General features: G+C 43.8%; 1 protein-coding gene and 1 long non-coding RNA gene across 3 annotated transcripts; one reads left to right on the forward strand and one right to left on the reverse strand.

The window, feature by feature from the left end:
* The first annotated feature begins 4,442 nt into the window (after nucleotides 1-4,442).
* On the forward strand, nucleotides 4,443-18,655 carry LOC307212026. 2 transcript variants are annotated; one of them, XR_013836739.1, is made up of 5 exons: nucleotides 4,443-5,191; nucleotides 8,097-8,180; nucleotides 12,807-12,889; nucleotides 14,662-14,842; nucleotides 18,600-18,655. It is a non-coding gene; the product is annotated as an uncharacterized lncRNA (long non-coding RNA). The 2 variants fall into 2 exon arrangements; XR_013836740.1 differs by lacking the exon at nucleotides 8,097-8,180.
* Nucleotides 18,656-24,716: 6,061 nt separating this feature from the next.
* Nucleotides 24,717-29,504, reverse strand: SOCS5 (suppressor of cytokine signaling 5; the record flags this gene model as incomplete). Its single annotated transcript, XM_079968767.1, has 1 exon — nucleotides 24,717-29,504. One exon carries the CDS (start codon nucleotides 29,502-29,504, stop codon nucleotides 27,906-27,908), a length of 1,599 nt encoding a protein of 532 aa, XP_079824893.1. The 3' UTR covers nucleotides 24,717-27,905.
* Between the last annotated feature and the right edge of the window lie 42,585 nt (nucleotides 29,505-72,089).

A 72,089-nucleotide genomic window follows, 5' to 3' on the forward strand; every position in this document is an offset into this window, starting at 1 on the left:
ATGGGGACATGTTCCAGCCAGGCAGAAACACTTGTGGTGTGAATCTAGGTCGGTGAGGCATGTGGCCATGGGAGAGTTTAAAGCACATTCAAAGCAACAGCCATGGCTTCCCCCAAGGAATTCTGGCAGCGGTAGTTTGCGAAGAGTGCTGAGCATTGTTAGGAAACCCCTATTCTCCTCCCAGAGCTACAGTACCCAGAGGCCCTGAATTTGCGTCTCCACCCCCATCGTTCTGCCCGGACACTGAGGTCCAGCTCCAAGGGCCTTCTGGTGGTTCCCTCACTGGTGAGGTTACAGGGAACCAGGCAGAGGGCCTTCTTGGTAGTGGAACCCGCCCTATGGAACACTCTCCCGTCAGATGTCAAGGAAACAATCAACTTTCTGATTTTCAGAAGACATTTGATGCCAGCCTTGGATAGGGAAGTTTTAAATGTGCAATGTTTTACTGCGTTTGATGTTTCAGTTTGTTGGAAGCCCCCCAGAGTGGTTGGGGCAACCCAGTCAGATGGGCGGCATATTGTTTCTGTTGTTGTTGTTGCCCACCACTCTGGGAATTGTAGCACTGTGAGGGGCATAGGGCCTCCTATCAACTCTCTGCACCCTTAACAAACTATATTCCTCAGAATTCTTTGAGGGAAGCTATGGCTGTTCAAAGTGCTATCATAGCCTTCAAATGCATAGTGTGAATGGAGCCATGGAGGTTTGCATTAGATACTGAGGCCTGATGTGCCCCACCCTTAAATTGAACGGAGCACTTGCAGTCAAGCTAAGCAAGACAAGAAAAGTGTATTCAACCATAGACTCTCAGAAGAGCCCCTCGCTGTGTCTGCTCTTAAGACATTTAAAGCAAACGAATGTAAAAATATAGCACGGCTTTTCTGCCTGGCTGGATCTCTTGTCTTAATCAGCAGTGTCACCGCTGCCATCTGTGAGGAATGCGCAGAAAGAAATCCATTCTGTCCTGATCACAGTCACTTGTGCCCAATAAAATTACTTACATTAAAAAAATGCCCATAATGATGGCTAAAGGTAAAGGTAAAGGTACCCCTGCCCGTACGGGCCAGTCTTGACAGACTCTGGGGTTGTGCGCCCATCTCCCTTAAGAGGCCAGGGGCCAGCGCTGTCCGGAGACACTTCCGGGTCACGTGGCCAGCGTGACATCGCTGCTCTGGCCAGAGCCAGAGCCAGAGCCAGAGCCGCACACAGAAACGCCGTTTACCTTCCCGCTGGTAAGCGGTCCCTATTTATCTACTTGCACCCGGAGGTGCTTTCGAACTGCTAGGTTGGCAGGCGCTGGGACCGAGCAGCGGGAGCGCACCCCGCCGCAGGGATTCGAACCGCCGACCTTTCGATCGGCAAGCCCTAGGCGCTGAGGCTTTAACCCACAGCGCCACCTGCGTCCCTAACTTTATGATGGCTAACTTTATGATGGCTAACTGATGGCTAACTTTACTCAATTTCACATTCCAAGTGTGAGAGAGATGACACTGTCTTTCTCTGGAGCTGCAGAACCAGCTTCTCCTCAAGCTTGCTTGCATGGGATTCGAAACACGACAGAGGGGATCAGGGACACTCCCTCTCCCCTTCCTAAAGGGTAGGAAAACTCACCACCCACTGTTCCCTTCCGAAATGATGAAACAGACTTCCAGTTAGGTGCCAGTCAGTTTTGCATTGCCCACAAAGAGGAAACATGTCACCAAAAAGGAGAGGAGACTGATTCTCATACAATGTATGTGCGGTTATTGACAGAACCGATGGTAACTCTCTGTGACTTGTTTGCAAAGCATTTTGAGGATAAAATTGCTTGCATCTTCCAGAACCTTGACTCCTTTAGAATAAAGGGCACTTTCTAATAGAGGACAGTCCTCTGTAACATGGCTAACCTCCTTCCCGTGTCACCTTTGGCAAATTAAATCATTCTCTTCCTCACGTCTAGTACCCTACTAATTCCTTTGAGACAAAGGCACCAGATTTGGACAAAAAAGAAAACCCCACTTTCTCTTTCCCCCGAGCTCTTGACTGACCAAAATGATCAAGAGGCTGGAGCAACTCTAGCTATGAGGAAACGTGACAGCATTTGAGATATTTTAGTTGAGGGGGTGGGACAGTGGAGATAAGTAAGGTGTATAAAATTGTGATTGAGGTGTTATAGAATTATGCATGATGTTTAGAAAGTGACCAGGGAGACGTTTTTCTCCCTCTCTTGTTATACTACAGCCTGGGGTCATCCAATGAAGTTGGCAGATTCAGGGGAGATGAAAGTAGTAGTAGTAGCAATAATAATAATTTATTATTTATACCCCACCCATCTGGCTGGGCTTCCCTAGCCACTCTGGCCGGCTTCCAACAAAATATTAAAATACCGTAATACATCACACATTAAAAGCTTCCCTAAACAGGGCTGCCTTCAGATGTCTTCTAAAAGTCTGGTAGTTGTTGTTCTCTTTGACATCTGGTGGGAGGGCATTCCACAGGGCGGGTGCCACTACCGAGAAGGCCCCCTGCCTGGTTCCCTGTAATTTGGCTTCTCGCAATGAGGGAACCGCCAGAAGGCCCTTGGCACTGGATCTCATTGTCCGGGCTGAACGATGGGGGTGGAGATGCTCCTTCAGGTATACTGGAGGCTGTTTAGGGCTTTAAAGGTCAGCACCAACACTTTGAATTGTGCTTGGAAACGGACTGGGAGGCAATGTAGGTCTTTCAAGGTCTCGGCGGCCGCTCCCAGTCACCTGTCTTGCTACCGCATTCTGGATTACTTGTAGTTTCCGGGTCACCTTCAAAGGTAGCTCCACATAGAGCACATTGCAGTAGTCCTAGCAAGAGATAACCAGAGCATGCACCACTCTGGCGAGGCAGTCTGCAGGCAGGTAGGGTCTCAGCCTGAGTACCAGATGGAGCTGGTAAACAGCTGCCCTGGACTCAGAATTGACCTGCGCCTCCATGGACAGCTGTGAGTCCAAAATGACTCCCAGGCTTTGCACCTGGTCCTTCAGGGGCACAGTTACCCCATTCAGGACCAGGACCACCCGCCTGCCTCCTGTCCCCCAAAACAGTACTTCTGTCTTGTCAGGATTCAACCTCAATCTGTTGTTGATGAATGTTAAAAGCAGTGTGAAGAGCACTTCAAGTGTACAATGTGGCAGATGTGGCCCACTGTGGCACAGCCCACTCAGATCCACCCTCCCATCTCCACAGCAGCTGTGGAGAATCCTGGGCTGCACATGGGAATGGCAGTCAACACATGAGGCAGCGCACTGTAAAAATGAGCAATCCCCGCCCCCTGCGGGATTGCATCTTGATTCCCTTTCCGCAGCCGTGCCTCCTACGCTGCCAGTTATGTGTATGAACGAGGCCACAGGAATCTTCTTCTGTTCATGCACCCTTGGAGCTTGGCCTGCTACTATTCATAGGAATTTTCTTGGAAAACTCTCTGGTTAAGGTTAAGGCACCCAAAAAGCAAAATGCAAGCGTTCATTTAGCAGCTGCTTTATCTGAGGCCATCAGACATCGGCAGCCGGTTCAAGGAGTTATTCAAAACTCATCAGGCTCATCATCAACCTTTGCATGAGAACTGTTTGTCCTGTGTGGAGCAACATGAAAACGAAACTCATGCATGTCTAAGAACATAAACACATGTAAATGATTTTGACGCATGAAGCGCGGCTTTTATTCCTGCAATGTCTTTAATTACGGATCTGTGAGAGACCTGCCCAAATGTCGCGCTGAGGCAGATGAAGAGCTACATTCCTTGGCAAATGCACCCAATTAAGAAGAGGGAGATGAGTCACTGTCAAGTTTGACTCCCAAATGAGGACACAATGGTTGTATTGTTCATTGGCTGGAGGCTTGCTAATTGCTACAAGAAAGAAGCCCCACAAACTTTTATTCACTCTGTAGAGTCAGAGGACCACCCTGAATTACATAGGGTAGGAAAGAAGGAATGAGCATGAGCTCCTTCTGTAAATGGCTTAATATGGCTCCTTCTGCCGTATTAACCAGTTGGTCCCTTACCTTTCTCACCCTGATCTGTCCACAGTGATCCATGTGATGGTCACCTCCAGACTTGATTATTGTAATTCACTCTTGATGCTGGGCTGTCCTTGAAGCTGACCCAGGAACTCCAGCAGGTGCAGAATGCCGCGGCGAGGCTCCTTACGGGGTCCTTGCCGCGGGATCACATTCATCCAGTGCTTTACCAACTACACTGGCTCCCGGTGGAGTACAGGGTCAGGTTTAAGGTGCTGGTTTTGACATTTAAAGCCCTATGCGGTCTAGGACCCATGTACCTACAGCATCACTCAGGGATTGGGGTAGCGTGCTACATTATGATCATTCTTACTGAGGAACAAAACAAATAATTACACATGCTTGAGATGAATCGCAACTTACAAACAGTTTTTGGAGATTGCAACCAAGCACAGATTTGGCTGGTTAAGATATTTTTTTATTTATCTGATCTCAAAGCATCTTACAAAAGACATAAGGCACGTTCGAGACATACTCAAAACACAACAGCACCAAATTAAAACCACAATTAAACAAAAAATAAAAAATAAAAAAATCAATGCACCACTTTAAAAATAAAACACCAGCTGGAGTTACAAGAAGCCACATCTTTTCCATGACTGGGAATAAGTTCAACACACACAAAGCAGGAAAATGAGATTTATGCTTTCATGAAACCGATCCTTCGTTTTGGCAGGCAAATGCAGAAGGTGGGGAGGGAATCAGCATTCTCCTGCCAACTGAATGGGGGTTTTCATCCATACCCAACTTTCTAGGATCTATATAAAATTAAGATTCCTCTAATTAATCATAACAGCTGGAACATGCCAACAGGCATCCAAAGTCCATTTCCCTCGCATCAATCTCCGAGGAGGCAGCCAGTACCCTAAGATGTTTCCAAGACCCTGTCTACCAACTAGGGTTTCATAGGCCCTATTGGTTCCCATGGCAACGTATCACTGGCCTTTGCCTAAGAAAGAAATGGAACAGGCCAGACTAGGTTAGTCATGTATCTTACTTTACAGTCCTCTGTTTGAAGGGTTGCCAGTTCTCCATTTGAAGGGCTGGTGGGTCCAAGCCCCATTTAAAGACAAAGAATAGTGCAAAGGGAGAGCAGAGGCCTTTACGCTGCACATCTACTATTACCACAACTGGACACCAGTTGAGCAGCCACACAGCTCACCAGGTAACAGCTTCCTCCACTCTAACGGCATGTAATATTGCAATACAAGGTTGCATGTGGACATATAACTCAGCATGCACAACTGTTATGTAACCAATGTCCCCTTGTCTTTTTTTCAGTGATGCATTTCCACTTTATTGGCAATGTGTCAGTGGCTACCTTAGACCATATTTGTCCAGATTGTCTTCACTTTGCGCAGCTCAAACTCTTACAAGAATAGATATACAGAGTTGTGTGGGATCTTGAGGTCATAAGAGTCATAAGGGTTGCCACCCGAAATATATATAAAAAATAAAAAATAATTGTCCAGTAGCACCTTAGAGACCAACTAAGTTTGTTCCTGGTATGAGCTTGCACACGAAAGCTCATACCAAGAACAAACTCAGTTGGTCTCTAAGTGCTACTGGACAATTTTTTAATATATTTCTACTGCATCAGACCAACACGGCTACCTACCTGAATCTAGGGTTACCACCTGTCCCTAGAAAAATGGGATCGTCCCGTTTTGGGACAAAAGTGTTCCCGGTCCCATTTAGACTTCAAATGGGATGCCTTTCTTCCCATATTCAAGCTCAGGCAACCCAAAATGGCTGTAGTAGTAGTAGTAGTAGTAGTAGTAATAATAATAATAATAATAATAATTATTATTATTATTATTATTATTATTATTATTATTTATTATTTATACCCCACCAATCTGGCTGGGTTTCCCCAGTCACTCTGGGTGGCTCCCAATAGAATATTGAAAACACGATAAACACATCAAACATTAAAAACTTCCCTAAACTGGGCTGCCTTCCGATGTTGTCTAAAAGTCAGGTGGTTGATGATTTCCTTGACATCTGATGGGAGAGCATTCCACAGGGTGGGTGCCACTACCAAGAAGGCCCTCTGCCTGGTTGCGTTGCTGTTGGTGCGGCTGATGAGGAGCTTGGACCAGCGTTGAGCGACAACAGAGACCTCCTCTCCCTCTTTCCTCCCCTCTCACTGGTGCTCCTCCGTAGCTGCTACCTGCCAGACTAGGATGGTGCAGGCCCAGTGCCGCTTTGCCCCCTCTGCTGCCCCGATCTGACATCTCCTCCTCCCTCTTCTTTGTCCATGCTCAAGTCTCTTTCACCACCAGCTTCGGCAAGAGGCTGGAGCAGCAGCTCATATTGCCCATGAGAGCTGGCCGTCTACCCCTGGCCCCTGCCCATCTATGTGAGTCGAGGGGAAAAGTGGGGCTGGGGTGGTGAGAGGCTGAATGTGGTGTCATGGGAGTGTGTGTGTCCTCCAGTCCTCACCCCGCCAACCTGTCTTTTATTTTGCCTGACCAAAGGTGGCAGTCCTATCTAGTCACAAACCCCACCCCAACCCACAACAAGAATGTGAAAAAGAATTGCGATGATTTCACAAGGTTACTTGACATTGCAGGCCACAATCCAGAGAAAAATAAGCCACACTTAAGTTCCAGAGGGCCAGTTGGTTGTAACCAATTTTGGAGTGACTTTAGCACAGGCATCTCCAAACTCGGCCCTCCAGATGTTTTGGGACTACAATTCCCATTATCCCTGACCACTGGTCCTGTTAGCTAGGGATAATGGGAGTTGTAGACCCAAACCATCCAGAGGGCTGAGTTTGGGGGTGCCTGTTTTAGCATAACTAACTTTCTTTCGACTTTGGGCCATAAATTTCAAGCAGCGTTGCATCTAGACTGGGATATCAGAGAGGTAGGTCATATATTTAGCAGGACACAAATTAAATCAGGGGTTGGAGACCTGTGAACTACAATCCCCATCGCCTCCAGCCAACATTGCCAATGGTCAGGGATAGTGGGAGTTATAACCCAAGCATGTCTAGATGTCTGATGTCTTCATAGGGCAGTCGGGTACCATCTCAGTGACCTACCAGCACCTGGTGAAACAAATATAGTTTCACCTTTTTCCTATTACCTTTTGGGATACCAGCTAAGAAACTTACAGAGCACGCCTGCCTGAAAAGTTCCAAGGCAGGGGTCAGCAAACTTTTTCAGCAGGGGGCCAGTCCACTGTCCCTCAGACTATGTGGGGGGCCGGACTATATTTTTTTTTTGGGGGGGGGAGAACAAATTCCTATGCCCCACAAATAACTCAGAGGTGCATTTTAAATAAAAGGACACATTCTACTCATGTAAAAACACGCTGATTCCCAGACCATCTGTGGGCTGGATTTAGAAGGCGATTGGGCCGGATCCAGCTCCCGGGCCTTAGCTTGCCTACCTGTGCTCAAAGGGCTTTTGCAGTGGAGGTGGAAAAATTCTGAGTGTGAAATCATCCAGCACTTTCAGTGATGAAACAAAATACCGCGCCACCAGTGATTGGAAAGGAAACGACTCTTCCTCTTTGTTGAGTCTGCCAGTCAAGTAGAGAGGAAATTAGGTCAGACCAAGAAGGAAAAGAGACAAGTATTTGGAGATCTCTTGACCTTTAAAGAAACACACCAGCGGCATGAAAAGCTCACTCTGTTGTAGGAACAGGAGTTAGTTTAACTTCTAGCGCAGAAGGGGCATTCAGAAATGCTGCTTGGATTGAAGTAACTTTCCTGATGGCTGTTTAGAAGATGTGTTCACTGTGTCCTTTTAAGATTTATTTTCTGGGTTTCAGGGTGCTGTATGGAAGGAGCAGACCCACTTATTGTCTGAACCAAAGTTTGGTTTCAGGAAGATGTCCCTATAAGATCAATACAAGCTTCCCATAGGGTTCTTATGTTCTTATAGGGACATCCAGGGTGCTTCCCAGACAACCTGTTTCTTGATCCGTTTGCAGGGAGATTAGACAGTGTTGGCTATTTAATTGTAATTCTGATTTGCTTTTGGGGAGGTTAGATGACACTGTGTCAAACCCCAAGTGTTATCCCACAGTTTCCACTGCATATTCCTGTCACTTTCCAGGTCACAAAATGTCTGATATTTTGGGGAAACAGGAGTAGTGCAGGACCACCCAACTGACTATAACTGCACAACCTGAATTTTCAGGTATGTGAGTAAATCCCACCTGAAAATAACTTAATTATTGGGCCTTTAGGAGCAGCTTTGATCATCAGATGCTAGCAAGTCATAACACTTATCTCTGCAGCTTGGAGAGCTTGATGTGCTGGTTTCAGGACACCAGGTTGCTATAAAATAAATAGGAGCGGAGCAAGTTTTACATTTAGGTTTCATAGCCACAGGAGTATAACCGTTGCACTTGTCTTGCAGAGCAAAAGGCTCAGAACTGCTATCAAAACTATTTCCAGCAGCATCAGTCTGCAGATGTAGCCCAGCATGTCTTCTGAAATGCATCATGATTCATTCACTTTGGCACAGGTGGACAGGTGTGTCTTGGAGCAGATGGGGTTTTAGCAATTAAAGAGACAGGAGCCCTGTTAAAATTATTCACATCATCCTGGAGATATACTTAAAAGCAAACTAGTGATTGAAACCATGATTCCATTTGTCTAAAAACATAAAATACACACACGTGGCTATTAAATGTAAATTAACTTTGTTGCAACGCTATGGCAAATAATCATTAAAAGTTATATTAGCCAATATACTGTGTGTATTTACTCAGAAGCAAGTGTCGTGGAATTCAGTGAGGCTTTCTTAGTGGGAATAAGTGTGCAGTCTTTAACTGATTAAAATAGTACACCAATTTAATTAAGGCAGCAGATTTCACATTAAAAAGTTGTTTTTAATGCAGCTACTTATAAAAAAAAACTACACATGGTAATGTTCATATTAAAAAGGAATTACCCCTTCTCTCATATAGCAGAGAATGTCTCTTCTAAGTTGGCTGTTATAACACATAATGCATTATATATATTTAAAAAAATATGTTTCATGCTTTGCTTATTTGCCTGTGTGCAAATTTAAAATAGATTAATCAACGAAAAACTTGTGCAATTAATCAACTCCAATTTCTTTAATTTGTGTGGATAATGACATTATATAGTTTAGTCACTAGGTGACACTGGACTTAGCTGCATTGGGTGGAGTCAGGAACTTCCTGTTGCTGCTTTCTTGCAGCTGGGGCAGATGAAGGCGTCTGGTTGTGCTGCTGCAGATGCACCACGGTGTTTTTGTCTCTGCTCTCCTCGCAGCCATCATTCCTCCTTTGGTCACTGCTGTGGATACATGACTTGACTGCCTGTCTCCAGGCACTCCAGTCGTCTGCAAGGGATTCCCACACAACGGGGTTGATGTTGCCAGCCTTCGTGTCACGCCTGCAGACATCTTTGTAACGCAGAGTTGGTCTGCCAAGGGGCCTGGTGCCTGAAGCCAGCTCTCTGTAAAGCACAGCCTTGGGGATCTTGCCATCTTCCATTCTGTGGACATGACCAAGGCAGCGTAGATGTCGCTGAGACAGGAGTGCGAACACACGAGGAATGAGGGCTTGGGAAAGCACATCTTTGTTTGAGACTCTACCTTGTCACGTGATGCCCAAAACAATACAGTGGTACCTCGGGTTACATACACTTCAGGTTACATACGTTTCAGGTTACAGACACCGCTAACCCAGAAATAGTACCTCAGGTTAAGATCTTTGCTTCAGGATGAGAACAGAAATCATGCTCTAGCAGCGTGGCAGCAGCAGGAGGCCCCATTAGCTAAAGTGGTACCTCGGGTTAAGAACAGTTTCAGGTTAAGAACGGACCTCCGGAACAAATTAAGTACGTAACCAGAGGTACCACTGTACATCTCTCCTTATTGGTGAAGACTGTGAGCTGCCACTGACCTGCCCACCTGCTCAGTCTGATCCCTAGGTGCTACGTGCTGATGGGCAATTTCTAAGCCCTTCTTGTTCTCCTTTCTCTATGGAGAGTCCTTTCTCTATGGAGAGCTCTTCAAACAAGAGGACACGCTCAAAGTAAAGGCAGTCCTCTGACAGCCCTTCAAAGTAGAGGATGGTAAAGGCAAAGGTAAAGGTAGAGGGCCCCTGGTTGGTTAAGTCCACTCAAAGGCGACTATGGGGTTGCGGCGCTCATCTCGCTTTCAGTCCAAGGGAGATGGCATTTATCCACAGACAGCTTTCCGGGTCATGTGGCCAGCAGGACTAAATCACTTCTGGCGCAACGGGACACCGTGACGGAAACCAGAGCGCATGGAAACGCCGTTTACCTTCCCACCGCAACGGTACCTCTTTATCTACTTGCACTGGTGTGCTTTTGAACTGCTAGGTTGGCAGGAGCTGGGATGGAGCAACGGGAGCTCACCCCGTCGCAGGGATTCGAACCACTGACCTTCTGATCGGCAAGTCCAAGAGGCTCAGTGGTTTAGACCACAGCGTCACCCTACTGCATCTTCCACTTGTTTTACTGAGCTCATTTCTTCACCAACAGCAGGGAATGTCGGCTTCCAAGTTCCTGTATTTTGCACAGCAACAAGGACAATGATCTTCTAGCCATCAATCCTTCATGGGGGGGGGGGGGAGCCAGCCATGTGTGTAGTCCATTAAAGCAGTCCTGCTTTGTGGGTTTAATTCCAAGAAAATCTGGCCTTCAGGAAGACAACTCACTGTTTTCTCATAAATAAGCCACGTTGTTTTTGTGCCAAGGCCTTCGGTCATCCCACCCCCTCCAATCTGTGTCCATTTTTTCACTCCTCTGGGGCAGATTGAAATGAAAGGGGGGGGGGAGGCTTAAATTTAGATTCAGGCTTCTGCTGCCCATCACCCAAAAGGAGGCCTTGTTCAGAGACAGTTTAGATGATGTGCATTCTTATCAGATGACAATCCCTCTATTGTCTTTCTGTTCAGAAAATAGAAGGCATATCTTTTCCAAGTTTATCTGAAGGGCAGCCAGATGAGACTTTTTGGGTTTGAGCCCCATGTTGGGCCAAAGATTCCAGCATTGCAGTGTGTGTGTGTGTGTGTGTGTGTGTGTGTGTGTGTGTTATTATATTATAACGTGTTTTTATTATTGCTTGTAAGCCGCTCTGAGCCCGGCCTTGTCTGGGGAGGGCGGGGTATAAATAAAAATTATTATTATTATTATTATTATTATTATTATTAGACTCTTGGGGTCCCTTCCAACTCTACAATTACATGGTTCTAGGCCAAATTCAGCCATGAAGTATACTGGGTGACCTCAGGCTGTCTCTCAGCCCAACCTACCTTACAGGGCTGTTGTGAGGATAAAAAGGAGAACAGGGAGAATCATGGATGCCACTTTGAAAATGTAATAAATAAAGGGATAGTTTTAAGGGGGGAGAGAGAGAACTTCAAGGAGAAGACCTGATAAGTTTATAAAATTATTCATGGTGTGGAAGACACATTTTGCTTAGGGTATTAAAAAGCCTTTCGATAGCTGAAAATGTTTAAATGTGTGGCATGGCTTTATTACAGTGGTACCTCGGGTTACAGACGCTTCAGGTTACATACGCTTCAGGTTACAGACTCCGCTAACCCAGAAACAGTACCTTGGGTTAAGAACTTTGCTACAGGATGAGAACAGAAATCGTGCGGCGGCAGCAGGAGGCCCCATTAGCTAAAGTGGTACCTCAGGTCATGAACAGTTTCAGGTTAAGAACGGACCTCCAGAATGAATTAAGTTCTTAACCCGAGGTATCACTGTACTTGCATCAATAAAAGAAAAAGAAAATAATAGAAACCCCTTCCCATCAAATTAAGCAAGGATTTGAAATGAATAATTCCAGTGATTCCAATTCTGATTACATATGGATTAATAGTAACTTTTAGGAGGCTACTGGATTTATGTATCACTACTAACACCACTACTGCTTGTCTCTCTAAGCTGTATGGGATGTGGTTTCCATTTTTTATATCACAGAGCTTTCCTTTTTTCATAGGGAGTTGTTTGTTTTCTCTGTTTTTTTAATATGCATCTTCTTGGATATACAATTTGTTGTTGTTGTTGTTGTTTAGTCGTTTAGTCGTGTCCGACTCTTCGTGACCCCATGGACCAGAGAACGCCAGGCACTCCTGTCCTCCACTGCCCCCCGCAGCTTGGCCAGACTCATGCTGGTAACCTCGAAAACACTATCCAACCATCTCGTCCTCTGCCGTCCCCTTCTCCTTGTGCCCTCCATCTTTCCCAACATCAGGGTCTTCTCCAGGGAGTCTTCTCTTCTCATGAGGTGGCCAAAGTACTGGAGCCTCAGCTTCACAATCTGTCCTTCCAGTGAGCACTCAGGGCTGATTTCCTTCAGAATGGAGAGGTTTGATCTTCTTGCAGTCCATGGGACTCTCAAGTCTCCTCCAGCACCATAATTCAAAAGCATCAATTCTTCGGCAATCAGCCTTCTTTATGGTCCAGCTAGCAAAGTGCAAATCAATAAAGATTTTTTTTAAAAAAGTCTATAAGGACTGTTTTTTTCAAAGATTGTTATTTCCTATTCTTTAAAAAAAAATTCGGGGGAAAACAGATGGGTCATCAGATCTACTGCAACAGAGCCACTGCTAGTCAAGTGTAGACAATCCTTGAAGGGTCAATGGTCTTATTCAGTGTAAGGCTGTTTCCTATGCTTTTCTTCTTATACTTACGGAGGGAACCAGGACAGTGAGCATAAAACCAAGATGGTGGGTAGTTCTGGGAACTTTCCCGGTCTTGCTGAGAACTAAGTGCATCGGACTCACATGTTGTTTGTTGGCTTGTTATGCAGCCTGGTCTCCACACTGCAGCAGCAGAGAAAATATATAAGATCCACCTAATATGTAAGAAGAGGAAACGGGCACTTAATATAAGGTTACCAGATTTTTTACAATGAATCCAGGGACACTCTTCAACTTCAATTGATTTTGTACGTAGACTGATTTGTAAATCCGGGGACTGTCCCCGGGAAATAGGGACGTCTGGTAACCTTAACAGGAGGAGGGATGAGACCTGCTCATTGGGTAGAAACAAGCTGCCTCTCCAAGACTAGCTTGTTCAAACAGTAAAGAGTATGTTTAGTGAAGTGTGTCTGCAAAATATTTATACCAAAACAGAAAAAGTGAGTTTGCAAAATAAATAGGAAAGCCAAGCCACCTGTTGTCGAAAGCCCATCCTGCAGTTTATCAGAGGATGCAGCCACAGTACCAAAAGTCTTTTGCAGGGAGACCTGATGTTCCAATGGAGCAGGTTGTGGGTGTGGGTGCTTTGGAGCTCCCCTTGTTGCTGAACTACAACTCCCATCAGCCCTAGCAAGCATCTCGTTCCCTCCCTTAGTTCTTTGTGCGCAATCAGTTTGAAACATAGACATAAGGGGAGGTGGACCCCGGATGAGAAACCTGCCAAACTTCAGTCAAATAGGCCCGCAGCTATTGTGCTAGGTGATTTTAACCCTGGTTAGTACAAAACTGGCAAAGTCACATGTGAACCCATGGGAAGAACAACTTGGGTTTGTTCATTTCAACATCCCTGCCCCTAATTGCAGCAACTGGAGTGGTATCGGAAAGTAATTTGCAGCGATTAAGGAAGTTAGACCTTCCTCTAACCATGCAAGATCCCTACCGCCTCTCTGACCTCGAAGCATTTCCTCCGCCAGTTGTGGTTTTGCTGCTTAAAGGGTCAAGGACAGCCATGCATTTTTGGGTAAATCTGAAATATACTCAGAGTCGCAAAGTGATTTCATGCTCTTTATTCAGCTCATAGTGGTGAGGAGGAATGAAAGAATGTCCCCTCAAGGTATCTGCTTTATATACATTATTTACACAATGGGCTGCACATGATTGGCTAATTCCAGAATTCTACTGTAAGCCAATCAGGTTGTGGATTCACTTCTATCTGGAGCATGATTGGGTAGTTCCTGCCAACCAATCATACTGCTGCATTGTTCTAGGACCAATCAGACTGCTGCATTCTGAATCCTATTGTTCTAGGACCAATCAGACTGCTGCCTTTTGGATCATATTGTTCTAGGACCAATCAGACTGCTGCAGTTTGGATCCTATTCAACTCAGTACATAACAATCTAAAGCCACAGAGCCACTCCAAAGTGCAGAAGCCCCTTGAGATGCCTTGCTAATGGCAAGATCTGGCTTAGAAAACCAGGAAACTGCTCTGAATCACTCCAATTCGCCTTTGTAATTTGGGGTACGCACAGAGCTGATGGCACAGCCTCAGCTAATCCCAGATGCTCTGAGCTGCCTGTTACCTTTTGCAGCAAAGAGAGCACCTCACACTCCTCCCCACTGCAGGTTGGGCTAGATGATTCTTGGGAACCCTTCCATCTCTACAATTCTATGAATTAAGATATTTGGTGCTTTTGTTACAGCAGGTTGCTCAGGTGTTCCAAAAGGAGCAACTGCAATTTAAGAGTTCAGCTCATCAGTGCCGTTGATTTAAATGCTACCGACAAATCAAGAGACACATGCTGGACAAAGATAGCAACGGCTGTCTCCAGTAAATGGCAAGATGAGATTTAACCACACAAAAATCTAGGGGAAATCATCCAAAAAAATAAAATTAAAATACATGAGGCAATCATGTACTCCATTTTTATTTCCTCTGAGTACTTCATAATCTGTTTTTTATAGCTTTGTCAAACAACCAAGTTTCCAATGGATTTTTACCACCTCCAAAGTACTGTGGTGGCTCCAAATTGAATTCTTCTTGGGAACCCAGAGATGAAGATGAATCCAAAATACATCCACGGACAAATTTATGGTGGAACTGAACTGTTTTATTTCACATTTGAACCAGGCAAACCACAGGTGGGTTCCTAAAGCATATAAAATATTTTGGCTGCTTTGATTTCTGACATTGTGTTGTTATTTTTCTTTTCTTGTGCTGGATCATCTGGATTCTCCCGTTTCTCTGATGTGCTATATAACAGCTGCATTCCGTGGTGTGTCATAGTTACGAAGAGGGAGCGTTTCTTTTGTTTCATATTAGTCGTTCAATTTTTAAGAAGAAAAGCCATAAAAACAGTGTTTTTTCCTGGGGGGACGCATACCCCCAAACATTTTGTGAATCTTTGTACTTTTGTCAATTTACTGTATTTATTTTCCCCGATTTAAACTATAAAATGGTGGTTTTCTTGAGACAAAATGAGAGTACCCACTAAACATTTTTAAAGAAAAAAAGCACTGCATAAAAATATATTTAGTTTTGAATAAAACAAAGTAATGTGCTATGGTAAAAGTTTGGTTTTTTTCCATGTTCACTTCTACACTTGATGGAAATGTGGACTTCTGGGGTGTTATGTCACTCTGACCATGGAGCCATTATAGCTTGTAGCCGCTGAAAGCCTTATCCCCTAGCAGGCCTACTGGTTCAACCAGGTTTGTAAATCCCACCATTGCAATCAAAGAATCAGATGGTTGTAGGGACTCTGAAGGGACATGAGTGGTGCTGTGGGTTAAACCACAGAGCCTAGGGCTTGCCAGTCAGAAGGTTGGCGGTTCAAATCCCCGCGACGGGGTGAGCTCCCGTTGCTCAGTCCCAGCTCCTGCCAATCTAGCAGTTCGAAAGCACACAAGTGCCAGTAGCTAAATAGGTACCGCTCTGGTGGGAAGGTAAATGGCGTTTCTGTGTGCTGCTCTGGCTCGCCAGAAGCGGCTTAGTCATGCTGGCCACATAACCCAGAAGCTGTATGCCGGCTCCCTCAGCCAATAAAGCGAGATGAGCGCTGCAACCCCAGAGTCGGTCACGACTGGACCTAATGATCAGGGGTCCCTTTACTTTTACCTTTAGGGACTCTGAAAGCTCATCCAACCCAATCTCCCCTGCCCACCACAGCTGAACTCACAAAAAGACACCAGTGAGCCCCTTTGTTTCTTCTACTGCAACAGACTGACATGCCTAGCCTTCTTGAAATTAATCCAAAGCAAAAACAGGAGAGCTGTCGGGTGTGGAAGAACAGCTCGGCCCATTCCTCTGCCTTTCACAGCTCGTCCAGAGGTCTGCAAAACTGGCACAGGAAGTTTCCCAACAGCGCAGAGATAAGCTATAACTTTTGCAAATGACTGCAAATCCCAGCGCGGCTAAAGGCAAATAAATGGAGAAAGGGTAGGGCGAGGGGGGACAGAGATTGGCAACACACTGTGCCTGCCCAGCTTGCTTTCTTGGCCCAATATTCTACAGAAGGTCTGATACTGCATTTCCCACCAGTTGCCACTTCTGAATAGTTTCCCAAAGCAGCTCCATATACCCCACCCTCCATTAAAAGTAGCCGAAGCCTTATTTTAAAATGTAAATAGTCTCCAAGAAATGCCTGCACCTCCCTCGTGATCTTACCCTTTACCAAGCCTCTTGAACCTAATACAATCTGACCGGCTCTTTCAGACCCTCGAGACTTCAGTGTGGGCCTTTGTCATTTTTGCAATGGGCTTACTTGCATCGTCACTGCTGCCTGAACACAGTGACTTGGCAGAGACTTTTATATCTTGCCTCCCAGGGTTCCTGAGCAGCGCTTGGCTAAATGAGAGTGCAGAAGCCTTATGGTCTTCAAACAAAAACATCTTGGAGGTCCCGGGCCACAGGGAGGTTAGGCTGGCCTCAACCAGAGCCAGGGCTTTTTCGGCTGTGGCTCCGATCTGGTGGAACGCTTTGCCACAAGAGACTAGGGCCCTGCAGGACCTGACATCTTTCCGCAGAGCCTGCAAGATGGAGCTATTCCATCAGACCTTTAGCCAAGGCACAGCCTGACCCCCTACTTTGGTAATTCTTCACAGAACTCTAGCTCAGTAGTTGCCATTAATTTGATTTGAACTGATTTTAAAATGAATTGATTTTAGAATGCTGTATTATTTTACTGTTGTTAGCCGCTCTGAGCCCGGCTTTGGCTGGGGAGGGCGGGATATAAATATTTTTTTTAATTATTATTATTATTATTATTATTATTATTATTATTATTATTAAGGTGGGGAGTCTCAGCCATCTAGGGAAAAGCTTGCCAAGTTCCTTGGAGAATGGTGTCAAGTGGAAGGAGAGGCTGAAAGCTGACAACCTGCACACTGTCCACTCGCTTACGGGACGTGTCAGGATTTGAACTCGGGTCATACAGCTGCAAGCCTGCTGGGATGAAACTAGTAATCTCTTGTAATCAGCACCCTATTTGGTTCAACTCAAATGCCTGTTTCTGCACTGTGCAAATGTTATACGGTGTCAGTGACCAGGGCAGAAACTGACCACTAGGGCACAAAAGTCACTGTGCATCCTAAAGGCCAAAGTTTACTTTCTGATGATAGACATATCTCTCAAGCCAGCTTAAAACAGCACATTATTTGCTTTCTATAAGGACAAGAATAAAGTTATTGCCAGACATTCAGTTTTAATCAACGGCGGGTTATTAGTCTCCCGAGGAAGTAGCTTGGAGTGGTTTGGCTTTCAAGGCAGACTTTGTACCCACCTCCCTAGAAAGCTCCTGGCTTGCAGCTCTGCTCAAGGAGGCTAACTGGAAATCTCAGTTTATTAGTTTGCATTTTAAGCACCAAGCACATTTTCAATGTTGACTCTCTGGAATAAGGCTTTCTTTTTTAAAAAACTGCAGTTAAGTGTTTCCAGATGTAGATTCATGTTCAGACTTTGAAGGAACACTGCAATCTTTGTCTAAGGCTGGGTTGGGGTGCGGGGGAGAGACCAAAGATGAAAGCTTCTTCTTTTTGAAATGAAGCAAACTGAAAAACCAAACTACATAGAGGCTACAAAAGCATGTGTAGCTTCGGCAGATGATCTCGTATGAAATGTGTAGATATTCTGGACTTCAGGGATGGGGAACCCCAAGCCTGCAGATTTCTCTGTCTGGCCTTCAGAATTATCTCCAGGAAACATCTCCTTCCCAAGGCCACAACGTCACTGGCGCCTGCTTCAACCCCCGTGTTTTTGCCTTGCTGGAATGTGCTCTTTGTAGGAATGGATTTAGGCACAAGGAGAGGTTATATTGTTGTTATTTATCCCTCGTGAGTGAGATCGGCAGAATACCATACTTTGCAGCTTTAAACTTGGAAACTAAGACAAGGCTGGGTTAACCTTCTAGAAACAATAAACTAGGATGCTTTAAGGCAGACTGAATTTTCCCTGGCATTACCAATCCCCCCTTAAAAATAACAATCACAAACACATTGTTTTGTGAAGAAGTAAAAGTAATGCTTACTTACATAATCTAGGACTTGAAGCAGCCATTAGCAAAATGAGTTTATAACTACTATCTAAATTACAAAAGTACAAAATCGAAGTTCAAATGGTTTTGCATGAAAGCTAAAAAGATCCAAGCCTGCATCTCCTTGCTTCTGCAAAGTGCATAATTCATATCTCTCCCTAAATTGAGTCAACACTTCAGGCCACAGAAAGCAGAAGCGACAGATTTGTGCCATAGTGAATGTGCTGCAAAGCACATTACTCAGGAATATATTTCATAATGAAGGCCAACCCACCCACTGATTGCTAGCTAATCTTGACCTTGGGGTGAAATATATATTCCTTTCCCTAAGATGGTGTACAGTGAGGAATTTTATTTTTTTTAAAGCAGCAGTCCTGGGGGAGAAAAATGAAGGTGGAATATACACCATTACCAGAAAGACAGGAGGTATGTTGCAAACTATGATAGGGGTGTGTGTCTGTGTTGTTTTTTAGTCATTTAGTTATGTCTGACTCTTTGTGACCCCATGGACCAGAGCACGCCAGGCACTCCTGTCTTCCACTGCCTCCCGCAGTTTGGTCAAACTCATGCTGGTAGCTTCGAGAACACTGTCCAACCATCTCGTCCTCTGCTGTCTCCTTCTCCTTGTGCCCTCCATCTTTCCCAACATCAGGGTCTTTTCCAGGGAGTCTTCTCTTCTCATGAGGTGGCCAAAATACTGGAGCCTCGGCTTCACGATCTGTCCTTCCAGTGAGTGCTCAGGGCTGATTTCCTTAAGAATGAATAGGTTTGATCTTCTTGCAGTCCATGAGACTCTCAAGAGTCTCCTCCAGCACCATAATTCAAAAGAATCAATTCTTCGGCGATCAGCCTTCTTTATGGTCCAGCTCTCACTTCCATACATCACTACTACCTGCTCACCTCAGTCACCAAATCATTAGGTGGCCTTGCCCACAATTCTACTATTCATGGAATGGAGATCTCCTCCCGCAAAATACTTCCCCATGCTAGAGCCTAGCTTCCATACTGTGCTAGTACAGTATACTGTCTCAGAGAGTGATGAACTAGGAATTAAGTTTGGAATCCATCCAACATCATGAACTTGGTAGTCTTTGGAAATCCCTCCATGCCATCCTTTCCTAAATCTGCACCACGGAAATAACACAATGTATGTGTGGTTTGCATAGACTTTTAAAAATGTGCTAGATGGAACTCCGTATTCAAGAATAAAGAGCAATGCAATCCGTGATATTGCTTGGAGGCCAATGCCATGTCCGACAAAAATTTAGACTTAATACAAGCTGTAGCTATGAAATGGAGAAAGAGGAAAATGTCACCATTCAAAATTTACCTTTGACCAAAAGAAAGAAAGAAAGAAAGAAAGAAAGAAAGAAAGAAAGAAAGAAAAATAAATAAATACAGGAGCAATATAAAAACCACAATTACTGCATCTACCTGCACACTTGAATAAAGCATACTGATAGTAAAATTGTCGTTGTGATAGAGGTTCAAACAACTTTAATTATTTTCATTTATTTGTTTATTAGGAAATGAGTTTCAATGCATAAGTAGCTTATCAGAGCTGCTGACGATTTCATAACGACGTTATTGCCAGAACTTCACAATAGAACTGCATAGTCTGGGTGGGTGAGTGTGTGTATGTTCTGAAGTTTTGCTTTTATAGATAGAAAAAAATATGCATTGTCCTTTAGCAATTATGCTTTCATAAGGCTAGCATTCCAATGCAACAGTGTAAAATCTCCTTTTCTGACATCATGTACAATAAAGATCACAGTTCTTCCACAATAATGCACATCTTACACACCTCAAAACCAGCCTGAGATTGCAATTCCCATGTGGTAAAACTGTACCAATCTAGTTCAAACACCAGGCACGATGCTGTTAAAAACCCATCATGCTATAAACAGAGTTAAACTTGCATAAGCAGACTGGCAGAACTTCCTGCCTCCCTCTGCTGGCAGCAACCCCCCCCCCCAAGCTCCCCAAAATTATTGATGGGAGGGGGGACTACCAACAGAAAGAAGTGGGGCAGGGAAGTCATCTTTTGCCAGCTGTATTATCCATACTTAACTTATCTGAAGGAATAATGATTCCACACCTCTAGAGCAACATAACCTTATAGGGGAAGGAATCAGATCTCAACAAAAATGAAGGGGTTTCTATTAAACTGAGCCCAAATTCTTACCTGCAGCAAGAAGCCAAAGTAGGTCTGCATTTTTTAAAAAAACCACCATTGTGCATATTGTACATATTTATCAAAAAGAATCAACAGAATGTGACATTAGCCTCAAATTGTGTTTTGTTTTTTAAATACGGTATCTGCAGTTCAGTGAGACATCCTGCTTTATGATATTCTTAAAGACTTCTCAGGAGTTAGGTCACACTTGTTTCTACCTCTTTCTGACATGGCGCAGAGAGAGGGAGCAGAAAACCTCCTTCCAAAAATCCGAGGAAAAGTTTTGCTAATGGTTTATTGTTCCAGAAGGAACACATTCATCCTGGCCCCTAATTTACTAGAGACTAAATAGTAATGCCCAATTTGCCCTGATTAACAAAGTGAGGTGTGATCTGCTTCAAGACCACAAAAGAAAACATTAACTACTTGTAGGAAAAAAAGTGTACATAGCAGACCAAAACCAACTTTGAAGCACTGCATGTACAGAAGAGGCCTCGACTTTAGATTCCTTCTCACAAGATGGACAGCCTTCCGAGCACTGCCTTAATCGTTTTCTTGTTATTCAAAATTTACAGTGTAGCACCAGAAATAAAGGTAAAGGTAAAGGTACCCCTGCCCGTACGGGCCAGTCTTGACAGACTCTGGGGTTGTGCGCCCATCTCACTTAAGAGGCCAGGGGCCAGCGCTGTCCGGAGACACTTCCGGGTCACTTGGCCAGCGTGACATCGCTGCTCTGGCGAGCCAGAGCCGCACACGGAAACGCCGTTTACCTTCCCGCTGGTAAGCGGTCCCTATTTATCTACTTGCACCCGGAGGTGCTTTCGAACTGCTAGGTTGGCAGGCGCTGGGACCGAGCAGCGGGAGCGCACCCCGCCGCAGGGATTCGAACCGCCGACCTTTCGATCGGCAAGCCCTAGGCGCTGAGGCTTTAACCCACAGCGCCACCTGCGTCCCAGCACCAGAAATAAAGTCAATCAAAATGCAACTGGGCTTGTATACAGCTAAGCCAGTGTTTCTCAAACTTTCTGGACACGGCCCCCCCCTTCTAAATCCCGACCTTTGAGTGCACACACACATCCCACAGCAAAGCAAATGCTATCTTTGCATACAGCTGCAACTGCTGAGCTCTTTTCCTTTCCCCTACCAATGTCTGATTTCATGTGTCAGTCAGGTTTCTCTCTCCAGAAAAATCTGTCAGGTACCCACACAACTGACGTTCGGGTGCTTGTTAAAACTCTTTTGATTCACCAGGGCTTTTGGCACCATTTGAGATGTTTGGTGACATTATTTATTAATTTTATTGGCTGTTTGGACTTTTTAGCTTTGTATTCACTGTTTTATGTTTATTAAAGGTAAAGGGACCCCTGACTGTTAAGTCCAGTCGCAGATGACTCTGGGGTTGCGACGCTCATCTCACTTTACTGGCCGAGGGAACCAGTGTTTGTCCACAGACAGCTTCCAGGCCATGTGGCCAGCATGACTAAGCCACTTCTGGCGAACCAGAGCAGCGCACGGAAACACCGTTTACCTTCCCGCCAGAGCAGTACCTATTTATCTACTTGCACTTGACGTGCTTTCGAACTGCTAGCTTGGCAGGAGCAGGGACCGAGCAACGGGAGCTCACCCCGTCGTGGGGATTCAAACCGCCAACCTTCTGATCAGCAAGTCCTGGGCTCTGTGGTTTAGACCACAGCGCCACCCGCGTCCATTTTGTTTATTATGACAGCTGTTTTTAAGTGTGACTGAAAGCTACCTGGGGGGTGCGGAGAGTTGGAGATAGCAGAGAGGTGGTGCATGAGTATTTTCAATAAAATAAAATAAAAAGGATTTTTGGTCAGGGCACTGGTCCATTATTAGAGAACTAAACAAGGCATCTCAAGACTCACACATAAAAGTTAGCTAGCCAGGAAAGGAGGCAGAGCAGTTGCTATGGTCATAAGCATTCCTATGTTTCCAATCTCTCTGTAGCTTCCAGAGTTTGCATGACAGTTTTGGCAGCAGCTGAGATGCTAAAACTTGTTGCCTGGAAGAAGGCCTCTGTCTGTTGCTCTGCATTCTGCAAGATCCTCCCCCCGCCATGAAGTCTGCCCTCCCACCACCAGGGGGCCCTCTCCCCACAGTTTGTGAGCCACTGGGCTAAGCACAAGAAGGGTACTGCAGCAAGTAAAATAGCAACCAATTCCTACACAAATTAAGTGCAATTATTTCCACTGAATGTGAATGACACTTTTAACATTTTTCTTGTAGTACAAAAAACAAGTCCCTGATTTGAATCGTTTTGAAGGAATTCACACTAAACACACATTCACCAACAGGGGAAAAAACCCAACCATTGTAGAATTTAACATAAATTGACGGAGCGTGAAAAAGCAGGGAAAGTACACTTGGGCACAATTTCATGCTGGTTACTTTTTTTCCATTTTAATGTAAGCAGCTAGTTTTAGAGCGGTTCATAAACCAAAAGTTTGCATATTCAGTAATACAGACCCACACACAAACCCAACAGTTATAACATGCTTACATTTAACATTAGTGAAAAGTACTTACATGTTCAGAGCAAAAAGAAATTCCACATTGGAAATCTGACATTTGAAAGCACATTTGATACAATTAATGCAAAGTTGGATAATCCTAAATGCCCGGAAACTTCAAATTTGATGCTGGCTCCTATACATTTATGTGTTCTCCTTAGCCCTAGCCTAATGAGAGTTTTCCAAACTAGCCCATTTAAAGTGCTCTCTGGGAGTCTAAATAAACTCCTTTCAATAGCTTTCTGGTGTATATAGATCTTCTGGTGTTGAAGTAGACAGACTTTGGACAATTCTGTATATTGAAACTACACTGCATTAAAAAAATTATGAGTAACTGCTGCTAAATTATATACATTTTCATGATCTCTGGCATTGCATATTATACCCAAATAGCTTATGCTGAAGATACTTTGGTTCAATTGTTTTAGTTTGGATTATAAGCAGCAACATGTTCCTTCAACCTCTTTGGTAAAAAGAATCTGGCCAGGTTCAGACACTTACAAGCAGCAATCCTTGTGAGCTACACACGTTTCGCCATCCCAATATCTAAAATACAGGGGGCACTCGACATGCGAATCTTATCTATGCAGCGGCCTGATGCACGCTTTCTTTCCTCTCTGTTCTTCTCTGAAAGAAAAATTACACAAAATAGGATACCAGGCAAAAGTTTCTATATGGATTACTTGTCTCGCAGGTGGACAATACTGAAATATTAACTCAATTTACAGTGCAATCCTATATATGATCCCTCAAAAGTAAAACTCACCAAGTTCTGTTGGACTCCCAGGAAGGACATTAGAGGATTGTAGCCTAGCCATCTACCATAAAAGATGTCTGGAACAGCATTTCAAAACCCTTTTTTAACCACTGATTCTGTAGCATCTATTCAATCCATTCCTTGCAAATTCATTAGTGCAAAAATAAAAATGCAATTGTTTTGCCAGGCGCTGAGGAAAGGTATAAATAATGCCCTTTACCACTGCCACACATGGCAAACAGCTAACCAATTATATCCAGAAACATCACCTGATCTTAGGTCCACTTCAAAAATGACAAGCTATTATGTCAAACTTCAAATATAATGCACAATAACTTATGACTCTTTTATATAATAAAAGAAAGCAAAAATAAAAAATGAATTGCATTTCATTCCAAGGTGCCAAAAAGCCTTTGAATGAATCCATCTTGTGAAGAATCTATATTTAGCTTAAGAAATGTATGGACAAACACAAGTGTAACAGGCAAAACCTGTGTTTGTGTACATGAGATGATGTACACATAGTGTTTATACTTCTTACCTAGAAGGGTTTTCCATATATAATTGCCTTTTTGAAGTGGTCAGATACTGCAGACTGCAGACCCACTATTCTATGGTTTTGCAATGAAAACCAAAGGCCACTTCAAGCATTATATTGTTGTTTTTCAGATACACACCTTTGATAGAAACACACATCAAAAAATGAAATGTGTGGGTGTAAAAAGCACACCCCATTCAGATCCACACTAGAGAGCTGGGATTTGCACCAGTTGTCAAGCGTATCCCATGGAAAACCCACAGTTGCCTCCATGCAATGTATGAAATGGCCCCAAATGCTTGGAAACATCTGTATTTGGGTGTTCTAGAGACTTTCATTTATGCTTAAAATTGGTGACATGTCAAGTAATCATTCAATTGTACATTTGTGCAAGCTAAACTAAACGTAAGATAAAGCTTTTTTTTAAAAAAAAGGTTAACTGCTACAAGAGAAGCTCTGCAAATATAAAAGAGCAAATATACAAGTATAACACTGAAAATACTGTACTTTATTAGCACAAAAAAGCTGTAACAAGGCACAGCAAGCAGAGGAAAAACACACATTGATAAACTGGTTAGTGTTGGCAAAGAAGTATAACTCTTCTTGTATACTCAGCTTTGAAGTTTTCCTACCTCACAGTCACTGTCAACTGGTTAAGAACCTAGGGAGCACTAGTCATTGGTACAAGATACACAAGCAAAAAACAAGGGACTCTGTACTCCAACACAAATTTTAGTGCAAACACAACTAGGACAAAACAGGTTATGTTCTGTCCACAAAGGGGGGGGGGGGGAGAGAACCAGAAGCAAAAGAGCAAGTTTCAAAAGTTTTTTGCTCAAGGAGAACACAATCTACAACTTACCAAAAGAAGGTGCTACACCATTCACAAATACAACAGTACCTATATGAAGCCTGAAACTTTACGTATGATGCGTTGAGTAGGGTGGAGGGAAAGAAGCAGAACAGAACATTATCTTTTCTGGATCAGCTTTTAAGTCATAACTAAGCTAGATGGCCATTAGTTTTTAGCAGACAGTTAAAAATACTGTTTTGAACCCTTCAAAAATCAGTTAATGCAAAGCTCCAATTACTACTTGTCAGGTTTCTTATAGCTGAGTCAAGTTCATCATCACGACTTACCAGCAGCGGTTGACTTAAAACTGCAATCCTACACACGCTTATCTAGGAGTTTAGTCCCACTTAATTTAATGAATCTTACTTCTGTGAAGGCTTGCAGCGTTAGTCAGAAGTTACTGAAACACTGTGTATACTAAACTTTACTTTAAAAGTTGCTTTTAAGCTAGGGCTGCAATGCTTAAGACATCTGACTACAATCCATCTGATTAAGGTGACCCCGATTAACTGTATAGCAGATTTTTAGAAAATCTGCAAGTTTTAAGCACGTCCACAAACTGTGCAACATCTTAGAAGAGGAATTCATCCTTCTGAGTCATATTGTAGGAGTTTTGGTGGAGGGGTGTTGCCAACTGGGTGCCTGAGACGGCCTTCACTGGTGCCTCCAGGCTGCCCTTACCCACAACTCTTTCTTTCTCTCACAGGACTCTAGCCATCCTAGAAAAGAAGTTATGAAGCAGAAGGTGTAGGTGCTCTTCTAAGCAACCGACGTGAAATGAACCAGCCCGGCTGCTCCCACCTGACAGTGCTTTTAGTCAATAAGTGTAGTCAGAGCAGTTGTTTGGACAGCAAGCAAAGGGTCCCAAAGAGGTGCCGTTTCCTGCTTCCTGCACTTTTCCTGTTACTGTCTTGTTTCCTAGACCTTGGAAGGTTTGCAGCTACATTTACTTTGCTGCCTGCCAGCCACCTAGAGCAGTTGACAGGCTGCTACTTGAGAGGCTTTTAAAAATACGTTTGGAGTAGGGGAAGCAGCCCAGGAATGAATAGTTTTGCTGCCTGCTGGCCACGTGAAACAGTCTGCAGATAGTTGCTTAAGAAACTTTTTGAAAATGTGGGGTGGGGGGAGCAAGATGGCAAGCCTCCCAATGTTGCCATACTTGTTTGCTGCCTGCCGGCATGTGGACCACACAGCTGCTTGAGAGAATCCTCTGTTGAACTCGGGGAGGGGCTAAGGATATGGCAACCCTTTTCCTCCCTGCTACATGCCCTACAGCAAGGATTGTCCCAAAGTTGTTTGAAGGGGGGAGCCCAGTACAGAGACATCATAATGGTGGTGGTAATAATAATAATGATGCTAAGAATTTTCCTGGTTGTTTCCAAGTTGCTACATTCTTGAGAGGTGGGGTAATGCAGAGGCATTGTTATTATCAACATCACCATCTTATTCCTGATTGGGGAGGGAGTCATTTCAGAGGCATCAGTGTTATCACTTTCCGCCCCTGCCTGGCCCACAGGGATTGCTCCCAGGTTGTCTGGAGAGAAGAGGGCTTAGTGCAAAGGCAGAAAAATCATTATCATCGTTTCCTCATACACCCCTAGTTTTGAGATGCTTGTAGATGAGTCAGCCTTAAAATCATACTACTCTGCAACAGTATTGTTCAACTACTTCTCTGTGAGTCCTTTCTGTATTTTCTGTGTTTTTCTATTATTTTCTTCTCCATAAAGATAGGGAAAAATGCTTATGAGTCAGCTTTATGTCTTTTTATCTCTGATTACGCATATATATATATATATATATATATATATATATATAAAACCTGAACTGATTTTCCCATATTTGAATTATTTTATGTTCCCGTTTCTTTTCTTTTTCTTCTCTTTTGAAGGTGGCAGCCATTATGTGTTAGGCTGCACCCCCCGGTGGCAGCCATTTTCTAACTGGTACCCTTGGTATCTTCTCAAAATTCAGAATGTGCCCCCAGATCCAAAAAGGTTGGTGACCACTGCTATAAGAGATGCCTCTTTCAAGGTATCACAGCAGGCACATGTAAGCATCATTATAAAATAAATAAAGTATGTGTTTCCTTTTCCTGCATATGATTACTATTTTAGTGATATGCAAATTTATGCAAACTTAGTTGGCTGATTAATCTATTAGCACTCAAACAATCATACACTAAAGTATACTTAATTAGGATACAGCCCTTTTAAAAACCAGAGTTTGGTGCCGAGTAGATGCATATAAGTGCTCATTAATGTACGTGATCAATTCTTAGAAGTGCTAGGTGACAGCAGTTTCCCTAGTTGCTCATGATTTTTCATTTTAGAATAGCTTTAATGTGAAAATTGTCATGGGGGGAAAACTGAACTTTAAAATGTACTAAGAAAGCAACTACACTGGAACACAACTGCTGGTGTTCAAATATGTTCAAAAATGGAAAAAAGTCAGCAACTCACTTTGTTCTGACTCTTGAAATTGAATGGAACTTAGAAAATACTCAATGGCTGCTTTGCGTAATAACTATAGGAATTGCGGAAAGAAAATAGTGTATTTCAGAACCAGACAATTATAATCTGCAAGCCCGCATTTAAAAATGTGTGAATTTGTGTTCAACGTATTGTTTCAAGAGATATTCACAACTAAGCTTGATTAATAGCAGGCAGCATCTGAACACACTCAGAAACACATTAAGCTTAAAGTACCATATTGCAAAAGAAGATGAAGAAGCAGCTGAACACTGATGTGCTAACCACAGTTATACTGTATTTGCACAAAAACGCACATATTTCTAGTGAGCTTACTGGGGATTCTGAACTCTGTTCACTTTGCCTTTATTGGTTCCCGCTCCAACCATCGCACTCGGACCTTTTGCTTATAGTGATATTCCTTTAGAAAGTCCTGCAACATTGATGGCAAAGGGAGACAATCAATCCCATCATACGAAGTGTACCTACAGATTACTGCCCGGCAGATATATTGCAAGCTGAAAGGGAAAGTTCTGTTTAGGGAGACTGTAAGCAAAGGTTCAAAAAACATGCAAGAACTAGGATCTTTGTAGTGTTCTAGAAGCCCTGTAACAGTGGAGGAGTGAAACACACAGGGGTCATGAGCATCAAAACTAAAGTTGTGGTTCCATTGTTCAATGCGTGCATGCAGAGACCGGTTGTAACGGCGGAAGCTCACAGAGAAGAGGTAGTCTTCTTGAGCAGAATCCCTGAGCAAAAAAGTGCCTTCGGGTTTTCCTTCCAGAAGTGCTTCTGCTTCGTAGCGGTCCATCACTCCCCAGTAACAAGGATTGCCAGTAATTTGCAGCAAGTCTGGGACAAGGCAGTGTATATAATCAATCTGAGTATGTACTTTCCAAGCTCCTTGTCTGCTGGTGTGGCTATGGCTCTCTCCAGATACCTGGCGCTGCTTTTGCCTACGCGACTGCAAGCAGAGAGTAGTCGTGTCTTCCTCCAGGTCGCAACTTCCCTGTGGCGTTGAACTACCGTCTCCAGTCAGCTCAGACATGCCAGGGGCCAACTTTGGTCCCAGTTTATATAGCGGGTTAACTTGTGCAGTAGCTTCAAAAGTATGTATCTGAGCATTGGGAGGAGGGTCAACCCCTTCTTCAATACTGAGCCTTCGTCTTTCTCTGAGCCTGTCCTCTTCATCTTCTGTAGAAGCCACGGAAGGATCAAATGCATCAAAGAGAGTTGAGTGGGGGCTCACTGGGGCTGTGTGCTGCTTAATTAGATGCCATTTTTGAGCCAGATCTGACCCAGGAGGGAAAGGACATTTCTCTAGCATTAGTTCAGAGAGATGGATCTTCCTTTTGTTAGAAAATAGAGGTTTGGAGGGTTTGCAGTACGTTCTCATAGGAAAACACAAGCCAACGGTATCCTGAAGTCTTTGTCGCAGAGAGCGACTCCCAATGGTCCTGCTTGAGACACTGTCCGTGTCATGAACAGAGCTCACGCCGTATCTTCTCTCTCTCCTTTGCAAGCGAGAACGGCCAAATCTTTTATCACTATCCAAAGAGCTCTGGGTTTTTGTAGAGCAGGAATGTTTCTTTTTCCCACCCCATGGTGCATGCCTTGAGTAGGAATCTCTTCGGGCAAGTCGAGCTCCTGTGCCAACACCCAAGTCACTCTCCCTCTCAATACTTATTTCCACAATTTGCGGGATCTCTGCGGCACAGTTTTGATTTTTCCTTGCAGAGCTTTTTGAAGGGTTTAGACTCAGTTGTAAAGAAACATCCCTTAAAGGGCTGCTGGGTCGTTGCGCAGCTGGATCAGGAACAAACACACTTTTATCTCTAACAGAAGAACAATTAGAGTTTACATCTACATTTTCACTTCTGTTTCCACCTTCAGAGTTGAAGAGATTCTGGCATCTGTACTTGAAGCTGTTCCACATGTTCCCAACTTTACCCATGGATTAGGTTACCTAAATTTCAAACACAGGAAGACAATATTTTAGTCAAGTCACCTGATGAATAGAGACTCAAAACGAGCTTCTGAAAACTTATTAAGACAACTCATTAACAAAATGAGAAGCTAAGGGGGAAAGTTTATATTTTTATCGCTCCCCCTTATATACCCCAATGGAGCCCTCATGGTAGCTTACAATAAAACAAATTGTTTAAATACTCTACACCCAAAATATTTAGGATTTTCTATTTATAATGAACATTTCAGTTTTTATGATATTCTACGCAATGGAGTGCAGAGGTTTCAGTTATAATTTTAGAAATAGGATAGGCTTTGGACAGGTGTATGTATAAGGTTGAAACTGAGAAAGAAACATTAGTGTCACCCTTTACTTATTAAAATATTCATTTCATAGGCCTTCTTTTCTGCAAACAGATAGAAATACTACAAAATGTAGGATAACATGCATGCTCATATAACCTCCATGGTGATGTTATTCAGCTACTGTTCCCAATTAAACTGAGCATTCATATTCATTTAGATTTTCCATCTTTAGTAAAGGATAAAGTTATAGAACAAGAGATTTTGGATCATCTGTGACTAGTACTTTTTAAAATTCAGCTTACTAGCTTTTTAGGTGTTCACTAGCAGAAAGTTTCATACTAATGTACCACAAAAAAATGTTTTAAAAAATGATAGTCTTTCTGCAACACTGGACTTTTGAGTAGAAAATATCAAAGCTAGGAGAATGCAGTGGCAGAGCTAAAAACAACAGGATCCATAATATTCTTGAAAGTATTAGCAAACTCTGCGAAAAGATTCCTGTCAATCTGTAAGTACATTGAAGCAACAATTCTGAACGATGACCCACAAAGCAGTTGGTGATCTGAGTTGGCTGATCATTTGAGCTGGCTGCCTGCTTCTCCCTCAGCTGCTGCTCAACATCAAAATACTACTAAATATACATCCCTTTTCTAAGATTAGTTTTCCAGGTAAGCAATTTTTGTAGTTGCCATTAAAATGATATAACATTGTAATACAGCAGATTTTGTTCTCAACCCACTACACCATCAGGTTGTCCCACGCTTAACACTGTTATTTGACAGATGCTCATCTAGTACCTGTTTATAGTCACTTTATGCATTAGAGCAGTAGTGGGGAGCCTTCAGCCTAATTAGGCCCAGCAGGCATCCTAATTTGGGCCACAATCCTATTTTCCCTAAGTCACATCCATCAACCCCACATGACCTAATATATGTAAAGATAAAGATACGGGTGGTGTAAAGGAACCACGGGGAGCCTGAAAATGTGCTCCCAATTGCTCCTTGGCAAGCAAGTCTTGTATTTGGTACTTTTAAGATCTGCCACCAAATGCAAACCCCTTTTGGGCGGCATTGGTTCCATTCAGAAGCCCCCAATTAGAGCCATGTTGAAAGGGGGACTTGAAGTCAGTACTAACCGCAGGCTGATCACTAGTGACTTCATGTCCCACTGTGATTGGCTACACTTCAGGGTTCCTGATTTTGAGTGCAGCAATGCCTTGCCAAAAATGGAGCTTGAAGGACAGTGCTGATCAGCTGTAACTTCCAAGCACCGCTTCTATTGGCTGGGACCTTCCTTTGCAAAGCTGCTTGAATGCAAGCCGCACTGCAAAGGTAAAATTGATCACCTGGTGCCTTGCCAGTCCTGGGATTCCTGCTCCCTGTCTTGCTGGACTTCTCCCACCTAGCCTGACAGAGTGGGGCCCTGACTGATTCCAGTCACAAAAGCTGAGGCTGCTGAACAGACTCTTGGTTTAGGGTATTGCTTGGGGGCTTGTGTCACTATTATGAGTATTAATTCTTTGTATCTTTATCTTCAGATCTTTTATGATTTATGTGAAAATTGCCTGGTTGTATACTTTTTGATGTGTTTTATTTATAAATGACTTTTGTTGTGTTTGTGATTATGTAAATCTTTTCATGTTGTATTGGGCATTGTTATAACTATGGAAAGGCAGCATACACAAAATGATGGTGGTGATGTCAGGGAATTCACAGGTAGGCAGCCCTGCCAACATGTCAAAGTTGCTTACAGAAGGTGGAGGAGCACAGTGTGTCAGCCAGATATCTGCATCAGTGTATCATGCATGCCATTTTTGTGTGGTTGAGGCCCACAGAGCACAAATTAACTGGGGAGCCACACTGGATGGGGAGATGGCACAAACTTGCTCTGCTTTGACAGGGTTTTCTATCTACCCCAATACTTGCTCTTAAAATGAAAACTAGAGCTGAATGTTTCTAGTTTCTGCAACTGTAAATTGTGATCAACCTTCCATTAAGGTATTGGCTGAGCAGGCAGCTTCCCCCTAGCAACAGGGCCATTTCAAAGACAAACTCTTTATTGAGTCAGTCTAATCAATACCATTGTGTGATTCACCATTCATCCTCCCTCCCCAGCACTTAGTCAGTTTTTCCTTGTTACTTGTGAGTAGTGCATACGTTGTGATTTATTAGATGCCTGTTCCCTAAAAGGTCTCCAAGCAACTTAAATTTAAAACAATAATTATAAATACATTAAACTATTTAAAAAAGTATACAGTGGTGCCCCGCAAGACAAACGCCTCGGAAGACGAAAAACTTGCTAGACGAAGGAGTTTTTCGTTTTCTTAGCCGCTTCGCAAGATGCATCTCCCTACGGGCTTGCTTCGCAAAACGAAGCTTGCCCCGCAAGCTCCGGGGATAGCGGGGAAGCGCAGCGCGACTTTCCGCTGTCCCCGGACCCCTTTTGAACCAAGGGGTGGCAACGGGGAGAACCGATTCTCCCCGCTGCCCCTTCCCTTGCTTTAAAACAGGTCCGGGGACAGAGGGGAAGGCGGGGCAGGCAACGGGGAGAAGCAATCTTCTCCCCGCTGCCCCTTGCTTTAAACAGGTCCGGGGACAGAGGGGAAGGCGGGGCAGGCAACGGGGAGAAGCAATCTTCTCCCCGCTGCCCCTTGCTTTAAACAGGTCCGGGGACAGAGGGGAAGGCGCGCGGTGCTTCCCCTCTGTCCCCGGACGCTCTCCATAGGAAAGCATTGATTGATTTTCAATGCATTCCTATGGGAAACCGTGCTTCGCAAGACGAAAAGCTCGCAAGAAGAAAAAACTTGCGGAACGAATTAATTTCATCTTGCGAGGCACCACTGTATAATAGATTAAGATTATCATACAAACATCTAGAATACACACAGAGACAGACAAAAATGGTTCCCCACTACAACCCAACCACATTAGGCTTTGACAGCACACTAAGAGTAGTTATTTGATGACTGAGATAATGATGGCTGTAAAGTGAACATAGATTTCCCAAGTTCAGAGAATTCAGCCCAATAGGAAAACACAGGAAGAAAATGGATATTATGGGTTCAGCTTAGAAACAATGAATTTGAAATAAATGTGAAACTGTAAAGGCATAATATACTTTGACAGAGCACGGCTTGAAAAGAGATATTGGTGCCCAATATGCTATGTCAACTGGCAGGGGTCCACAATTCACAGGGGCCACTGGCCACCAACCACAAACGTAAGCCCTAGTCTTCCACCTAACCTTGGAGCTAGGGGTTGTTCACGTAACTGTACTGTGCATTGGAAGTACAGCACAGTCATTATGGGGCCAAACTGCCTTACTCCAAAGTTAAAAAGAAAGGTCCTGCAGGACCCTGGAATTTCTCTTCTGTTTCTAAGGAGCTCTAAGAGTCTATGAAGCAAACACAGAAACAAGCCACTACCCATAACTAAGCTTTCTTTCCACTATGAATGAATTTACCCCATAATCTCTGCCAAACTTGTTGTTAAAGCATTATACTTATTAAGGTGAAAGGTGAAAGGTAAAGGACCCCTGGACGGTTAAGTCCAGTCTAAGGCGACTATGGGGATGCGGCATTCATCTCATTTTCAGGCCGAGGGAGCCAACGTTTGTCCACAAACAGCTTTCCGGATCATGTGGCCAGCATGTCTAAACCGCTTCTGGTGTAATGGGACACCGTGACAAGTGCCAGAGCTCACAGAAACACCATTTACCTTCCCGCCACAACGGTACCTATTTATCTACTTGCACTGGCGTGCTTTTGAACTGCTAGATTGGCAAAAGCTGGGACAGAGCAGTGGAAGCTCACCCCATTGTGCGGATCTGAACTGCTGACCTTCCGATCAGCAAGCCCAAAAGGCTCAGTGGTTTAGACCACAGTGCCACCCGCGTTCCTATTATAGTAATTTGCAGGACCTGAAATAGTGAAACGTGGGAGGATTAAAATCTTCACAGCCACAATGTGGCCCAACCAAGAAAGGTTTAGACCCTCCCAGGATTTCAGTTCCTTGCCTAACAAGGGCTCAAAATTTGCTTTACTTAAAGTGTACAAGTTTTCTGTTATGAATATTCCCAGGTATTTCAGCTTTTAAGCTCCCACAATGCTTCATATGAAAACTTGAGACCGTGTGAGGACCCCAATATACATAATTTCATATCTGGTTTCATTATGTGTAGGCCTGCCACTGTCAAAATTATTCAATTCTTAGATAATTTCAGGTAATGCCAATTCTGGTTTTGATAACATGAGAGCTATGTCACTGGCAAAAAAAGGATAATAGTATGCATTTTACTTTTATTTTTTCTACACTTTCTACATTCACATTGTTTCTAATTACTATTACCAATGGTTCAATAGACAAGGCAAATGAAAGTGGGGACAAAGGGCACCCTTGTTTTACTCCTCTTTTTATAGGGATTTCTGACTCGAGAAAAATTACACTGACAGTCGCATAAGAACTTCAAAAAATGTATACTTCAAAAATTGAATTAATAAATCACTCTCCCATGTTAAGTCTATGTATCAGTGCTTTTAAAAATGTCGAACTCGGCCTTTCCAAAGGCCTTGTAAACAGCTAATGAGGTTACTGCAAGCGTGTTACCTTTCTTTTTACTATAATGAATGACATTCAATAGGTGTCACATTGGAACCACTATCTGCCAGCAAGGCATAAAGCTCATCTGGTCTGGGGAGATATAACCTGTAATAAACGTATTTAACCAGTTTGTTAAAATGCCTGTACAGTGGCACCTCAGGTTACATACGCTTCAGGTTACAGACTCCGCTAACCCAGAAATAGTGCTTCAGGTTAAGAACTTTGCTTCAGGATGAGAACAGAAATCGTGCTCCGGCGGTGCGGTGGCAGCAGGAGGCCCCATTAGCTAAAGTGGTGCTTCAGGTTAAGAACAGTTTCAGGTTAAGAACGGACCTCCGGAATGAATTAAGTACTTAACCTGAGGTACCACTATATATAGCTTAGCATTCTGGTTTAAAAGGCTAATTGGACAATATGATTCCACTAGGTCAAGGGTTTTTTTCAACTTTCAGTAGTACTGTTATTTTAGATTGATGCCTGGAAGTTTCCCTGAAAGAACTTCATTCAACAACTGGCTAGATGGGGATAGAATTCATTGTAAAAATGTTTAAAGAATGCTCCTGTAAAACCGTCACCACCCAGTACTTTGTATCCTTTTAGTTTTTTTAAATAGTCATTTGCACTTCCTCCAATTCAATTGATTTATTCAAAGACTGCATTTCTAACTGTAGTAAACAAAGTTTATTTTAATATTCATTGATAGCAAACAAAGACATTGACAGTGAACTGTATAAGTCCAAATAAGATGTCTTAAATAATTCACATTTGTCTTTTTCTTTGTATTGAAAAATGCCAAAATATTTGCGCAGCACTCTTCTATGGGCAACCTTTTTTAAAAAATCTGATCGGCTTGCATTTTAGAGTTTTTGTTTCCAAAGTCACAGTATTTTTGGTTTAGATATAAAATGTTAACCTCTACCCTAAAGGACTCTAGAGCAGACACTTTGGCTTTCAATATTATGAAACACCCCCGCCCCCACTGTATATGGGGGAAATAAGGCTGAGAATGTGCCTATGGCCACCTAGTAAGTTCATGGCAGAAGCAAAACTCAAGTATGAGTCTTGATTCAAGCTCAGTTTCTTTGCCACTACACTAGTAGTTCAGTAGTAAACCAATTCACTCATTATATTTCATAATTTCAAGCACTGTTAGAAACTCAGATATATAAGCTAATCGCCAAATAGCACCTTAAACCCATATTATGTTTGCCACAATGGTATATCTAGGCACCCTTTTTTGCAGTGGCATTTTATTGTTGTTGTTGTTGTTGTTGTTGTTGTTGTTGTTTATTTATTTCTTTTCTGTACTGCTTTATATTTTAAAGGAAAAAAATCAAAGTGGTTTACAAAACATTAGAACATCAAATAAAACAATCCATAATAAAACAAATGCAAACTGCAAGGAAAATATTTCAGATCCTTGTCTAAGTGGCATTTTGCTTTCCTCATCTTTATTTAGCTACTTAATTTATACAGCTGCCCCATAGCAGAAGAACCCTAGAAGTCAGTGTGATTTAGTGGTTGGAATAATAACATTTAATATAACAAGAATAAAAGTAACTTAATGTCTAGTATCGCTTATGTGAATGCAGTCAATAAATATCTGAACCGGGAAAATAAAACACAACTTTCATTCCTCTCACAAAAGCATTTGTCCTCACCTCACAGCTGTGACTTTCACTAACGTAACTGTGCACGTGGGACCTGCAATTAATGTTGCAGTGCAGAAGGTACCTTTGCAGGATTTTAATCAGTCATGTCATTTTCCAGAATACTCCATTGAATCCCCACCCACACAGATTTTCCATTTTCCCTTCCTCCCCAGACACTCAGTACAGTGGTGCCCCGCAAGACGAACGCCTCGCAAGACGAAAAACCCGCTAGACGAAAGGGTTTTCCGTTTTGGAGGTGCTTCGCAAAACGAATTTCCCTATGGGCTTGCTTCGCAAGACGAAATGTCTTGCGAGTTTTTCCAACTTTTTCCCCTCCCCCCTTTTTCTAAGCCGCTAAGCCGCTTATCTGCTTATCCGCTAAGCCGCTTATCTGCTTAGCCGCTAAAAGCCGCTAATAGCACTAATCCGCTAAGCCGTCAATGGGCTTGCTTCGCAAGACGAAAAAACCGCTAGACGAAGAGAATCGCGGAACGGATTCTTTTCGTCTTGCGAGGCACCACTGTATTGTGTTGCAAACGAACATACTCAGTCTTCACTGGATTCTCCTCCATGTCTTTCCCCCCTATAGTTTACCGTATTTTTCGCCCTATAGGACGCACTTTCCCCCCTCCAAAAATGAAGGGGAAATGTGTGTGCGTCCTATGGGGCGAATGCAGGCTTCCGTTGAAGCCTGGAGAGCGAGGGGGGTCGGTGCGCACCGACCCCTCTCGCTCTCCAGGCTTCAGGAAGCTCTCCGCTAGCCGTAGGAGACCCAGCTCTCCCAGGGCTAGCGGAGAGCTTGCCTACACCCAGAAGTTTGGGGCGCGCTGAGCTCCGCACGCCCCAAGCTTCGGGATTAGCGCAGCGCTCCGCTAGCCGTGGGAGAGCCGCGCGGCTCTCCCCCGGCTAGCGGAGACCTTGCCGGCACCCAGAAGCTTGGGGCGCGCTGAGCTCCGCACGCCCCAAGCTTCAGGATTAGCGCAGAGCACCTGAGGGGGGGGGAAATAATTTTTTTCCCTTTATTTCCCCCCAAAAAACTAGGTTCGTCCTATGGGGCGAAAAATACGGCATTTTATTTTACTTCTGAAAAAACACAGGTCCCTCCCAAATCTGCTGATACCTTCCTTGTATGTGGATGCTGCTACACAAGGATTCACACTCAAAGAATGAATTCGCTATTATAGATCTTCTTCTTTGGCGATCACTCGTAGTCGAGTAAGATTGTCTTCCATGAACACAAGACCGTGAACAGTTCCATGAACAGTGAGTCCATAAGCGACTGTGGAGGCCAATTCTGAATCCACACATCCTTCCACAGTGAGGGCATTGGTTCCGGGGCGGGAGTTGATCATGGTGAGGGTTTGCCAAACGTGCCTTCCTCTTAGCACATTTCTCCCTTTTGTCCTGAGTTTGAGCGTCTTCAAAATCCATGACACCTTTGGTAAAAGCTGTTCTCCAATTGGAGCACTCGCTGTCCAGTGTTTCCCAATTATCTGTGTTTAGATTAAATTTTTATATATATATATATATATATATATATACACATACATACACATACATACACATAGGGCCCCACATTTATTTATAAAAAAAAAGTTTATATACCGTTGTATCATAATAATATATCACAGTAGTTTGCAACAATATAAAAACACAAAGCCAAATAATAAAATCATTAAAAATTAAAAACAAGTGAAAAGCAAAAAGAAATTGAAAACAAACATAAATGGGCCATTGTGTGTGGGAGGAGGTGTACTCCTAACTGCCTGCACGGGCATAACAGAATATAAAAGTTTTCAGCAGACTTTTAAAAGTTGGCACAGAATGTGCTTGCTGAATTTGCAGGAGGCACAGGGGCAGAGAGTGGGGAAAGTTATTTTCTTTTGCCACTCTCCTGCAAGTACACCCTCATATGCACACATTTATATAAGCACACACTCACACCCACACAAGGTAAGGGAAGAACAGCTCATCACCTCCCTCCAATAAGTGCCCTATAGCTGTCTCCTACACGGAGACAGGGATCATGGCCAGCACATATAAACCCTACAACATGCTATCCTTACCTGATAAAATTGGCTATAGCAGTGTAAATAAGGATATGCATCTTATCAGCCTGATGCATAAGCATCAATTGTCCCCAGCGATGACAGTTCTGGGAACAGATGCAACCTGGCTTCTGCTGTCCCACAAAGTATTGACGCTGCATGTTCATCAGAAAAGAAATTTAGACCAAATATTGGCTTTAAAAAAAAAAAAGAGGCAAGAATTTGGCCACTGAAAGTTTAGCACTTTGTTTACTGTCAGTCAACAGGTGGCCATTTTTCTAAAATGATCAATGTTCTAGATGTGTGATAACTGAAATTACACCATTGCAGAGACATAGCAACTATTATATGAAGAATAAGCAGGGAAGGAAAGGGCAACCAGCACAGGATGAGGTGAGGAACTCTCTCAGACAATAATATTCTTACTTCAATTTAGCATAACTTTTTTTTTGAAAACAGTATTTTCCGCACACAGTCTACTGTGATCAGAGCTGTAAGCACCAATATGACAATGTTCGAATTCTTTGCCAGATACCATCTTTCAACGAAGTTCCTCACCTGTGATGTAATTTCAGAAAATAATAAAATGATTATTTCTAGGACCTTTTCCAAAAAGTGATGTTTTTATTTATATAAGGAAAGTTTTCCTTGAATTCCACTACTAAATAAAAGTGATTATCAGCCTGTATCTATTGGATGAGCTGCAATGATGTCACAGAAGTGAGAAATAGCTACAGCTCTTGTTTCGATCTATAAGAATGAGAACTCAATAAATGCTATGTGCACTCAAAGCAATGTTTCAGAATTCTATGCTAGGGGTTGAATTCTATCAACCAAGATAGAAACCTGACAACTGTGAATAGTTTTTTAGTGCCTATGTGACCTCTTCCCAAAAGCTATCAGGACAAATGAATCTATCTATCTATCTATCTATCTATCTATCTATCTATCTAAAGATTTAAAGCCAGACTCTTAGTCCAAGAATTCAAAAAGTAGCTGAAAGAAACACAACTATATTCAGTCTGCCCCCTCCCCCACTTGAAGGTTTTCTGCTTCCATGGAAGTGCATACACCTCAAGTTATATTCTGCTCTGGACGAGAAAGCTGTGCATGAGTCACTGAAATAATGTTTTTTGTACTGCTATATTTAAGTTTCCTAGCTTGTAATCTGCTATGGTTAAAATTAAAAACAGGTGGGCAGAGGGTCATTCAGCCTGCAAGCAAAGCATAGCAGAACTCTTGATGACCTCTTTATTGAGAGCAATAATTTGAGAGCAAGTATGTTCTAGTTCACTCATCTACTACTTGACAACAAAGTGCAATCAGGCTGCAATCCTATGCATGCTTAACTGGGAGCAAGCCCCACTGAGAATAGTTGAACTGCTGAGAAACAAGTATAGGATTGCACCGCAAGAATTCGAGTTCTTTGTTAAAAAAAAAAAAAAGCCTCCCAAATACCTATAGTGCGTCCGCTAGCTTCATAACATACAATTCACCAACTACTGTAGTTTAAAAACAAACAAATAAAATGGTCACATCCACATCAGTAGAAAATGGGAACGCTTATAATCAAGGCAAAACAACAACATGAAATTTGCTCCAATTGCCTTAGGCAGCAGACTCACATTGTCTCCTAGTGCCGGGCAGGGGAGAAATCAAGGAGCTATCAATTAACTACTGAAAAGGTCAACTACTTAAAACACAGTGGCTTCATGACAGAGTATAGCTGGAAAGATACCATCTAAGATAACTTTAAAACCAATCTGAAAAATGGCCCTGAGACTACAAGTGATGAGCAGCCCCACATCCAGCTTCATGACTTACCATATTTTTTGCTCTATAACACGCACCCGACCATAACACGCACGTAGTTTTTAGAGGAGGAAAATCCGTAGGCATGCCACCCGTAGGCATTTCCTCCATAACACGCACAGACATTTCCCCTTACTTTCTAGGAGGAAAAAAGTGAGTGTTATGGTGCAAAAAATACGGTATTTTATAAGCAAAAAGCAGCAAGAAGAGGTTGGAATTAGGAGCAGAGTACGGATGGGGAGGAGCTGTGAAGTTTTTTTTTATTTGCTGTTTTAAGAAATTACTACCCTTCTGGCTTCTGCCTCACTTTCAAGGAGGAGGGAGAGGAAGGAATACAGACACCCCTAATATTTTTGCTCACAGGGAGAACAGGGGCTATGGAGCTAATTCTGAGAAGAAAAACACTTGCAATGGAAAGTATTAAACAGTCTTATCACCTTCAACTTTCAACATTCTGCTTCTCTCTCTCTCTCTCTCTCTCTCTCGGGTTCCTCTATCCAATAGGTAAAGGTAAAGGACCCCTGGACGGTTAGGTCCAGTCAAAGGCTCACTTTGTAGACCAAGGGTTGGCAGAAGCTGGGACAGAGCATCGGGAGCTCACCATTGTCACACAAATTCGAATGTCTGACCTTCGTGACCGACTCTGGGGTTGCGGCACTCATCTTGCTTTATTGGCCGAGGGAGCTGGCGTATATGTGGCCAGCATGACTATGCCGCTTCTGGTGAACCAGAGCAAAGCACGGAAACACCGTTTACCATCCCCGCCGAAGCGGTACCTATTTATCTACTTGCACTTTTGACGTGCTTTCCTTTGGCAGGAGCAGGGACCAAGCAACGGGAGCTCACCCTGTCGCGGGGATTCGAACTGCCGACCTTCTGATCGGCAAGTCCTAGGCTCTGTGGTTTAACCCACAGCGCCACCCGTGTCCCAATGTTTCTATTTACTGATGTTTTAATATATGTTTTACATATTGTATATTGTATGCTGTAAGTCATATAAATAACCACCAGTAAACAGAAAATTGCTACCCAATCAGAAAGGTTTTGTAAAGTTGATTTTCTCTTTCATGATGCTAGATATGCAAAAAATGAGTATGGGTATTCAAAGACAGGCTTGCTAGTAAAACCTGGTGATCCAGCAGCTTTTGTGATCATATGGAAGACTTGTGAAAAATTAGCCTACAATTTTTAGTCTAGCAGCTTTTGTGGATTGAAACAAACCGTAGACTTGTGGAAAAAAATATTAGCCCACTATTTTTACTAGCCTGCCTGCCCACGGTTTACCTGTATTAGTCATTTGTGGGCTGAAAGCAAAAATATTATGTTTTTCTAAAGCTTAATTCTTACTTATCACAGCATGATGGCCAGACTACTGCCTATTTAGAAGCCTAATTTATAGTTTAAGCCTTGCACCCCCATCCTATACAAGTTTACAGAAAAATCTGACAGGATCCCACTCCCAGGCTGGTGCATATAAGTATTTTTCAAACACATAAATGTAAAAAGCTTTCAAACAGCTACTTCCAAATCAGTCAACCATTTTCATTTTTAAAAAACCCACTACCCTATCATGAAAAAAATCATAGTTTTGGAGGAGGGGATCCTCATCAAAAACTGTATTATTTTACTTTAACAGGAGATAAATTTTCTTCTTAAGAATATATTCTGGCACTGTAGTGAATCAACAGCATCTACATGGAGACAAGATTGCTGGAAGAACTCACCTGCTGGGAGAATACCCGTATACAGTAGTTTACTTGATTAAACCAGCTAAGATTACATTAGAACTTGCTACTGATTCTCTCATACTCAGTGTATAGAAAGAGATGCTGGGCTTCTTAATATAATCAAACTAGAGTTATTTACCTAAAGTTTCTTTTTTAAAGCTCAGTCATACATATTTTTGTTACTGATTTATTGTTTATATCGTTCCCTATAACAAAACTTTCTGGGCAGCTTGTAACAAAAATAATCACATGAAAATAAAAATCTATGCCCAGAATGCAGATAATAAAGCTTTGCTAAGGAGCATTATGGAAATTTAAAACCAAGCAAACCAGAGCAATTTGCCCTGAGAAGTTATAGACGCCCTTTCTCTGGAGGTTTCTAAGAGCATATTGGGTTTTAATCTGTTAAAGTATGGCTTAAACCTCCATTCTTATTGCAAAGAGTTGAACAGATGACCTGGAAAGATGGAGTTTTATATGGTTTCATTCAAATACTGAAGCTGCTGTTCAATTAAGTAGAGTAGTTTTCTTATGTAGCTAGAAATGGTCTAGTTTACTTGAACACTGGGACCAGTAATAGTACACACTATTGTTAGTTAATTTCAATATATTTGAAAGTGCTGAGCAACTCAAATGAAAACCTTATATTAAAGCTGGATGTTTAAGTTTCATTTTTCCATTCCCTCAGTTCCCCTTCTATGTTCTCATCCCCTCAGTCCCTTAACTTCTTTTTCCCCACCCCTTTTCTTTCTTTTCAGCTTTTCACATTTGCTGCTTGAGCAGATTTCTCGGTCATGCCGGAGCCAAAAATTTCTAAATTGCCCAAAGGTTATAGAGTGGCACAGCCTCTTTTTGGCATTGGCACATAAGATATATATTAAAAACTGCAGTGGGCTTGGCACACCAGAATTCCAGGTTGACCCAAAATACAGCATTTGTCACCCTGAGTTTTAATCAGAGTAAACCTAATGGACCTAACTTAGTAATGTTCATTAATTTCAATGGTCTATTCTGAGCAAAACTTAAGTTGAATACTACCCTCCAGACTACTGCTGCAGTCACTGCATTACTAAAATTAATATGTATTCAATTCAAAATAAATCACTTTTTAAAGAACATACATTTTCTATAAGTGGCATAATTTAATAGTTAATAACCATTACTACCAAAACGAAGCCTGTACATAAAATATTAATTGGTGTTACTTGGCTGCTATGGATGACATAACAGTTACCAACAAAGAATGAGAGACTCGGGTAAATAAACTGAAGAACTATCCCATAGATGTCAACAATACTGGACCAGCTCTTCCATTTTTATTGGAAGGGTCATTCCATGCCGAATCACCTGATTTTAATAGTCAACTGTGCTCTCACGACTCAGATTTTCTCCATTTTTACAAAAATTGTAGATACCTATGAGATAAATTCAAAATAATATTTTAAGATTTTTTTGGTCCAAAACTGGGTGCAGGAGATTTTTTTGAAAATTTCAATTTTCGTGCGATTTAGGCTAATGGAATTTCTACGTCAGTGTAGAAAAAACCTCCTGTTTCGCTTATTTTTCAACCAATTTGGCTTATTTTGGTATTAAAATAAAGCTAATTGTGGTCTTTCAAAATAAGGTATAAAAATGATCTTAAGTGCCACAAAAAAGGGTCACCAACCATTCAAAGTGAATTTTTGTCATTTTATTCCCGGTAGGTTCAATAAGCCATAGCACGCAAACCACAACTAACATATGTTTCATACCTTTGTTGTAGAATGGGCTAATCATGTACTTGTTATGTTTTAAAAATAAGGAGGGTGTTTTTTGCAGTTATAATTTTTTACATTTTTTATTTATTTTTGTACAGGTTTAATGTCTCTCTGAGCCTGAAATAACTCACACATTCATGAGAATAGTTAAAATTGTACCATCTTACGTTACAATGTCATCTAATATATTTTAAAAATTAAGTTTTATTGATTATTTAATAAAAACAAAATACGTCTCAGAGCCCTTATTAATTTTATTGTGTAAAACACTCCTGCAATGATATGGTCAAAGCTATTTTGTTTCCCATACATGTAATATGGTCAATGATGCTGGATGGATATCTATTGGATTTTATAATTTAATATTCAACCAAATAACACAATGTAACATTTGTCATATAAACAAAAAAGAAATAAAAACCATGACTTCCCTCAACTTCCCCTTCTGGTTCTTTAAATATTTATTACTTCTGCTTAATTTTTGTCTTATTTTTATGACCTTATACCTCTCAATATACTTAAATTCTTATCATTTTTATACCAAATTTTCTTTCATAATTATATCATGCACTGAATTACATTCCATATTATTATTTCTTGACCTTTAAACTTATTTTCTTACTTTTAAGTGTTTAATCAAACCCTGCTAGTGAGTCCATTTCTTTACAATATTTCTGTAGATACATCATAAACGGTTCCCAGTCTTTTTTAAAGTCTTCATTATCAATGTCTCTGAGTCTTCCCGTGAGTTTCGCTATTTCTGCATATTCTATATATATAAATCTTTATTGTCGTCCAAAGACCCATAGAACAATTTCAGAACAAAATACAATTGAGAAAGCCAGCCACACAAGAGAGAGAAACCAAGGCGGTCATTTTGTTTTGTCTCAAACATGATGATCTTTGATTCTTATAACATCCGAAAGAAACTTTGCCACGGCCAGTGTAATATCATTAGACCTATCATCCAAAAGTTATTTAATATGGACAAAAAAAATCTTAAAATATTATTTTGATCTTATCTTATAGGTATCTACACATTTAAAAATTTGAGGAAAATCTGAGTCGTGAGAGCACATGGCACCAGGTGATTTGGTGTGGAATAACCTGGAAGAAAGAACTGTAACAACTAGTCCTAATGAATCCATCTACTTGGGTTGTCCAACAGTCACTGGAAAAGCTGCCTGCTTCATTTAGTTAAATGTATTACCAAGGCAGTCTAAATGTTTATTAGTTTCAAGCATCTTTTTTTAAATAAGGAAAATACAATTTAAATATGCAGGTTTGCCATGTTGCATCTATTTAGGCATATCAATTTCAATGGCACTAACCAAGCATGACTGGATGTTCCTGCCTTTATGCAGAATTTTCGATAATCCAAACTTCTGGTTACACAGTAGCGTAGGTCAAACCAAAAAGTATAAAACACTATTTGAATTGCCAACAGAGGCCAACTAAACAAGTAGGACAAGTAATAGTGAAAGTTTGTTTTAAAAAGGTAGGAAGAGAGAAAGTTGCAGGGCCATTTCCAAAGCCAAAAAAGGAAATGAAGGAAAGAATCCAGAATAGGAATGAAAAAAGACAACAAGCAGTGGTTTGAACCTTTGCTTCATGGCAAGTGACAAAAATATGAGCATATATGGTGTCATGTTATCTGGCCCTGTAAAACAGGCATTTTAGGTAAATTAACACAAAATCCACATACCTGTTTTAGAGGGAAATGCTTTACTCAATGGAATTTGCTTCAAAGTGTACACTGGATTTGTGGCTGTAAACTACCAGCACTTTACTTTTTAGAAGGCCTTACAGCTTGATCCAAATGCAAAGTCAGAATGAGCATGAACAGAAATACTGGCCTTAGGACTTCAAAATTAACATCTTGGTTTGGAAATTTATGCTGCAGCTCAAGAGGATAATGCGTGGAATATGTCCCTGCTCAATGAGTACAAATGTTTTAGAACCTAATATGAAATTGTTTTCTAAACATCTGTCTTTAATAGAACTTTAACAGAATAGTTCTAGTCATATCTACTCAGAAGTAAGTCCTACTGAAATCCACAGGACTAACTCCCAGATAAATGGGGTTAGCATTGCAGCCTAACTTTCTAGGAAGAAGCATGGTTAGAAGCCACAAACTCACACAGAATTTAAAGTAACAATGCAGAGTAAATAGTTTAGAGAAGCCTTTCTCAACACAGTGCCATTCAGATATTCTGAACTACAGTTTCCATCATCTCTGGCCATTGGCCACACTGGCTGGAATTGAGCCTGGAACATTTGGAAGACACCGCATTGGAGAAGGGTGATCAGCATTGATTCTGCTTCTTTTAAAATACACAGTCTACTTCTGACAAACTAAGGATCATGAAATATGACAATTCAGCAGTGAAGGACTTAGGAATGAGCAAAGTAGAAATGTAGCAAGTACACCCAAGTCAGCTGTCGGTGCAACTTCTGAAACCCAAACGTCTGCTAATAACAAACTGCTGACCAATATTACCAGGTAAATGTAAATCCCACACTGGCTTTAAGCACTATTATCAAAGTCTATAACTACTCTCAGGATCACATTTTGTGCCCAATCAGTGGCTAGTGTGTTGGCTTTGGGTTCAAATCCCTTCTCAGCCATGGAGACACATGAACTTAGCTTGCCACATACTGATAAAATGTTGTTACAAGGCTGACTGGGCTTAAAATATTATGTGGGCTATAGAAAGGATTTAATAGCAAAGTTTCAATGTTACAGCTGAACTAAGCCTGAAACTTTCAGTCAGAATGTTTTGATGAGAACAGCCAAACACTAACAACCCATGTCCTTTAAGTTTCTATCCAGCTAGCACAGTTAGGGTCTCTACCAAAAACTAAGTATTAACACAATAGTTTTAGTATTTGGAGTGAAAATCTGTTACATGGCCATAAAAGGACAGCAGTGTAGACTTACTTGCCTGACCTCAATAAATTTAAATATAGTATATCAAGTGCCAAGCCACTGAACACATCTCTTCCTCAGAATTACCTGGCCTTCTAGGAAATACTCTTTTTAATTCTGAAAGGAAAATAATCTGAAACACTTTGCATACAACTTGTACAATGTTATATAAAACAAGTCAGTAATCTTAGCTCATGGCTGCACTGAATTCTCTACAATATTTCTAGGACTAATTCAGTACTAGTCTCCAACTACATACATGCGGTAAACAGAGAGAACAAAGGGAAACAATGCAATTTCTACTGTGTTAAGTATTCATAAGGCTCCCAGCAACCTAGTTAATTTAGAGAATGCCCTGCTCTGTTCCCCTTTGGCAGCTTTAATGAAAAACTATGTCAATACTATACTCTCACAAACTGAAATATCTTCACAGGAAGGTGATCTACAACATATTTCACTATGACAGATCCACAGTGAAAGATTCCTCCTTTTCTTCAGGGGGTCTTCATTCAAGAATATTTAATGTCCTAAATTTATTGTGACACACTTGTGTATATAAAAATTTAAGGATATTAGAAGTATTCCACAAATCTACAGATATTACTGTCTATGAACAACTTTCGTTTGCAATTTTTGCAATTTTGTAAAACATTCCAGCACTCACATGAAGAATTTCCTGGCTGAAGTCTTAGTGACTAAAAAGCCGGATGTGTTTTCGCACAAATAGGTATTTCCTCCGGGCACTTCCACATTGCTCTATTTCACTGTCCTACAGGTGACCCAGAATGAACAATTTATTTTGCATGGTAATCTGCAAGAAAAGCAATCATCATGCTCCTCATTAAGAGTTCAGGTTGTCTTGGGGTTAAAGCATTTCCTGGATATTTTTATCCCAGAAATATCATGCATCATGTTCCCTCCTGGTTATGCCTGTGAAGCCATCTTGTGTGAAAGAGACCTAAAACGAAGTCAGTATTGTATGCATATGCACTACAAAGATAAAATTGAACTAGGAAAGCTATTTTGCTTGACTAAGCACTGTGTCTTAAGGCAAAAGTTTTATAATGGAACATATTTCCTGACACAACATTTTTACTTATTTCTTTCTTAGGCCAATGTACACTTAAACCCTAGAAAGTCACTGCTAGTGAGCAGCAGACAATAGTCAGTGAGGTGGACCAATGCTCTGATAGTTTAAGGCAGGTTCACGTGTTCATATGCAAGTGTGTCACAATGAAATCAATGAACCTGCTTCTGATTAAATATATTGGCTTATAAGGCTCTGAGCAATTGGATCTAGACATCAGGCATAATCATATGGTTTCCAAACCCAAGGCTGCAATTCTATTTTCAGTTGTGTTGTGTTTTACATCATTATTTTATGTTTGCAATATTTTGTCATTTTAATGCATTCTGAAATACCTTGGAAGAAGGCCTATAAATAAAAAAATTAACTGACTGATTAAATGGGGGGGGGGGGAGAGAACACACCTACTTCAGAAGGTTTATTTTTATTAAAAAATAAGACTGCTATCCAATACACATACCTGGCAACATGACCAAGAGAATATAGCAGTACTTCAGATTAAACATTTATTTATGCTGCAAGTGCTGTGGCATTTAGAAGTCATAATCAAACAGAAGAATTAGATTCTCCTATCACATAGTTAGTAAACTGGTTATAAATTTGTATTTCATCACACTTTAAGGCTCATGTTAAAGCGAAATTATGTGCTAACTCACTTTAAAAGTTCACATTATACTGGGTAGGGTTATTTATTTATGTTTTAATTTCTATACCACCCTATACACGGAGGTCCCAGGCACTTTACAGAATAAAATCAAAATATAAAACCACGAAATACATAATAAAAACAGCAACAGCCCAGTAACCCCCCTACAAAAAAAACACCACATTTTAAAAGGGCATAGTACAAAAAAAGTTGCATTAAGCATTAATATAGCAGTCTTTAATACAGCACCATGTACAGAGAACTTGAACACAACAACTCTGTCATTCTCATGATACTACCCTACTCTGAGATATGGTGTGATATCTTACAGATAATGGGACAGACTGAACAAAGTGACTTATCCAAGACTGCTTCTAGAAGGACAAATTTTGTACAGGCAGTACTATAATACAAACTGCATGTAGTGGTGTGCAACAATCACAGACCCATGCCATTGAAAATGGCTGCAGCCTCCCCATTCAAGTTCATACACATCCAGTTTGTTATATCTAATCACTGTATTAAAAAATATGCATGCTATATGCACATTTCTCCCTACACCGCAGGGCTTAGGGGCACAAAATCCATCACATTTGAAGTCACCTTCAGTTTATCCATGGCTGAGAAGAATACAATAGAAGACCAATCCTGTCAAGCACAGAACCACAATAGGGGGCAACTAGATCTCGGTGCCAAAGCCCATTCTTTGTGTGTACAGTACTAAAGTGCTGGCTAAATAATCTCAGCAAACCTGGGAAAGGGACAAATTCTCTAAGCTGCTGCTCGACTGAATAAGAAATCTGGGCTTGACAGGGTAATAGCTTTAACCAGCATAAAGCAGCTTCTTACATTCGGATGGATTTTTCATTCCTTTGTACTGTACTATCTACTCATTACAACCATTTCTTACATACCCTACTTGGTAACAATACTACATATTGAGTTATCAGTTGCAATGATTGTTAACTCATCAAATGCAGTATCTGAACAGGTCAATAAGGCTTGGGGTGATTTTAAGGAAAGAGCAGGCTACTATTAAGGATGGAATGGGCACCTATCCACTGCTGGACCCACCCCTGGAATAACCATAACCACCTCTGGGGAAAGCATGCTACCAGCTCTGAAGAAACTGGCTGGAGTACACCTGCCGATATTGAATTTCAAAGAAAGGAAAACGTGGACATTTATAGGAGAGCCCTAAGAAAACCCTACTAAGGAGTCCTACTAAAATCTTGACATGCATCTGATTGCAACTCACTCCCACACCGACCGCGCAGATCAATAATAATAAATTATTATTATTTATTTATTTATACCCCGCCCATCTGCTGAGTCTCCCCATCAAGTGTTAAAAATAATACAGCATTAAATATTAAAAACTTCCCTAAACAGGGCTGCCTTCAGATGTCAGATCAAGGCTTCAGGGGCCACAAAAATAACGGCCACCCCCACTTACCACCAATAAACATAATACAAAAACGGAGGAAAGGATATTTGTGCAGTTCCGCCCACCCCGCTGACATTATTTCAGCTTACGTCTTCCTCCAGCCCCTCCGTGCTCAAGACCAGAGGCAGCTGCACATTAAGCCCCCTCCTCACCTTTCCAACTTGCAAAACGAATGAATGAAAGGCGGCGTTCTGCAGCATAAAGTTTATCTTCCATGGCCACGGTACAGTCAGGAGCATTATGCCCCTTAAAGCTGCAAAGCCCTTGCATTTTTTATTTTATTTTTTGGAGGGGGGGCGGTGTTGCCCGCCTCCCTCCCGTCCCGTTAACATTTCCCTGCGGGGGCGGGAAGTGGCAGCCCAGGCAGGTCGCCCTTCTCACGATAGGGGCCTTCCTGAGGGGAAGGGTGGGTGGTTGGGCAGGCCGGCCAGGCCTCCCCGCTCCCTCTTTTCCCCTCACGGCGACCCCCCCCTCGGTCTAGTCCGCCCAGCCGAGCTCACCTACTAAGCGGCGGCTCAGGGCCGTTGGAGGCGGCCGCGGAGGCTGGCGGTGCTGGAAGGCCGGCGCATCTCTCTGCCTCCTCCTCAGCGCCGCGCCGGCTCCCTCCTCGGTCCCAGCATCACGCTGGCCTGTCGCAGAGGCGGCGGCGGCGGCGGCAGCAGCGCGGAGCCCCCTCCCCTCACGCGGCCTGCGAAGCGGCTCTTGCCTCAGGCCCAGCCAGCGAGCGAGCCGAGAGACACTGTAGAGGAGGAGGATGGGGCGGGGGAGACAGGGGGCGGGCGAAAGGGTGGAGTGACGGCGCCGAAGCCAATCGCGACGAAAGGGCAGCCTCGCGTCCTCCGGCCAACCGTTAAGCTCGGCTGAGGCGGAGAGCAGGCCTGGAGAGAAACGTAGCAACGCGGCCTTCTTCGACGTCCCCCTGATTAGAAGCGGGGCAGCCAATCCCCGATTGTGGGAATAAGTAATATGCAAACCACGCCCACCCCTCCCTCCCTCCCCTTTTCTCTCTCTTAATCGCGCTCTTCTCCGCCCCCCGGCGACCATCTTGGCTGAGGGCAGATTGCCAGGGCAGTAGGAAGGTGTCGCTTCCGCGCCCATTTTGGAATGGGGCACGGCTGACAGGAAGGACGGCGATTTACTTTTTATTTTTTATTTAAAGAAGAAGCGGCTCCCTATCCATAGTTACGAAGGAGTAAGCCTCGTAAATGACTTCTTTAGTAAACCTGAATGCGAAATACTGCCCGGAAAGTCTTGCACAGTAATCGTTTGCATATCCCATGATGCTCTGCGACGGGGAAAGTGAAATGAAACTATTCCGGCGATAGTTTTTTGCGTTCTTGCCAGCAGGAAGACCGTGCTTTGTGGGAACGGGGTCTTGCTTTATTAAGGGCGCGGCTACGTGGTAAACGAGCAGTTACCGTGGGGAAACTGCCATAATGCAGTGTGCCCCAAACTTGGGTCTCCAGCAGTTTTCGGACTACAACTCTCATCATCCCTCGCTAGCAGGACCAGTGCTCAGGGATGATGGGAATTGTAGTCCAAAAAAATTCTGGCTAGCCAAGCTCGGGAAACGCTGCACAAGCGACCCTCATTCTTAGGAGACACCTGCAAAAATCTACTGGGGTAGTTGACAAATGGGATGGAGGACATTCCTTTGTAGGACTTCCCCAGTTTTTGGAAGCCAGAGAGTGGGCCATGCCTTGTTCTAACATGAAATATAAGCATAGCTGTCAACTTTTCCCTTTTCTTGCTAGGAATCCTTATTCGGAATAAGGGAATTTCCCTTTAAAAAAAGGAAACGTTGACAGCTATAACTATAAGTTTATTAACATGTAGTAAGAAAGCGGCGGTATCAATCCGTGCTCCTGGAAACACAAAAATTGTAACAAGGACACAGTGAGGAAGCTAAGCACTTTTAATGAGGGATCCCTGAAAGAACAAGCGCCCTCTCCCCCACGGCTACGTAAGAAGTGCTTGCAATGGCCCGTCTAGCATCCCTCTCTCCTCCATGAATTAGACTAATCCTCTTTTAAAGCCATCCAAATTGGTGGCCATCGCGGGTTCTGCTGGCAAAAGAGGACCGGTCCTGGAAGGCCCTTTCTGGCAGCGGACGAAGCGCAGCCTCGGTGGGTGAATAAAAAAGTATTGTTGCATTATTAAAATATGCATTAGAAATAAACCGATTGGAGGGTAATAATGACCTGCAAGGATTACGAGGAAGAGATCGGCGTTTTAATTCGCACGTTTGCTTTAAAGCAAGCTCCTCTACACCTGGCGAGTCTAACATCCACCTAACTGCGGATCGGGCCCAGTGCAGGGGGGTGCCTTTACTTCCTTACCCAGATCCCACCCACGCGTCTCCTCGGACCTGCGCAGTGGGTCGCAGAGGCTAATTTGCATTGCCCAGGATTCCTTGCGCGCCCCGTGAAGCGGAGGAAAAAACCCCAATGGTAATGTTTCTCTGGAGATTTCTTTCACGTTAGCGAACAACTGGGCCATATTCTGCTTCCGTGGCTCCTGGATTCAGTGTGCAATGAACAATCCCGGATATGTCACCATAATATGAAGAAGAGTCGCGGATTCTGTAGCCATGTTCGCAAAAGTTAAAAGTTTGCAGAAATATGAATGGGATGATATGTCCTGTTTGGATAAGCTTTTTGGATAAGCTACTTGTCTAACATTGTGTATGCCATCAAATGCCAACAGTGTCGTTCAGCTCTCTATATTGGACAAACAGGCCAAACCTTACGCCAAAGAGTAAGGTAAAGGTACCCCTATCTGTACGGGCCAGTCTTGACAGACTCTGGGGTTGGTGTGCCCATCTCACTCTAAAGGCCAGGGGCCAGCGCTGTCTGGAGACACTTCCGGGTCACGTGGCCAGCGTGACAAAGCTGCATCAGGTGAGCCAGCGCAGCCGTTTACCTTCCTGCCAGTAAGAGGTCCCTATTTATCTACTTGCACCCGGAGGTGCTTTTGAACTGCTAGGTTGGCAGGTGCTGGGACCAAGCAGCGGGAGCGCACCCCGCCGCGGGGATTCAAACCGACAAAGAGTAAATGGACATAAATCTGACATCAGGAACCACAAGACAGAGAAACCAGTAGGAGAACACTTCAATCTCCCAGGACATTCTATACAAGATCTCAAAGTAGCTGTTCTATTACAAAGGAATTTCAGAAGTAGACTGGCAAGCGAAGCTGCTGAATTGCAACTTATTACCAAACTTAAAACCATGGAGAGACCTGGTCTGAACAAAGACATTGGATTCTTATCTCATTATACATGACAAAGCCATTTTTCACCTTCTCACCCCTTGCTTTTTCCTGTAAGACCTATTGCAATCGTTAAGAGTCGTCAATAGGCTCATCACAGCTATCTGCCAATCACCCAATCCCACCACCCTTCTGAGTAATACCCCTCCCCACCTTCTCACTATATAGAAGGGTCTGGTGACTTCTGTTTCAGTGTATCTGAAGAAGTGTGCATGCACACGAAAGCTCATACCAAGTACTAACCTAGTTGGTCTTTAAGGTGCTACTGGAAGGAATTTTTTTATTTTGTTTTGACTATGGCAGACCAACACGGCTACCTATCTGTAGCTGAAGTTTCGGTTTGTGAATTTGGGATGCTGAGGTCTGTGGATTGGGACCTCACGTCTAATCCAATTTTTGGAGGCCGAATAGCAGGCTAGCAACAGTTAGAATATATAGGGTAGTTTTTTGTGATTTTAGTGCTTTTAGTAAACCTAGAAGGCGGAGCCTTTAATCTTGGAATTGATAGTAGAAGTGATCGCTTACATGAGAAATTTGGAAAATTTTGAGTTGGAAAGTAGAGTATTTGAGTGGAAGGTTGCAGGTATCGGAAAAGATCGTCCGCTCCACTTAGATTTGATTTTAGCGGCTGTTGGGGAAGCAAGAAATTATATTTTATAGCACTGCAATTTATTTAGCAGGATGCTTCTTGTCAAAGTGTGAGAATCCCGATTGCCTGCTCTCCAGTTTTCTTGGCGTTCATTCTCGCGCACCCCTTTAATTCTGTAATTAGAAAGCGCTTTCTCCTCCGCCAACTGTGGCGAGAGGGCGCCTGCATAAAGGAACCGTCCCCGCCTGCAGTCTCGGTGCTCTGCAAATGACCTTCCGCGTGTGAGCCAGTGTGGTGTAGTGGTTAAGAGCAGTAGACTCATAATCTGGTGAACCGGGTTCGATTCCCTGCTCCTCCACATGCAGCTGCTGGGTGACCTTGGGCCAGTCACACTTCTGTGAAGTCTCTTAGCCCCACTCACCTCACAGAGTGTTTGTTGTGGGGGAGGAAGGGAAAGGAGATTGTTAGCCGCTTTGAGACTCCTTTGGGTAGTGATAAAGCGGGATATCAAATCCAAACTCTTCTTCTTCTTCTTCTTCCGCCTGTGTGCATTGGAAACTTTGCACGGAGGAAGAGAGTTGGGTTCCTGCTCAGTAAATTTGGGTGGTGTTGCAGCCCAAGATTGCCTTCTCCCCCGAAGATGCACCAGTTCATTCAGAATCTCTCTCTCTCTCTCTATATATATATATCTATATGAACAGAAAGAGAGAGAAATGTAGGATTCAACTAAATGACCCTTGGGGTCTCTTCCAACTCTACAATAATGAGTGCGGCGTTTGAATTCGCACGTTTGCTCTGAAGCAAGCTCCTCTACATCCGGTAAGTCTAAAATCCACCGATCTGCCAGTCGAGCCCAGTGCAGGGGGGTGCCTTTACTTCCTTACCCAGATCCCACCCATGCTGCTCCTCGGACCTGCGCAGTGGGTCGCAGCGGCTAATTTGCATTGCCCAGGATTCCTTGCGCGCCCCGTGAAGCGGGAAAAAACCTCAATGGTAATGTTTCTCTGGAGATTTCTTTCACGTTAGCGAACATCTGGGCCGTATTCTGCTTCCGTGGCTCCTGGATTCAGTGTGCAATGAACAATCCCGGATATGTCACCATAATATGAAGAAGAGTCGCGGATTCTGTAGCCATGTTCGCAAAAAAAAAAAGAAAAGTTTGTAGATGTATGAATGGGACGATATGTCCTGTTTGTATAGGCTTTTATCCTCAATTTTTGGAGGCCCAATGGTTGTGAAAGGTAGAGCAGAGCATTCTAAATTTCGTCCTCTTACCAGTGCTTGAAAGGAGTTCCTTTAAACTTTGGTTAAGCTGAATTAGTGTGAAATGATTCACAACTACAATATTCTGTTTGGAAACTCTGCACGAAGGAAGCCGTGTTCCTGCTTAATAGAGTTAGGTGTTGCAGCCCTGATTATTGCTGTCATAAAAGTGCACAGCTCTTGAAAGTCAACAGGAATTTCTTTCACCAAAAGTGGCAGTGGGGACCAAGTTTACTCAGAAGTGCCTCCTTTTCACTCTGGCGTTTCTCCTCTTGTCTGCAGCACTAAGGTCCTCCTCACTCGCCAAGCCTCTTTTCCTCCTCCACTTCTGCTGCAGGGAGAGTCTCGGTGCTTACTTGCATAGCCCCATAATGCTCTGAGCATGGGGGAAGCAGGCTTTAAAGGTGCAGAAAAATAGGAAAGATAACCATTAGGTCCAGTCGTGGCCGACTCTCGGGTTGCGCTGCTCATCTCGCTTTATTGGCCAAGGGAGCTGGCGTACAGCTTCCGGGTCATGTGGCCAGCATGGCTAAGCCGCTTCTGGTGAACCAGAGCAGTGCATAGAAACGCTGTTTATCTTCCTGCTGGAGCGGTACCTATTTATCTACTTGCACTTTGACGTGCTTTAGAACTGCTAGGTTGGCCTATTTCTCTTCAAAAACGTTGCAACCCCATTTATTGTGGGGGTGGTATCAAGCCGAAGAGGCTCTGTGATTCAGCCACAAACAAATTGCGACAACGGTGAAACACCATAACCCACTGGGGAAAGACACCATAACCCACTGGGGTTATCTGAGGGCCAGATTTGATGAAGTGAAGTTGTTGACCTTTTTTTAGGATTAAAGTTGTTCAGTTTTTTAGTCCCCCAAAATGTACTTTGGACATACCTGCCATAACCTCTTGAAGCATTCGTATTACTAAACGGGAAACTATAGAGGGACCTGGTCTGAATAGAGATATTGCATTCTTGTCTCGTTACATTTCTTAAAGCTATTTTTGGTCATCTGCATACTATCCTTTGCTTTTTCCAGTAGGACTAATTGTAGTCGTTAACAGTCATCCACAGCTTTATCATAACCATTGAGTTAATCACCCATCTCCTACTACCCTTCTGAGAAAAGCCCCACTCCACCCTCCCACTAGATATAAGAGTCCGGTGACTTCTGTTTCAGTGTATCTGAAGAAGTGTGCATGCACACGGAAGCTTATACCACTAACTTTTGATATGACTGTAAAAACTACTCTGAAAATTTACTATTAAAAATGAAACCTTCAGTGGGTTGTAAATGTTAAGATTATACCAGCAAGAATGAGTCTTTCTGTAAAAAAAATATGTTTTAAATCAAGTCTTACTAGTGGCACGCAAGTTATTGCTTTGGCCTCTGCCCTTAGACATGATGAGATGCCAATAGGGTTGCCATACATCCGGAATTTCCCAGACATATACGGAAGACTGCGGTTGGCAGCAGTGTCTGGCCCAAAATTGGCTGAATGTCTGGGGAAAGCTCACTATTGCAGATGCTCACTATAGCAAAGTTTCTGGGGACTTCGCCACATTTCTCTCCCACCCTGTGAAGGAGAAGCTTTGTGTTCATTGTGACACAGACGCAAGAAGAGGCAGTCAGGCCGTTCTTCTATTGATTTTTATAGATTTATAGATCTTTATTCCTCCACTCTCATTGTTCTAACCCAACCAGTCCAAAAATTAGGATGGCTACTGTTTGCGCCATCTAGTGAAAACTAAATGGGAACTGCATTTCGTTTATGTCACTTGCAGTGAAGCTGCAGAAGATTAATCCGTTAATTTGGAGTCCTGAACTGAAAACTAAGGGATGGTGAGCAAATACGCCTTCACCCTTTTCACTTCTAGTACTTTTTTTAAATAACATGGACATAGGAATGTAGGAAGCTTCCTCATATTGAATCAGACTGTTGGTCCACCTAGTTTAGTACTAACTGCTGTGACTCACTGTGGCTCTGCAGAGTTTTGGGCAAGGAACTTATCCCAGTTCACCTGGAGATGCTAGGGATCAGCGCTGTCATTAGCATATTGCGCCACCGGGGTGCAAAGATCCGCCCAGTGCCCTCAAATTTAGTTTAGCCCCCAAATTCACTTTTATTATGCTCATGTCAGACACCACGCTTATGCCTTATCTCTTGTTTACGAAAGAAGGGAGAAAAAAGAAAAACGTTTTTATTTGCTCATTTATTTATGATACACTTATACTTCGGTATACAACACCACCACGCTTAAACTTATAAGTATTGTTTAGACACCTACTTAGGAGAAACATCAGTCGTGTCAAAGGTGCTGCTGACCCCGCTGCCGCATAGCAGCTCAATACAATACGTAACATAATATTTTGATGTAAGAGTTAATTCCGCGTTCACGGTGCTGTTGTGAATGACAAGCGCTGCTGCTGGCGTGGCACGTCTTTGGTAAATGAGCGCACAAAGTCGAAAGTCCTTTAGTGAAACAGTAGGTATACTTTTCAGTAATACCTAGGTATATATGTATTTTGTTTTCCTAGCTTGGTCAAAATTATTTATTATTGCATAACAGGTAGATAGGCGGCTTACTGGCACCCCCCAGAATTTGGCGCCCGGGTGCCCCGCACCCCTTGCACCCTCGGGTAAAGACGGCCCTGCTAGGGATTGAACCTGTGAGGCAGGCTAAAGAGTGATTTTCTCAACAAACTGTTACACCTCTCCTCTGAAGTAAGTCCAACTGAGTTCAGTAGGACTAAGTGCGTATAGAACTGAGCGTTAGCTCTGGTGTACTGTAGTCCTTTTCAGGTTTCAAAACACTCTGTGTTATCTTGCTGTTATGCTTGCAATAGGTAGGTCAGTCTTATTACCCCCATATTGCAGGCAGATGGGGAAACTGAGGCTGAGACAAAGTGCTAACCCCTTAAAATGTGTTGCAGGGCAGGAGGGGGCGCGTTATCTGTTTCTGCTCTTATTTTTATTATGTACAGTGGTACCTTGGGTTACAGACTCCACTAACCCGGAAGTAGTACCTCGGGTTAAGAACTTTGCTTCAGGATGAGAACAGCGTGGTGCAGCGGGAGGCCCCATTAGCTAAAGTGGTACCTCAGGTTAAGAACAGTTTCAAGTTAAGAATGGACCTCCAGAATGAATTAAGTTCTTAAAACAAGATACCACTGTATTTTTTCATATATATTGTATTTTTATGTTGTGAACTGTACCTGAGTTCTGCGGATGAAGGGCAGTATATACGTTTAATAAATAAAGTGGCTTGGTGAAGGCCGCCTTCCCCAAAAGGAATGCAGAGACAATATTCAAGTTGGGTCCTTCCTAGTTGACATAATGCAGAAGTAAGTCTCACCCAGTTTTAATGGGCTGAATAAAGTTAAGGTAAAGGGACCCCTGACCATTAGTTCCAGTCATGGCTGACTCTGGGGTTGTGGTGCTCATCTTGCTTTATTGGCCAAGGGAGCCGGCGTACAGCTTCTGGGTCATGTGTACCATGCGTAAGCCGCTTCTGGCGAACCAGAGCAGCGCATGGAAATGCCGTTTACCTACTTGCACTTTGATGTGCTTTCGAACTGCTAGGTTGGCAGGAGCAGAGACCGAGCAATAGGCGCTCACCCCATCGCGGGGATTCAAACTGCCGACCTTCTGATCAGCAAGTCCTAGGCTCACTTGCAAATCTGTTTGGATTGCAACCTTGCTCATTTCGAGATACCAGCTCCTCTTGCCAGAGCCCTTCGGTTTTTTCTTTTTTTTGCTCTGAAATACTAAGCAATAATAGCACAAAGTTTTAAATTACATTGCTGCTTTCAAGTCATGCTGTCTTATAAGACCGGGCATTTTAAGTTAATAAAGGCATTGGTGTTGATGTACCAGACCTTTATCAGCTATTTGGCTTCCAGCCATGCGGAATTCTTATTAAGAAACTGATACACAATGTCAACATAAAACTCTTGAGGGGGGGGGGGGCTATCAGTAGGTTTTATTTATTTATCTGTTTCTAAAACCTAATGCCTCACCCCCAATAATATGATCAGGACGGCTTGCAAGTCACAATAGAGTTTAAAATCACAGGAGCAACAGCATTGACAAGCCGTAAAACAATAACATTGCAGTTAAGCAGCACAGCATAAAACACAAGCAGAAAATAGAAATCAAACCAGATTTTAAAAACACACAAAAACAAAACAAAACCTGAGAGGATCAGAGATTTGCTCCACCTTGCACTGGAAGGATGTAAAAACTTGGAGCTGGGGAGAGAAATCCCAAACCGGGGTGCCACCACTGAGAAGGCCCTCTCTCAGGGGGCTTTTCCATTAGGGCAAATGAGGCACTGCCTCACTGACTTCTGCTTTCATCTGATGTCCACCTGCCTGCCTTCTTACTTACAACAAGTCTGCCAGGGGGTGGCTGTCAGCTTCCTCCTCCTCAGCCTCAGCTTTGTCCTTTTTAGAAAAGGCCAGGGACAAAAATTACAATTCGTTGGCTTCCCTGTCGTTGGCTCTGGCGCCACCTGCTGTTGGTCTCCCTGCCTCCTGCCCTGTCAGTTCCAATAGACACCAGCCACCACTGCCTCTCTCTGATAACCTCCAGCCAGATTTGCAGAGCCATGGTGTCAGTTTTCCCTGTTCAGAAAAACCACTTTCAGTTAGGGCAATGGAGAGCTGCTGTCTCCACCCCTGTCCCAAAGTAATAATAATAATAATAATAATTTATTTGTATCCCGCCCATCTGGCAGGGTTTCCCCAGCCACTCTGGGCGGCTTCCACAGAGACCAAAAATACACTAAAATGTCACACATTAAAAACGTCCCTGAACAGGGCTGCCTTAAGATGTCTTCTGAATGTCAGGTAGTTGTTTATTGCTTTGACATCTGATGGGAGGGCGTTCCACAGGGTGGGCGCCACTACCGAGAAGGCCCTCTGCCTAATTCCCTGTAGCTTTGCTTCTTGCAGTGAGGGAACCGCCAGAAGGCCCTTGGCACTGGACCTCAGCGTCCAGGCAGAACGATGGGAGTGGAGATGCTCCTTCAGGTATACTGGACTGAGGCCGTTTAGGGCTTTAAAGGTCAACACCAACACTTTGAATTGTGCTCGGAAACATACTGGAAGCCAATGTAGGTCTTTCAAGACCGGTGTTATGTGGTCTCGGCGGCCGCCCCCACTCACCAGTCTAGCTACCTAGGGTGGCCTTAGGTCTTTCTTTCCAGTCCTCTGTTTAAAGCCACCCTCTGTTTCAGTGGTAGCCAGCCAGGTGCCCTCCAGAAGTTGGGCTCCAACTCCCATCAGCCCTAGCTGATATGGCTATGGTGAGGCGTGAGGGGAGTTGTAGTTATGGGATGGCAACAGGTTGCCTACCCATTTGAAGGACCGTCCATCGGCGTCTGATTTAAAAATAAGAAACAACAATAAGGGGGAACAGGAGAGGCTTTGAAGTTGCCCATCAACCACTAGGCGACTTCATTATATACCTTTAAGTGCCAGGCAAAGACGTTCCTTTTTGACCAGGCCTTTGGTTGATCTGATTGGTAGCCTATGCCCTATTAAAATGTGGGTTTTTTGTGTGCAGGGCAGGAGCTGTTGTGTTTTTTGAAAAAAAAATTATGGATTTTGTGGTTTTATATATCTTGATATTATTCTTGAGACCCCTTGGGTATAGGGTGGCATATAAATTCAATAAATAATAATAATAAAGTTAAGTACATGGAGAGCAGACTGAGCAGGCACACCAGATTGTGAGATTTAGGTAAAGGTAAAGGGACCCCTGACCATTAGGTCCAGTCGTGACTATGGGGTTGCGGCGCTCATCTTGCTTTATTGGCCAAGGGAGCTGGCGTTTGTCCGCAGACAGCTTCCGGGTCATGTGGCCAGCATGACTAAGCCGCTTCTGGTGAACCAGAGCAGCACACGGAAACACCATGTGGTGGGATAATGAGCTGCTCGTGCGTTGAAGCTGGATCCCTCAGAGCTCACTCAGTGTAGTGAAACCCTGCCTTGAGCGGAGCCCTTCAGCATGGCTCCGTCAGTCGCTGGTAGAATCTGACAGTGGGCGTTTGCGGAAACGTTTCCAACATAAAAGCTGTTTCACGGACATGCGCCTCCTGGATTCCCTGCGTGACAGTTTCCGGCGGGGGGTGGGGGTCCTTAAAGGCTGTTCTGATACCTCCTCACTGTTCTCACTGGAAGTATCCCAGAGCCTCCCCTCCGACTCCCTTTCCTTTGGAGCTCCCGCACTCCCCCTACTGGTTCCCTCTTCTGCTGAAGAAGTGTCTCTCCTATTCTCCTGAAGCCTTCTCACCACCTGTCCTTCCGATGGCAGTTCCCTGACATCCACCTCCCCCCCAGGGCCCCCTTCACCCCCTCCCGCCTCTTCTCTTACTGGCGGCGAGGACGGAAATCCCTGGAAGGAACTCCCCTCATCCTCCGAGGATTCAAACACTTCTAACCACGGCCTTCCGCCTCTTTCCCCCTCTTCCTCTCCTTCGTCGGAATCTGTTTCCACCTCCACTCCCGACTCTGGGAACCCTTCAAACTCCCCTTCCTCATCTGTAGTCCCGAAGTGTTCCCTCCTAAACCTTGCCACTGGTTGTGGTTTCCTTGGGAAACGCCGATGAAACGTTTCTATTAAAATCTCGTCTTTGACTTCCTCTGCCGGTACCCATGTGTTTTCTGACTCTTCCTCCCCCTCCCATTCTACCAAGTATTCCACCTGATTCCCCTTCCACCTGGAATCAATGATCCCTGCCACATCCATGTTGCGTTCTCTCTCTTCTATGACGGGTGTCCGGGTGACCTCCCTCTCATGTTCCCCCCACTCACATCCCTCTCTGTATGGCGACAGTAATGACCTGTGAAATACTGGGTGCAATTTCATGTGACTGGGCAATCGGAGTTTGAATGCTACTGGGTTGACCTGCTGTATGACCTCAAAGGGTCCCAACCGTTTGGGTCTCAATTTCTTACACCCTCCCTTGAACGGCAGTCCTTGGGTGGATAGCCACACCCGGTTACCCACCCTTATGGTTTCGCCTTCCCTCCTATTTCTGTCTGCTTGCTTCTTATATTCTTCTTTGGCTTTCTCTAAGTTGAGTTGGAGCTGACGGTGGATCGCTTCCATCTCTTCAACAAAATTTTCCGCTGCAGGTACACTCCACCTTCCCCCGCCCTCTCCTGGAAACGCCCGAGGATGACACCCATAATTGGCTAGAAAGGGACTCATCCCTGTGGACACGTTCTCCGTGTTGTTGTAGGCAAATTCTGCCAGAGGTAACCAGTCTACCCAATCAGTTTCTCTGTCCTTTACATAACACCTCAGATATTGTTGCAAAACCCCGTTTGCCCTTTCTGCTTGCCCATTTGTTTCTGGGTGCCTGGCGGTGGAAAAACATACCTCCACATGCAACATGCTCATTAGTTTCCTCCAGAACCTAGAAGTAAATTGTTTTCCTCTGTCGCTCAAAACCCTCAAGGGGGCGCCATGCAACCTAAAAATGTGCTCCACAAACAACCTTGCGGTTTCTTCCGCTGTGACTGCATGTGAACAAGCTATAAAGTGGCACATCTTAGTTAGTAGATCTACCACCACCATGACCGCGGTTTTCCCTTTGGATCTCGGTAGATCGGTCATGAAGTCTATGGATACCATCTCCCATGGCCTTTCTGGGGTGGGTAAGGGTTCTAATAACCCTGCTGGCGCCAACCTCTCTCCCTTTGCTCTTTGGCACCTGTCGCATCCCCTGACATACTCCCGCACGTCTTCCCGCACCTTGGGCCACCAAAACTCCCTGGTAACCAACCACATGGTCTTGTGCTGCCCGAAGTGCCCCGCCGTGGGGCTGTCATGCAACTGTTTAAGCACCCGCCCTCTTAGTTCCCCACCTGGTATGTAGAGCGCCCCTTTGTAATATAGTTTTCCGTTCTTTTCCTCAAACCCCCCTGCGTTCTCACCTGTCTCCCTGAGTTCCCTAAGTTTCTCTTGGGCATATTCATCGTTTTCAATACCCTCTACCAGTTCTCTTTGCCCCACCAATGCCGCCCCACAAACCCAGTGGTCCTCTGAGATGATATGTCTTTCTTCCGCCCCTCCTTCCCCCTCCAAGTACTCAGGTTTTCTGGAGAGAGCGTCCGCCCTGACATTCTCAGCCCCTGGCACGTAGCGAATTTCAAAATTGAACTTGGAGAACTCTTGCGCCCATCTTACTTGTCTCTGGTTCAATACTCGGGCTGTTCTCCAGTATTCTAGATTTTTGTGGTCTGTCCGCACTTGAACCTTGTGTTGCGCCCCAATCAACAGGTGTCTCCATCTCTTGAACGCTTCGTGGACAGCGAGTAATTCTCTGTCGTACACTGTATAATTCCTCTCAGACCTGTTCAATTTCCTCGAGAAGAAGGCACACGGCCTCCATTCCGACGTATTCGCTCCTGGCTGCAGGAGCACGGCGCCCACCGCTCTGTCAGACGCGTCGGTTTCCACCCTCATCGGCTGCTGCAGATCCACGTGTAAGAGTTGTTCTTCCGAAGCAAACGCCCTCTTTAAACTTTCGAAAGCTCGCTGCGCTTCTTCCGTCCAGACAAATTTCTTCTTACTGCTGAGACAATCCGTGATGGGGGCTGTTAAATGGGCGAAGTTCTTGATGAACTTCCGATAGAAGTTTCCGAACCCCAAAAACCTCTGCACATCTTTCTTAGTTTTCGGTGGCCTCCATTCCAGCACCGCTTGCACCTTGCTAGGATCCATGGCCAGCCCCTTGTCCGACAACCGGTACCCAAGGAATTCCACCTCCCTGGTGTGAAACTGACACTTCTCCAGTTTCACCCACAGCTGGTTTTCTTGCAGTTTGCTCAGTACTTCTCGTACATCTCGCACATGCTGCTCTTCATCCTCTGAGTACACCAGTACATCGTCCAAGAACGCAGCGCAGTTCTTGTACAGCAATGGTCCTAGTACGTGATTCATGAATGATTGAAATACTGCTGAACCCGCCTGGAGGCCGAAAGGCATAACGCAGTACTCAAATGCCCCCAAGGGGGTGAACATAGTGGTTTTCCACTCATCTCCCTTTCTCATACGTATCAGGTTATACGCCCCCCTCAGGTCCAGCTTGGTAAAAATCTTCCCTTTTCTCACCCGGGTCAGAATGTCATCGATTCTGGGCATAGGGAAAGTCACGGGTTCGGACACTGCGTTTAGGGCCCTAAAATCCACAATTAATCTCGGTTTGTCCGAGTTTTTTTTGTCTACAAAGAACACTGGGCTACCCCCCACCGCTCGTGACTCCCTGATGAACCCACGCTTGAGGTTTTTGTCAATAAACTCCCTTAGCTCCTGCATCTCTCTGTCAGACATTGCATACACCTTGCCCACTGGCAATTGCGCTCCTGGAAGTAAGTTGATTTGGCAGTCAAAGGGTCTGTGCGGGGGTAGTTTATCTGCTTCCCTTTCGCTGAAGACGTCGGCAAAATCTGCATATTGTCGTGGTACCCTACCTTGATCCATTGCTTCTATCTTTGCTAACGTGGCCTGAGTGCCTACTTGGCCCCCTTTTTCTGTGCAGTGTCCCATACAATGTGCTGACCCAAAGGAAACCACTCTCTGATGCCATCCCACAAGCGGATCATGCAGCGCTAGCCAGCTCATCCCCAAAATGATGGGCGCTCCTCCCAACGTGGCTATATTAAACGCTATCCGTTCCGTGTGTCTTGCCACCCTCATTGTCATGGGGACAGTCTGCTGGTCTACTTCTCCCCCCAACAGCGCCCTCCCATCAATCGTGGTCACCTGCAGGGGATTTTTTAAAGGAATGGTCTGTATCTGATGGGCGGCTGCAAACTCCTTACTCATAAAGTTGCAGGAGCTGCCTGAGTCTAATAGCGCCTTCACTTTTAGTGGGTGTCCGTTTGCCAGCTCCAGCAATACCTCTATTACAAGAGCTGGTCTTGGGGGTTCTGGCGTGGGCACATTTACTGTTCCTTGGCCTGGCTGCTGTGCCCCGTCGGTGGCAGCCAGGCGTTGGCTTTTACTTGCTCCTTAGCTCCTTCTCCCTCCTCCCCAACAGCTCCCGCCATTCCTTGCCATTCCTTTCTTTGCGGACAAACTCTGGCAAAATGACCTGGCTGTTGGCAGAGAAAACATTTCTTGGCGCCTTTTCCCTCCTTCTTCCGCCCTTCACTGGGGTTTGAAATTGCGCGCGCGCGCGCTGTTCCGATTTCCATCGGCTCTGCTGGCAGAGAAGGCTGCTCTGGCATCTCTGGAATGCGGAAATCCCTCCAACGCTCCCCTTTCCCTTCCCGCTTCTCCAAGGCTCTGGCCTCCTGGCGTGATCCTATGGCCAGCGCTGATTTAGTCAGATGGTCCATAGACTCCGCCCTGGGCCCCCGGGAAAGTTCGTCTTTCACTGCCGAAGATAGTCCTTCTTCGAACAGCATTTGTATCGGTTCCGCTGACAAATCCCATCCTAATTTATGGATCAACATGGTGAACTCAGTCCAGTACTCACGGACAGATCGGTTCCCTTGTTTACACGCCATTAACTGCCTGCGCGCCACTCCCTGCTCAATCTCGCTGGAAAACATCAGATCCATGGCGCGAAAAAACTTCCTTGTGTCCCTTAGGGCTTCATTATTGGCTGCCATTAGTGGCCTCACCCAATCTTTGGCCCCGCCTTCGAGATGCCCAATCACATAAGCAACCCTCGAATCCTCATCAGGAAAATCATCAAACTGCAGATTGAGGGCATATTGCATCTCTGTCCTGAAGGCTTGATAATTCCTGGGATCACCCCCAAACTTCTGCACCAGTCCTGGCACTTTCCTCGAGAGCTGGGCGGCTTTCCCCTTTTCTGCATCATGAGCCCTCCTCTCCTCCAGCCTCGCCGTTTGCAGAGCTAACTGTACCTCCAACATCCTGTACCTTTCTTCCAGGCTAGGACCGGCTGCAGCTGCTCCCCCATCTCCGGCTCCGGCTGGGTTGCTCATGATGCCTCTCTTTGCACAAGCTGCTTTCAGGGACTGTCAGATTGCTGTGGTGGGATAATGAGCTGCTCGTGCGTTGAAGCTGGATCCCTCAGAGCTCACTCAGTGTAGTGAAACCCTGCCTTGAGCGGAGCCCTTCAGCATGGCTCCGTCAGTCGCTGGTAGAATCTGACAGTGGGCGTTTGCGGAAACGTTTCCAACATAAAAGCTGTTTCACGGACATGCGCCTCCTGGATTCCCTGCGTGACAGTTTCCGGCGGGGGGTGGGGGTCCTTAAAGGCTGTTCTGATACCTCCTCACTGTTCTCACTGGAAGTATCCCAGAGCCTCCCCTCCGACTCCCTTTCCTTTGGAGCTCCCGCACTCCCCCTACTGGTTCCCTCTTCTGCTGAAGAAGTGTCTCTCCTATTCTCCTGAAGCCTTCTCACCACCTGTCCTTCCGATGGCAGTTCCCTGACACACCATTTACCTTCCCGCCGGAGCGGTACCTATTTATCTACTTGCACTTTGACATGCTTTTGAACTGCTGGGTTGGCAGGAGCTGGGACCAAGTGATGGGAGCTCACCCCGTCACAGGGATTCAAACCACCGACCTTCTGATCGGCAAGTCCTAGGCTCTGTGGTTTAACCCACAGCACTACCCGTGTCCCCTTTAGACTGAGTTTAAAATGCATGCTGTGAGGGTAAATTAAAGATCACCTGACCCCATATGCGCCCACTCGATAGCTCTGATCTGCAGAACTGCTGCTGTTATGGGTGCTGCATAATACTTGTTCCCCATTTGTAAGAAATCATTCAGCACCTGCACTTTTGGAACTCCCTGCCTATTGACAACAGGCAGGTGTCTTCACTGTACTCTTTTTGGCACCTGCTAAAAAGGTTTTTTTTCATTTAGGGAAGCCTATCGAAGCCCTGGGATAGCTCAGTTGATAGAGTATGAGACTCTTAATCTCAGGGTTGTGGGTTCAAACCCTACATTGGGCGGAAAGATTCCTGCCTTGCCTGGGGTTGGACTAGATGACCGTTGTGGTCCCTTCTAACTCTACAATTCTAGGATTCTGTGATCCAGATTGGTAGAATACTGATGAGTTTTCGTCTGGTTTTTAGCTTACTGTTTTTAATTGACTGATTTTAATTCTTTTTGAAGGTTTTGAATAGTTTTTAACTTTTTCTTTTTTTCTTTTTACAACAATCGTTTCCTTGTTTCTTGTTCCAAACCTCCTTGAGCTTTTTACTTACAATCAAGCTGTATACAAATGTCAGTGCTTTTTTCTGGGGGAATGCAGGGTTATGCATACCCCTAAAAATTTTGTGAATCTAAGTTTGGGCTCATTGAGGGGCACTATTTCAATATCAGTAGAAAAATGAGAGTACCCCTAAACATTTTTTAGAAGAAAAAAAAGCACTGATATATGTTACAAATTGTAGTAAAACGGTGAGAGATGCTTTGCTCTCTGATCTTTGGCTCAAGGTGCTGATACGGTCATATAAGCAGTGGTGGTGTTTTTGGGTGTGTTTTTTTTTAATATTGTTATTATTGGGTTAATTGATAATCCTAAAATATGGCAGATGTCCTGAAGCACAACTCAGTTTGGAAACGTGGGCCTGAAGCTCTCCAACCCCCTTGTTCTCAGACAAGATCTAAAATTAGAGCTTGGTCCTGAAATGAATACAGTCGCTCTTCAATCAGCAGGCTGCAAATTGAACAATAAATTCTTGCCTCCTATATTTCATGCCAAGTTAGCCTGAGGAGAGAGGGTGATTTACATCTCGCCATGTCTAAGGTCACAGGCCAGAGCAAAAACAGAAGCTGTTTTGTTCATCCTCTGTGGCAGGGATAGCCAACATGGGGCTCTCTGGATGTGCAGGACTACAACTCCCATAGCCTCCAACCACCGGTCCTTCTGGCTGAGGCTAATGGGAGTTGGGAGTCCAGTGAGATTGGGAGGGCGCCATCTTGGCTACATGAGCTGTGCAGGCCGCAAACTACAGATGTAGAAATGGTAGAGGGACACAGTTTGAAGAAAATACAAGGGAGAGCAAGAGTCCCAAATAAAAGTGGTAATTTGTATGAAATGATCTGGGAGTCTTTGGCAGACAAGAATGCAATCTTAGGTAGAAGAATTTGGGAGGATTGACTGCGATAGAGAAAAAACAGAAAGGAAGAGCAAAAAGCATAAAAGGTTATTATATGTGGTGGCAATGTAAAACCTGGTCCATGGGATCACAAAGAGTCGGACACGACTAAACAACAACAATGTAAAATAATTAAAAAGGCCTGGGATAAGACATATATAAAGATCTCAAAGCAATGTGGGAAATGGTTGTTGTTAAAAGAACCCCCTGAAGCTATCCTGTTAAAGATGAAGAAGATTGGCAAACTAAACTATTGAACTATACAGGATAAACTAGTTACGTCGAACCCATGACAGAAAGAGGACTTTGAATAATAAAAAGGGGGTAAAGGTTTAATGCTCATCCTTCAAGCTTTGTGCACAGAATATTACGATAGTATAACTTTAAAAACTCACTTGTATTAAGATGAAAAAGGTCTAAAAAATGGATTATTAAGATTATAAGGTTATAAGGACGTGTGTGAACAAGCATTAAACAATGAAACCAAGAGGGGGAGGGGAGAGAAGTCAAGCAAAAATTATGTGGGGCCCCCAAAAAAAAATTAAAGGGAAAAACCCCCTGTACATTTCCAAAATATAAGATAAAAAACAAATAAAATAAAACCTACATACAGCAACAGTGTTTTGTGTTGTGTAGGCTCCTATTTGTTATGTGCAAATGGCTTTTGATACCTACTAGGTCCATAAATTACCATATAGGATATATTCAACACAAAAAACAGTGACAATTTGTTGTTGACAAAGGACAGCTGGACATATAAAGGGACCCATTACCTTCAGTAGCTTAGGGCCTCATCAAACCTAAATCCAGCCCTGCGCCAGTCCATGACAACTACCTACTTTCTGGTTTTTGAAGTAAAGATACATACATACATACATACATACATACATACAGATCCGCTAACACTATCGGCGTGCTAGCTAATGCTGCTATGTCAAACCCACAACCTCTTCTGTCAGTTTGCATTTCTTAGTACAGAAAGTATTGATCTGGTGTGTAGAGATCTTTCCTATTTTACTTAATCCAAGAGGGTTCTGGAAGCTTCTGAAAGCTTCTCTGTGTGAAAGAAACAGGCAGAAGGGTTGTGATGTTTGGGTTATACCTTCAGAGAAGCTGAGTACAGCTGGCTTAAACTGGTTCTGTTATCTCTTCTGTCAAGGTCATGCTGACTATAAAAGCAGAGGCCAGAAGGAGTCTGTCTCTTTCTGTCTCTTTTCCTTCCGGTGTGGTGTTCTGTACGTAGTATGGTTAGTGTTAAGGTTTAGACTTGTTATAAGTTAAAGTTAAGTCTGCTGCAACTGGATTTCTTATAGACAGTGCCAATCTGGAATGTTTTGGATTTGTGACCATTATGCTCATTTGCCTTCAGTAGCAGTAAAGCTCTGCTGGATGAAATATAATTGCCTCTGGTCTATTTTTGGGGAATACTGCAATGTGTTTAAGTTTTTAGTCAGCTAACTATACATTGGAATCTACACTGGATCAATATTGTGTAGAATTTAAACGACATCTTCCCGACTCATACCCTGACACATAGCTGTCAACGTTTCCCTTTTTTAAAGAGAAATTCTCTTATTCTGAATAGGATTCCTCGCAAGAAAAGGGAAAAGTTGACAGCTATGCCATGATAGCAAAGAGGACAGCATCAGGACACGACATGGACGTAGAACCAGGAGAAGACCAGGGCATAACGAAAGCAATGCTCTAGAAGCTATTATATCCATCTCTGCATGTACGCATATTTCCTGAAGCGATAGGGGAGGGTAAGTGATTCAGCAAGTCATATGCTCAACCTCGCTGGTGTTGCTATGACAACCCAGTGCACCTGGCATCCTTATCTCAGAACACCCAGATGTGGTGGGTGTGCTCCTCAAGACATGAGCCCAAGCACAGCATGATTTAACCCACTGTTCACATTACGCCAATAGTGGAAGCAGAACATAGCCATCGTGCCTAGCGGTCAAGGGTCACCTCCAAGTATTTGTATAATCTTCATTTAAAGTCATTGAAGTTGGTGGTCATCACTCCATGTTGGTGGATCACATCCCATAGCTCATTTACTCACTGTATTCTTTTGCCCATCATGAATCTGACCTGCTGGGAGCCTGAAGGGCCCTGCCCTGCCTCTTTCCACCTGGCTCCATAAAGGACTGCAGCTGCTTGACAGAGATGGATCCTTTTTAAAATTGTTTTTATTTTTTATCTATGCCATGTTAAATTGTTATTGATATTAATGTTGTATTTTTTAGTTTTTGATTTTATGGTTTATGTAGAAATTGTTTCCCATTTGGTTGTGTACCTTTTGATGCGCTTTATTTATTGTTTATGACTTTTGTCATGTTGGTAATTATGTAAATCTTGCCATGCTGTAAGCCGCCTTGAGCATTGTTTTAACTAGGGAAAGGTGGCATACAAATAAAAAAAGGATGATGATGATGACGAATCTTCCAGTGCTCCATTTCTCTGGATGGCCCTTGAATTTTCATTCTGAGGTCAAAAGTCCACATGCCTCCCTGCACTTATGTATTATGTTGCCACAGTCTGCCTTGCAACCTGCTAAAAGTTGTTGAAATAAAGGCTCTGTCAATGCAAGTGCTCCTGGTAATCCCCAGGGAATCAGAAGCAGGCTTTCCCCAGCTGCCCAGGACAGGTGTCCCAGAAGCTTAGAGCTGCACAGAGAAACCTGAGCAGGGGCTCAAGATGGAGTCTGACGGGGTCAGGGAGCATATTTTGGGGATGCTTTTGGTTCAGACCATGTTAAGTGCCAAAGCGAAGAGGGCTTCCGTACAGGCAGCAGAGCAGCTTGCGGTTCGACTTGATGGGGAAGGACAAGAGGCTGCCTTATGCTGACCTCGTCCAGGCCAGTATTGTCTGCCCTGCACTGGCTGAGAGTAGGTTTCCAGAGTTTTAGACAGAAGACCCCACTCAGCCCATGAAGCTCACTGGGTGACCCCGGGCCAGTCACTCACCTTCGGCTTAGCCTACCTCACAGGGTTTTTGTGCTAATAAAATGGAGGTGGGTGGGAGAGATGTATTCCTGATACATCTACATGCAGCCACTGGGAGAGATCATCAGGGGGTTTGTTCTGGGTGTTCATCAATATGCGGATGATACCCAGCTCTAGCTCTCTTTCAAATCTGAACCAGTGAAGGTGGTGAAGGCCCTGTGTGAGTGCCTGGAGGTGTTTGAAGGATAGATGGCAGCTAACGAATTGAGGCTGAATCCTGACAAGACAGAAGTACTGTTCTTGGGGGACAGGGGACGGGCTGGTGTGGACGACTCCCTGATCCTGAATGGAGGAACTGTGCCCCTGAAGGACCAGGTGCGCAGCCTGGCAGTCATTTTGGGCTCACAGCTGTCCATGGAGGTGCAGGTCAATTCTGTGTCCTGGGCAGCTGCTTACCAGCTCCCCCTGGTACGTAGGCTGAGACCCTACCTGCCCACAGACTGTCTTGCCAGAGTGGTGCATGCTTCAGTTATCTCCCGCTTGGACTACTGCAATGTGCTCTACATGGGGCTACCTTTGAAGGTGACTCGGAAACTGCAATTAATCCAGAATGCGGTAGCTAGACTGGTGACTGGGAGTGGCCGCCAAGAACATATAACACCGGTCCTGAAAGATCTTCATTGGCTCCCAGTACATTTCTGAGCACAATTCAAAGTGTTGGTGCTGACATTTAAAGCCCTAAACTGCCTCGGTCCTGTATACCGTCTCCACCCCTATCATCCAGCCCGGACACTGAGGTCCAGCACCAAGGGCCTTCTGGCGGTTCCCTCCCTGCGAGAAGTGAGGATACAGGGAACCAGACAGAGGGCCTTCCAGGTAGTGGCGCCTGCCCTGTGGAACGCCCTCCCAGCAGATGTCAAGGCAATAAACAACTATTTTACTTTTAAAAGACAACTGAAGGCGGCCCTGTTTAGGGAAGTTTCTAATGTGTGATGCTGTATTGTTATTAATATTCGGTTGGAAGCCGCCCAGAGTGGCTGGGGAAACCCAGCCAGATGGGTGGGGTATAAATAAATTATTATTATTATTATTATTATTATTATTATTATTATTATTATTATGCTGGAGCAGGTGGCTAAACATGGCTGGTGAAGAGAGAGAGAGAGAGAGAGAGAGAGAGAGAGGGAGAGAGAGAAGGAACAGGAGAGGAAATGACATCACACATAGCCTTCTCTACCAATTACAGTGGTACCTTGGTTCCCGAACGGCTTGGCTCCTGAACAAATCAGCTCCCGAACGTTGCAAACCCGGAAGTAAGTATTCTGGTTTGCAAATATTTTTGGGAAGCTGAACATCCGATTCAGCTGTTGGCATTGTTTTCAGGGCCAATCAG

This window comes from Podarcis cretensis (genome assembly GCF_951804945.1).
Source record: "Podarcis cretensis genome assembly, chromosome: 3".
NCBI classification, from domain to species: Eukaryota; Metazoa; Chordata; class Lepidosauria; order Squamata; family Lacertidae; genus Podarcis; species Podarcis cretensis.